Source organism: Castanea sativa, chromosome 6, assembly GCF_040712315.1.
Source record: "Castanea sativa cultivar Marrone di Chiusa Pesio chromosome 6, ASM4071231v1".
NCBI lineage: Eukaryota > Viridiplantae > Streptophyta > Magnoliopsida > Fagales > Fagaceae > Castanea > Castanea sativa.
This window is the reverse complement of record NC_134018.1, coordinates 44113356-44184185: the sequence shown is the minus strand read 5'-3', so window position 1 is coordinate 44184185 and position 70830 is coordinate 44113356. Positions and strand designations below refer to the sequence as shown.

Sequence of the window (70830 nt, the reverse complement as noted above, 5' to 3'; positions counted from 1 at the left end):
CTTTAATGTGGTGGTAGCAACTTTTTCCTTAGATATTTCTCACATGTCTCTGCTTCTAAAGGGTGTTTGGATCACCCTCTTACCCACCAATTCTTCCAGAGTTCTACCTCTAACCCACTTAGCAAGTCCCAGGGTCATTGTTGGGCCTGTCCGAGGAGACATTCCTTCTCGGACAACTCCTCGGACTTTTACAGTGTGGACTGACTTGTAGGCCTAGAGCCCCTAATCCAAACAAACTGGTATTGGCCAATCAGGCCCAAAGTCCAAATGTTTATTCAAGAGTTTTTACCCCCCACAACAATGTTTCAAAAAAGAAAATCATAATAAAGTGATCATAATGGTTATTGAGGAAAAAATAATTCACATTTGGGTTTTCTTGTAAATAAACAAATATATTGGAATATTTATAATTTTATACGTCGTGAAACTTCTCCACTCCCAAGTCCAGCCACCTATACCACATTCCAATACTTTTGCCTTTTTATATTTCCAAGCCTCATTTAGGGTCCGTTTGATTGGAACGATAGAAAAGTGAAAGGATAGAAAATAGAGAAATGATGGAAAAGTGGGAGGATAGAAAAGTTTTTAGATTTCCTCATTTGTATTTGGTTAAGGGGGTGGAAAAGTGGAGGGATGGAAAACTTTTTGATTTGGTTGAAAATAAAGTTTGTATAAATGTATCATCATATCCCTCTTAAATAAAATAAAAATAATACATTATACTTTTAATAAAATTGTGTATAGATGAAAGTTGACACTTCAAAAAATAGCATAAGAAATCATCCAAAAGCGTTTTCTTAAAAAATAATAAAATTAAAAATTAAAAAAAAAAAGGAAAAGAAGAACCAAAGAAATGAAAAGTCAAAAGGAGAAGAAAAAAAAAAGGGAAAGAGAAGAATGTGGAGACGTGTTGTGTGTAAAGCTAAGGGCATTTGTTTAATTTATTACCCACATCATCCTTTCTCCTTAGTTTTCCTCCCAAATTGGGAGGACAAAATTTTGTGGGCTTGGAGGGAAAATTTTCCACACCATTTTCTTTCCCTCTTGTTCTCTCCTAAACCAAATAAGGAAAAATTCTATTTTTCACCCTATTTTTCTCTCCTTCTTTTCCATCCTCCTTATTTTCACCCCAACCAAACTGGGCCTTAGTCATCTCACTATACCAATTTAAAAACTCTATAGACTTACAAAGTACAGACGAACCTTGAAGAACCAAGAGGAATGCTTCTCTGTCCATCCCAAACCACGGCTGGTTTCTCTCTTCTTCTTCTTCTTCTTCTTCTTCTTCTTCTTCTTTTTTTTTTTTCCTCACGAATCATTTAGTAGCAAATCTGAAGTTTTATGTTTGATCATTGATGTGAGGAAAAATAAACACTGAATGAAATTAAGAACATTGATTTGAAAACACAAAGTGTCTCGCCATTGCCACTGCGGCATCAAGGTAGAGTTGAGGAAGAATGAGACAATAGAGTTTGTGGAGCAAAGGAGTTGGACTTTCTTTTAAAAAAAAAGTGGAGAAAGTTGGGGTAGAGAATGGCGTTTAGGGGAAGGGAAGGGTAGAGAAGAAAGAGTAGAGAAGATTTTCAGAGTTGGGAGGTTACGGGTTTAATTTTCAGAATTGTGGAAAAAATTTGAAGTTTTAGCTTCTTCTTTTTTTTTAGCTGAAATTTTTGGCCTAGAAATAGTTTTCTTTTTCTTTTTTTCTTAATAATTCTAATGTGTAAAAATGTGAGAGCTTTAAAAAAAGTCAAAACTAAGTCAAAGGCTTTGGTTTTATATATATATGGCGAAAATGGGCAAATGCCCATTTTGCACAAAAAAATGGCCAAATGCCTCTCTTTTGAAACTCGATTTTCTCAAAATCGGGTTTAAAAAAAAATCTGGAGCCTTATAGCGACATTTTAAGGAGCCTATAGTGACGTTTTAAGGACCTATAACAGCGTTTTGTAACTCGACCTCCATGAAATCAAGTTACATGCAAATTTTTCTTCTTTTTTTTACCTATAACTTGACTTCATGGAGCTCAAGTTACAAAACGCCGTTATAGGTCCTTAAAAACGTCATTATAGGCTCTTTAAAACGTCACTATAGGGTTTAACTCTATTTTGAAAAAATCGATTTTCAAAAGAGGGGCATTTCCTTAATTAGTTTGGGAAATAGGATAATATGCTGATTTTTTTTCGTGAAAATGGCAAAAGCCCATTTTGGCCATATATATAATATGATTGGCCTGAATTATAAATTAAACTCCCTAAGTTCAGTGTGCATTCCTTTTTGTCTATATATAGTTTCAATTAAATCTCTAAAATTTCATCTCTTTTTAATCTAGCTCTTTCTTTCACCTCCATCCAAACTATTAAGTCCCACAAAAATGATGTAGTTTGTGATTTTTTAACTTTCAAAATTTGTTATTAAAAAGAAATTCCAAGAAAAAAACTTTAAACAACAAGAGAGAGAACGTTTTCTTATTAAAACCACGTTACCCATTGGTTCCCCTTTGTAATCGAAACCACGAAGGTCTAGTTATCGTTGCACTCTCAAAGAAAATTCCTTTGCCTTCATCGGTTGATGGGGGTGGAAGCATTAGCAACGTATCAAACAATATAGTTTGCACAAGAAATTGGGATCACAACATCAGTATTCAGAGGTGACTTAGAGAAGATCATCAGAGCAATGAATGGTGGAGATTTTCAGAGTATTGTGTATCGATATATACTGCACGACATTTTATCCACAACAAGATCATTGAGGCACTCTAATAAATTCTCACTTGTAAGGCGTGGGGTAATAGGGTTGCTCATACTTTAGCAAAAAAATAGCTATAAGCTCGTACGATCATCAAAGCTCTTAATAGTGGAGATTTTCAGCATACTGTGTATTGATATATATATTGCAATACATTTTATCCACAACAAAATTATTGAGCCACTAAAAATTCTCGTTTGTAAGGCGTGAGGGTAATACGGTTGCTCATACTTTAGCCAAAAAATAAAAATAAAAACTTGTTTCCTTTATTGGTATGGATGGAATCTATTCCACTAGACATACAAGAAGTATTGGACTTTGATTATGTTTTCTTTTGACTAAAAGGTTTGCAGACCTAATTCTAAACCAAAAAAAATATTATATATATATATATATATATATCAAAATCGAAAACCCCAAAGTCATATTAGTACGATGCATCTCAAAAAATCCTCAAATATCTATGTAAAATTTTTATTATTATTATTGAGTTCGTAGTTTAGGAAAAGAAATCTGATAATATCATTATTTATTTAGGGTATGATATCCGCTACCGTTATATATATATATTGCACCCTTGACTCCGGAAGGAAGCACCATATACATAGATTAGGTTAGAATAGAATTTTATCTAAGATTAAAAAAAATACAAGGCTAAGATTTAAAAATTTTGAAAATAAATCATTTCTTTGATGCACGATAGGTACCACCATAAAAGAACCTATGGCTATGTCGTATGGAGGCAAAGAAAGAACCACCATCGAAGAATCGGCACCGACACCTGACATATAAAAATCTGGCACATTGGCCCATAATTGACTTATCAACTGGGCCACTAGGTCCACTACTAATGGTCCAGTAAACCATTTACAAGTCCTATCCATACTCCATATATCTCTAAAATAAACGCACAAATCTCCTCTCTCTCTCTCTCTCTCTCTCTCTCCCTCTTTGACTCTCTCTCTCTCTCTCTCTCTCTCTCTCTCAACCATGTCTGCCTCATCGGATTCAACAATTCTGAAAATAGGCATAGTAGGCTTTGGCCCCTTCGGCCAGTTTCTGGGAAAGACCATGATCAAACAAGGCCATATTCTAAGGGCAACTTCACGGTCAGATTACTCTGAACTCTGTGCCAACTTGGGTATTTCATTCTTCAGGTAAGGTTCATGTATGCAAATGCAAGTGTTCGTATACTACATGATATAAGTTATGTTTTAAAAGTCCTAGTTAGGCCAAGTATCTTCTTTTTGCTGTTGGCTATAGAATACAGTAGCACAAAGATTTTGATACATATTTCTAAGATTTTGCATTCAAAGATCAGATTTTTCAAAGGGAGCACCAACTATTTCTTTCTTTTTCTTTTTTCAGAACAAAAGGGAGAGAAAGGGATTGTGAATTTTTCTTCTTCTACTATATTGATTTTAGAATTTTTATTTAAACATAAATAACAGCCTTACACTTGTCTAACATGAATTTATCTAAGATAACATGCAAGAAAATGACCCTTCAAATGACATGAGTTAATACATATGAAATTACAACGTTTATAGGAAGCTACAAAAACGTTAAATTTTAACATCTGCTGCAAATCACTAATCTATTTATCTCAATCACTACTAATTTAATTTATTTTAAGAAATTTTAATTACTAAAGTTTCACAGAACATAGTTTAGTTTAAGTAAAACTTAATTACCAAAGTTTGAAGAAACTTAGAATATTAGTATGATTAAAACTAAAACCCATAACCTCAATTCTCCACAGACATAGTACTAGTATATACAGTAATATGTATAGACTACAGACAGTAGGGAATTCGGGGAATTCTTTACGAACTCCTTAGTTATGTGGAACATATGGAGTGAACAGAATAATAGAATCTTTGAAGGGGAGGAGCGTTCTATTATCGAGTTGAAGCGTGTTTTCCTTCTGTCGTTATTTGAATGGAGGACCACTTTGAGTGGTCATGCCATACCCTCTGTTTTGGATTTTGTAGATTCATGTATTTTTGGGGCTTTTGCTTTCCTTGTACACTCCGTGTACCAAGGAAGTTGTTTTCTCCTTGTTTTTATTTACCAATAAAGGAAAAAACATATTACGTATCCTATGCACTTTCAGGGAAGTAGGTGCATTTCTTGAAGCCGAAAATGATGTCATTCTGATCTGCACATCAATCCTATCTCTACAAGAGGTTCTCAAGTCAATGCCACTCCATCATCTGAAACGGCCAACACTTTTCGCCGACGTACTGTCAGTTAAAGAGCATCCAAGAAACGTGCTATTGCGAGTATACTTACACATTGATACCCGCTAACATTATTATCAAGATTCTTTCATACATTTGCTTACTTATGGTTAAACACGTTCACATATGTATTTGTGTTGAATAGGTACTGCCACAGGAGTCTGACGTGCTTTGCACTCACCCTATGTTTGGACCAGAGAGCGGGAAAGATGGGTGGAAGGGTCTAAACTTCATGTACGAGAAAGTTAGAATAAGAAATGAAGCTATCTGCTCAAACTTCCTCCAAATTTTTGAAAGCGAGGTAACTTCTAATAGTATTCAATACTCCTATTATCTCCTATTACTATTATCTCTTAAACCTCTTAAAAGTATTCAATACTGTAATTCTCCCTCTCCTTACATACATAAGAGACCCCCTTTATAAATTTAATTAATAGAATTCACTATATGTAAATGCCTGTGAAAAGTTTATAACTAGTGAAATTAATACGATACCTTATTGTCAAATGTTTTGTAGTGCTATTACATGACTCTCCCAACAGGGAGAACCATGATTTGAATCCTCCCTAAGTGACTTATCCATATACTAGTCATGAAGATATCCAGATAAGTGGGGACACGTTGGATGGTTATGGGATAATCACCAGTCAAAACCTGAATATCCTTTTATTTTTTGGGTCAGACAGTCAGAACTTGACTAGAGGGGAAAAAGACAGACATAGCCATATATGTCTTTATCGTTTTTCTTAAAATTATTATTACATGGACCACATATGGACCAAGCTAATGTTCCAATCCAATCCTGTCCAAAAAGTTTGTTATAGAAGACTCTAATCAGAAAGCAAACCCGTGCATAATCGCCCTTCCTTTTTCATCTTTTGTACCCAAAAATATCAGACACAAAAGGATGCAAAAGTCTTACAGATTTTATTTTATTATTTTAAAGAGTCTTAGACTTAGTTGCAGATTTTTTTTTTTTTTTTTTGGTGGTTTTGTTTAATTGTTTCAAAAGATGGTTTTGTCAGCCAAGGCGTCAAGTTCTAATAGTATTTTCTAACGACCAATACAATTGGGTAAGACCAAAACAAGTCTAAGTTAAGCTATTGCCTCTTCCCAATGTACTTCATCCCAACTTCACAACTATCCACTCTCATTTTTTAACAACTAGCCCAAACACTGCAGCTCTCTCTTAATGAAATATTCCGTGTTGAACTCTTGAATAACAACACCACATATCAGGGTTGCAGAATGCTCAAAATGTCTTGCGAAGAACACGATAAATTGGCTGCTAGAAGCCAGTTTTTAACCCACACCATTGGCAGGTAAGGCCACCTAATCACACTTGTAAAATTACTCAGAAAGGCCATCATGATAAAACTGAAGCTTCCAATTTGCAGGATTCTGTCAGAAATGGAGATCCAATCCACATCTATAAACACAAAGCGCTTTGAAACACTTGTTCAGTTGGTATGCTCAACCAGTTCTAGTTCCTGTAAATATTCTCTTCTTTCTTCCATCTTGTCAACTACAAAAAGTTAAAAAGGATATACAATAAAGAGACTAATGTTAAACTATACGCAGAAAGAGGGCACCATGAACGATAGTTTTGATCTGTTCAGTGGGTTATTTGTACATAATAGATTTGCCCAGCAAGAGGTATGGACCAGCTGCCTATGTTTTGAAAATGTCTTTAATAAAATTCCAAACACACACTAAGCTGATAAATTAACAGTTGACTCAATATGTCATGCAGCTACAAAACCTTGAACTTGCATTGCAGAAAGTTAAACAGAAGTTGATAGAGAAGATGAATGAGGAGAAGGATTTGAACGATTCTAAAAACGTGGAGTACTCTCGTTAAGAAAGATGTATTAATAGATATTGCTTCAAGCTATCTTCTTGTATTTGAAGGATAATCTAAACCTTTTTTTTTTTTTGGTATAAGTAATGTAATATTTTATAAATATTAAAAATAAAATAAAAAAGTCACCCAAGTATACAGGAAGTATACAAAAGGGGACCTTACAATCAATCACATAAATCTAGCAAATCAATAACAGATCAAAAGGATTGACATTCAATCCAACAAAGTTCTAAAGAAAAATAATTTGAGATCAGCCTCAATTCTCTTAGGTGGCGTTTGGTATGGGGTAATGTTTTAGGATTCCTAGGAATGTTTAAAGATTCCCATGTTTGGTTGCAAATTACGCTAGGGAATCAGATGCCAGGGGAATCCTTAAACCCCTCTCAGTGGGAATGTGGATTCCCTTTAAAACAGGTGGGAATCCAGATTCCCAAACTTAAAAGAAATTGTATTTTTTATAAATTGACAATTTTAACCCTTTTTCCTTATCATTTAAGCAATTAAGATAAACTATAAAACAAATTATCAATATCTTTTCTCTTGTCTTTATCTTTTCCTGCCAAAACAACATAAACAGGATAAATAAATCTGCTAATAGTTATTTTTGTATTATTCTTGTCATTTTGAAATGTTATATCACAGTTTTAATGAATGTGTTGCTAATTGATAGTTTATATAATATTTTTTATTTATCTATTTAGAGTAAGATATTTTTTTAAAGGACTAATTAATAGTTTATATATATATTTTTTCATTATTTATTTAAAAGAAGATTTTTTTTTTTTAATGGGCTTGGTACTTCACATTCAAATCTAAGGACAAAATAGGAAAAACAAATAATTCATTTAAGATTCTTGGGAATACACCAAACATTATCATCTCACATTCCTGGGAATCTCCCAATGAAACCAAACATAGGAATAGCTACATTCTTAGGAATGTGATTCCTAGGAATCACATTCCTGGGAATCTAGATGCCAGGAGTAATGTGGATTTCCCGTACCAAACGCCACATTAGTATCTTCAAAACACCAGTTGTTACTTTCCCTCTACAAACACCACATCAAACAATACAGGCAGCCATCCATGCTTGGCTAGTCTGATGACACCAATGAAGGATAATCTAAACCTTTGTCTGAGAATATTGAAGTTTTTAGAGAGAGAGAGAGAGGTAAGTTCTTTATTGTTGCAAATGGATTCACGTCTGGATAGAACCTGATACAACAGGTGGTAAAGATCCAAACCATAAAAGACTCAGTTACATATTTTGACAACAAAACAACTACCAAACTTAGTTCCCAAAAGTTTTGACACTAAGCTGTGGCATGGGCGGAGATACACTTTTCTATTTCGACCTATTTAATATTATCCCACAGATGTTGATGTTGAGATGCCTTGCTGTTATCCAAGCAACATATCTATACATGAATGTGCTCGAAATATGGAAATTAGTAGACACAAATTACTGAGGGCCATCACAATCAAAATAATAAATAATATACCGGCTGGAATTTATAATTCAGACAGCCAATGTACACTTACTCCTGCAATGTACCAACTTAAATACCGGATCGTTTTGGCCTGTATCGGCTGTTTCAGCTTGTTTCGATTGTTTTGGTCAGTACTGTATCATTTGTTTTTTCTTTTTTACTTAGTATATAATGAACAAATGAAACTTTGTGTTAGTGTATTTTATCTTTTTATTAATGTTGATTTAAGAATCTTAAATAATTTGTTTTGAATTGAGATTATATGAGTATATTTGTTTATATAATGATGAGTTAGCAAAAAGCAACTCCTATTTAATGCTCACAGGAAGGTGTCCTGCCCTGATATTTACCAAAATTGGAAGAATTATATTAAATCTACAGTCAGGTCATGGAAAAGATGTATAAAGCATAAAGACCATAATCTATTTCTCTCAGATCTCTCTACAGCAACTTTTAAAGAATGATACACAAATTAGTATGAAATTGAGAAGTCAGATTTCACCTGACACCTCATTGATTCTTGATTTCATCGACAGTGACTTCTTCTGTGTTTTTGCATCCCAATGCAGCATGACTAGGAAAATCTGGTATTTCATAAGAGGGCTGTCTATTCTTCTGAGCTTGCAGTCCAGTAAACCGTGCAAGATCAACCCATTGCTGCAGCATTAAAGTGAGAATATATTAAACCAATATTGAAAAAAAGAATTATTTATTCGGTAGGAAAGATACCACCGTTAAAATAACTGTGCAATGCACATTCTATCAGAAGCATGACCCCAACAACTCATTGCAAAATCAACAAAACTCATCAAAACTAAAAAATATAAATTCTTTTCCCCCCTGCTTTGGTCGTGTTATACTCTTAGTATTCTTCCCATGTACTTGGGTAGAACCCTTTCTCTTCTTTTAATAAATTTTTACTTATCAAAAAAAATATAGATTTATTGAGTTTACAAATGTTTTACATTAACAACAATGCATGGATATCTTCCTCACGGGCTTTCTTCTCTTGTGACAAGCATATGTACTCTAATAACATAAATTACATAATTTCATATACATAAAAATATGTGAAATTAAGTTTCTGTAATGGTTCTTACAAAGAATTATATGGCTATCCTAACTTCATATGATCCATCTAGAAAGGGAAGAAAATTTATGAAGTAAAACATAAATATAAAGAGTAGAATATATAGAATATTAGGATGATTCTAACCTGAGTTCCCCAGTAGGAGTTGACTGTCCTAACAAAAAACGAAAGCATATTTACAAGTAATATTTGAGAAGAAAACTCATCGGAAATCCGATGCTCCACTATCCCAGCTATAATCTGCATTACAATTCGTTCTGATGTTATTATCAAACTAAAACAGATACACAATTAAGATGCAAATATTTATATATTTTTAAGTGTCAGTTGCGTAAAGAGAGAGGGCTGTCTGCTAGTAAGTACTTTTTGATAACTTGGGAGCTTCATATTTGTTTCACAAACAGGCTAATGTGAAGCTGATACCAATAAAATAGGTTGCAGCATAAAAAATGACATCACTCAGATGACACTTGAAATACCATTGAACAAAAAACTATAGTGTTAGAAAGATGTAATGACAAAGGAAGTGGAAATGGTGCATATTTGAGGCTTTACAAAATTTTGAAATAATAAATCTATAGAAAGGGTTTGGTTTGTGTTGGGTTGGGTTGGGGGAGGGAAAATAATTAGGTACTCCCAGAGTACAATGACATGGTACTCCCTCCTCTCACACGAACGTTGGCTCCTACAATGAATTTAATTTTTAGAATTCACCATTAATGTGAGAGAAGGGAATACCATGTTGTTGTACTCTTGAATTACTTAATAATTACTCTTGGGAAAGGGGGAGAGGAAAAGAAATAGAAAAACATACCAACTCACACGAATTAATTTGAAAGGTAATATATTAAATATCCTTGATAATAATCATATGATGTGCCTTATATGACATCAAAATTCCAAAGAGATTAAAACAATAAATATTATGCAGTTACCTCTCAGAGTATGCAAGGCAAAATGCCATCCTTCATTACATTTAATAGTTTAAAGATGCATATCTATTATATCCATATCTATCTTTACTTCTTTTTTTCATGAATAATATCCATCTTTACTTCATCAATGATTGATTCAACAGAATCATCTCAGATAATTTCTTAGAACATATTTCTAATGTAATGATAATGTAGCAGGCCCTTCCCAATCAAAAGGAAGCCAGGTGTTTTTCAATGCCTTCAAAAAAACTGTCATTACTCTATATGTGTGTGTGTGTGTGTGAACTTTAGTTACACTTACGGAAAAAAAAGGATGTATCTTTACCATTAAATTATTTAAATGCAAAAAAGTTTTAATAACAATACTAAAATACAATTGATTAGTACAAGCATCTGAAATTAGTACTCTCTCTACCTGATAACGTAGATTTGCTGAAGTTCCAAGAAAGCATCCATAGACAACTGCTGTTTTGAGTATTGGCGATCTTTTAGTACGTTGATTAGCAACCAGCGCTGGATTGAGGAACCTACGAATTGCATATAAAACATTTGAGGCAGCCACAGCTCCAATACTGGAAATAAATCCTACACTAGCAAGTTTCAAACCACCAAAAAGCACTGATGCAACTCTATGACTGAGAATCCAGTTCTTCCCAGCAGGATTTTTTTGAAATGCATTATCAGGGATGGACCCAAGGAGACCTTGCAAAGCATCTATGCTATCAGGAACATTTATCTCATCAGCACGTGAAAGGAACGACAGGGTTGGAGCAGGAAGCCAAACCGTAAAAAAATCAACAACCGTTCCCCTGACAGTATCCGTAATGACATAGTCAAGCTCTTCAAAGAACTTTTCTTTACGCCTCTCATACTGTGCTAGAAGAGTAGTTGTTATAGAGATAGCTTCTTCTATAGCTAATCTATGCAAGAATTTAGGATCTGCCAACAATCTTTCCCTGAAACCCTGCATCAAGATGAGCTATGGTCAACTTGTGTGCCTATTCAGACTTTCCTTCTCTATTTCTTCATAACATCATAAGATTAAAAATTGGTATGGTCCAACAATGTACAAAATTTTAAAATAAAACATAGAGAAAATTTTCTTGATCAAATACCAAAGTAAAAGTTTCATGTTCACAAACTGAAATACCTGGAAACGATGAGTCAGTTCTGAAATAAGAGGATATTTCTCCAAATCAAAGAAGTTCTGTAGTACCTCCGGTGATACTAAACCAAGATCAAGTCCTTTTTGAAGGTCCTGAAAAGTATATCAACGATTCAACATTAAGGACTTCATAAGACAAATGAAATTCATTAGGGAGATGCACTTAATTAAAACATTCCTAAATTGCAAACCTAACAAGCCCACCACATTTTACAACTTCCTGCCATTATATCCAGAGTAGTTATATCCAAATACAACCACCATCACTGCCAAGCCTTAGTCCTAAATTTTTGGGGGAATTCATATAAGTAGCTACTACTGTTTTAAGTCAAATAATGTAGTGATTAAATTTAACATTAGCCATCAACCTATCAAATCATTAAAAAAAAAAAAAAAGTCAAATATTTATCTTACATTGTAAAACTCAACCTAGTTCCTCAATTCATGGAAACATGTACAAATAATATCTCTACACATATAGACTATTACAAGATGCCGTATCATTTAACACAGTATAGATTTTGGTTCACCATCAACACGAGCATAAAATATCAATTCCAACCCACCTTGTTGTCAAGAACAGGTTATTGTTTGAAGTAGAGAATTATCTGATTATTGGTTACTTTGACTTGCAACCAGAATAATCCATCTATCAAATTCAAAATACTAATTTGATTTTAAAAGGTAAATTACAACTGATTCAGCAACTGCTGTTTACAAAATTAACTCACTCAGTTGTTCAGATTGTCATTCTTTTTTTCGTTTCATATTTTCATATTGGTGTACATGCTATGATTCTCTTCAAGTTTCATGATAGCCAATTATTCATTTCATATTAAATATAAATACCACCTTGTGCACCCATGAATCTCAACAAGGTGACACCACTAAACAAGTCATAAAGAACTTCTATGATGACAATTATCTCAACTTGTGGAAGTCTCCAGAGGAACAGGTTGGTCCTCCAAAAATATTTTTGCTACAACTATTTGTGTACATTTATGGGAAACTTTTACTCATACCGATGTTACTAAAAATTGAAGAAGGAGAAGGCGGTATAATGTCAGCCATCTCCTCTGGAATGACACCCTAGAGTGCATCATCCCAGCTTTTCTACACCTCAACCTACCATAGATAGAAATTTAGAAGTTGCAATTGAATTTCAATAGAATTTCCGTGCCACCTTTTACTATAATTTGAGAAAAGACAAATAACTTGCAGATCTTCGATTTTAATAAACATAATATGTGCATGAGGAGACAAATGAAAAGGCCACAACTATTTAATCTGACTATTTGAGTACTGTAAAGTATTCATAGAAGTAAGAGTTTAAATAGATAAGGTTTGTCAACTAACCAGCCCACTCAAAAAGAGTTCAAATTCCTTTTTCTATACGATTCTTTGTCAATACTTAAGATACTTTTTGTGTTCATTATCATGAACATGAAGTAAATTTCTCTTTTTATAAATATTATTACTTATCAAAAAATAATAATTCAAATTACAGGACCTCAGATTCTAAATAGTACATCCAAAAAGAAAACAAATGTAAGAATCAACCAAGTCATGCAAATCAATAGAAGGCATCATTTTTCCATGAAAACCATTAAGAACTAACCTGTGGAAGGGCATCTCTCCTCCTGCCAGCTGCATTCATTACCCGAGCAATCTCAGCACGATCAAAACAATTTCTACTGCAGGGACTGGCGGCAGAATACCACAAGAAATCAGCAACCGGAACTTCTCCCTCTCTCCTTATTTGTTGCCTTTCAGGATCAAGTAATATAACCACTTGGTTTTTCTTGTGCAAATTTTTTGAAATTCTTGCTGGCAGCCCAGTCCCCCTTGATCCATACATAACATGGCTTGCACCCGTTACCACTACTAGCATGCCAGTGGCTCCTCCATCCACCATGGTTTGTAAAATGATCTGGGACATGCTATATTCCTCTACTACTCTTGCTTGTGCAGATAGGAATGAGCTTGGCCCAAAAGGAACAGATTGATTTGGAGAATTCATATCAATTGGTGATCTGCGTGAAATGGAAGTGAAGCCTGAAATGAAGCCCGAACCAGCTGGAGGGGCATATACTTTACGATCAGCCTTTGAAAGCCCATGAATTCCTTCCGCTTGGACAGTTCTTAAAACCTGTTAATATCAGAATAATTTACATGTTCTCCAAAGTTACTACATCAAGTCATGCATATGCTGAGAGAATAAAATGAAAGTAGTGAAAGAACTACGCCATAGTGGTAGATTATCAGACCCATGCCAGAAATAAGTCATGCACCATTCATAAACTGTCAAAAGCCAAAAAGACTATTAGAAGGTTTGCATTACTACTATGGTCCAACATCTTAAAAACTTACATAATAATGTATCATATCTTAAAACCAGGGCATACTCAAAATTAACTTGCTTGGAGAGATACTATAAGCAAATAAATTACTTTTTTTCTATGTGCATGTATCATCTGTTCCCTACACAAGACAGTATAAGGAACAACTTAGCAAGGTGCCTATTGATATATGTGAAAAAAATGCAGGAGTACCTTTAGTGGCGTACCACAAGCAACAAGCTGAACTCCATTATCACGACAATAGCTTAGAAGAGGCTGATACTCCTGCCAGCGTTGAGGCGGCCAATGTGATACATAAGATTTCAATGTTTCTCCATCCATTCTGCCATCATAAAGACCTTGACATAAGCAGCAGAGAAATGTGATAGACGAAGAATAAAAGGGAAGTACGCGTTAAAAACTATTCAAAATTTGCACAAACATCTTCATGTTCCACAACATAAAAGATACATTATCTACTCATACACTATGAAAGACAGACCCTTTTATGATATTACAGTAACAAATGCAGTGTGTTAGCAGTTAGCAACTAGCACTTTGCTTTTTTCTAGGGTCCATGGGATATTATCACTTCAATTCCGAGTTCTCAATGCCTTCGATTGGCTAGAGGCGAGTCCAAAGGGTAATTCCTTAGACAAGTTCCCTACATCATCAAAAAAAATTACCACTTCAATTCTGAGTAGTAAGTCACAATTATTGGTTTTTTGTATCATTACCTTATTTACCTATTTACTTTAGCTGTCAGAATTATACGAGAATTAAACAACTCGAGAATACTTCTTAGAGCCTATAAGCCATCAAAACTGAGTTTAGGATCTTCAATTTTACGTGTCGCAGTTCTAACATAACCTTGTGGAGTCCTAACCATTCATTGAAATGCTTCTAAATTAAAGTGAAATTCTCAAGCTTCTTAACTAGTAATAACTAAACTAATACATTCAAATTTACAAGGAATTTGATTTATTTTAAAGAAAAAGAAAAAGAAAAAGAAAGAAAACCTTTTATCCATGTACTGATTGAGTTGGTCCTGAAGATCACAAGGAAAAGCCTCAAGAGCCAAAGAAATTGACCTATCAGACTCATCGCACCGTTTCCTCAAGTTCTTAACGATCTCGAGCTCCAATTCCTTATCGTCCCGAACAGGCACGTGCTCCGCTTCCCCTAAATACACGACCCTCGCGTTCAACAACTTCTCCCACACCTTCCTCTTGTCTTTCCCCACCGCCATTGGCTCTCCGATCACCGCCGCGTCGTAAATCCTCGAAACCACCGCATCATCCTCCGCCGCAGATTTCGCTCTCTCCGGCTCCTTCATCGCAAGAAGATTAGGCGGATTCTCCTCCGCACCCGCCACCGCAGATCGGAGAGCGTATGCGCCGGCGGTGAGGACCGGAGCCAGTAAGACATGCCGTCTCGTCGTGTGCGCGCTGGCGGAGAGTTTTACTACGTGGCGGCGGTTCCCGGCGGGGATTCGCCGGAAAACGCGCCGCCGGAGAGTAGAGGAACCGGTTATGTGCAGTGGTAGTGGTGGTGATAGTGGAGTGTCCAAGTCAATGTGTGTGTGGTGGGGTTTCATTTTTCGCGGGAATACAATGTTTGAGCTGTCAGTGACACATGGCTAACACAGAGAGTCGGAGAGATAAAAAAGAGTAGTAGTACTATTCTTCAGCTTTGGATGAGTTTTGTGTCACTGTGTTTAACTACGTGTTTGTTTTGGTGGCCTTACGTGTTTGGAATTTTTTGGCGCCACATAAATTGGTAAAATACGTGTAGATTTGATCCGATTGTTTTGTTTTTTGGCTTGAAGTAAACAAAAATCACAAACGAGTTTGGATTGGATGTTTGAACAATAAAAGTACAAGCACGTGAGCATTCATACAAGCTCAAAGATTTCGGTTTTTTTATAATATGAATCTACTTTTTATGTTTTACGAATTCACTTTTTAAAATATTTTATATTATATTTTATTAAAATATTAATTTAAAAAAAAAAAAAAAAAGTTATCTTTCATCAAACACAATAATTATCATCCACTCTTTTCCTTCATCCACAAAATACATAAATAAATAAAACTAAATGAATAATTAGTAGTGTTACTATTAGTATAAATTTACAGAGTTATTACTTACCGTCATAATCATATATTTTTACACAATTTTGTATGGATGTATAATTTCTAAATTTAGTTGATTAAAATGTGATACTTTTTTTTTTGAAAAACAAAATGTGATACTTCTTATGTTATACAAACATTGATACGAGTGGTTTAACACACGAAATTAAACAAAGAAACAGCCAAAACTCAAAACAAAATGATTAGCCTAAACTATACATTATTGTTCTCTTAAGATCTGTTTGAAATCCGCTTATTTTGCTAAAAGTACTATAGATAAAAGTAAAAATTAACTAAAATAGTACAATGGAACCCATAAATAGTATCAAAAAATGCAATAAAACCCATAAATAATAGCAAAAATAAACTTAATAGTAGAATAAGTTGTCAAAAATAATCCACACAAAATAGACAGTAAAAGAAAAAAGAAAAAAACAAAACAAAAACAAAAACAATGCATCCTAGGTTGTTGCTGCATTCATTAATCAAGCTAGTAGGAGGGAGAATTTTGACAATATTGTAGAGGCTTAAGAATTTAATGCTAGTACATAATCTGTTTCAAGCCAAATTTGGGTGTAGCCCCAAGTGGAGCAATTAGCAACTTAGCACGAAAATCTAAAGTTTAGTAATTAAGAGCATCCACAGCAGTAGAGCTAAAAATTTAGCTATTTAGCATCGTAAAAAATTACTTTATCTATTTTACCTACTCACATGCTACAGCAGTGAATCTATTTTAGTTTTCAACACAATAAAATAATATAAATATCACAATAAAATAATATATCTACTTGGTAGAAATTTTGGATACAAGACCTCTTTCATGAGCCTGAGGTGCTACCAGTGTCTCTTGCCCACTTGGTAGCAGACATGGGTTGGGCACATGCAAAAGGTCTGAAAAGAATCGACACAAACCCTCCAAACCACACTTCTTCAATTTCCCTCATAAGTCACATGGGATTGGGTCATGCTTCAAATAATAAAATATAATATAATACATTAATTGAGCCCATAATGAAGTCGGACTTGGTTGAATCGGGCTTGTAGAAAATGTGTCGTGAAAATAGGTATCAACAAAACTAAAACAAAACTAAAAACTTATTATTGAAAGTACTGTAGACAAAAGTAAAAGTTAGTTGAAAAAATATAGTAGAACTAATAAATAGTACAAAAAAGTGCAATAGAATTCATGAATAGTGACAAAAATAAGCTGATTTTTTAATTTAGAGCCAAACGCATACCAAAGGTCTGTTTGGGATCCGCTTATTTTATTGAAACAAAAAACTTTTTACTGAAAGTACTATAGATAAAGGTAAAAGTTAGTTGAAATAGTACAATGGGACCCATGAATAGTATCAAAAAGTGCAGTGGTGCCCATGAATAGTGACAAAAATATGTTTAATAGTAAAATAAATTGGCTTTTTAAGTTGGAGCCAAATAAGTTTGGATACCATTTTATTTTGCTAAAACTGAAAAATTATTGCTGAAAGTACTGTAGATAAGGTAAAAGTTAGTTTAAATAGTACAATGAGACCCATGAATAGTGCCAAAAAGTGTAATGGGACCCATAAATAATAGCAAAAATAAGCTGAATAGTGAAATAATTTTAATTTTGAATCTTAGCCCAAACGCACACCAAGTATGGGATATGCCGCGAAGTTTTTTGGAAAATTTAAAATAAAAAATAGAAAGACAATTAATTTTTGATACAAGAATGACAATTATTACATTTACACCATTTGTACACATTTGCAAGAATAGTTTACAATTTAATGTTAAGGATTTTACTAATGTGTGCTTAGGCACACAATAGTAAACCCTTTTAAAAGTCTTTTAATGAAAAAATTAAAAAGTTATCAACTTTTTTGACATTTTTTTTTAATTTCTCGTAAAATATTTATACAAATTTGTGATTAAGGTCACACATTAATCGGACCCTATTGTTAATATAAATATGTACAACGTTGTACACTTTTATTTAATTTACAATATACAGTGTATGTGAATAATGAACGTAAAAACATAATTTTTCAAATCAATATTTGAAAAGTGACATTGTTGATTGTAATGTGCACTATGCAGTTCTATAAAGGAGCTTAAATGATCAGGGAGTGTAATTTTAGACCAACTAAACTTGGTGTTGCCCCACAAGAAGTCTCATTTAAGTTGGCCTTAATATGATTAAAAAGAAGAAGAAAAAAAGAGCTCTTATAAGTGTTTTACTTTTAAATTTTAATCATTCTTTGACCCCATAAATTTTCTTGCCTTTCAAAATTAAAATTAAAAATAAAATAAAATTATAATGTATTCATAGTAAAGTTCTTTTTCATTCAGTCTTAAATACTTCTTGTGGGGAGTAAAAGGGCTCAAATGGGCATATGGGCATATGGGCCTTTGGGCTGGAACATGGAGGGCCAACCTGCTCTAGGATTAAACTCTATGAGTCGGTCCATACGCCGAGGGTCAGAGGATACAGCCGAGGACTAGCTTCTCCTCGGAAAGGCTCTAGAGAATTCGAAGTTTCATTATGAAGGTCAAAGCACAACCCTGGAAAGACCAGTGGTTAAAAGGGGACATCCTGAATCTTCTAGATGCACCAGTGTTAAAGAAAATATCAATAATAAAGGCTGCCACCTCCGCATTAAAGACTCTGCACCTACCTCCCTGGCCGCATTAATGGGGAGGTGACCCCTGAACAGTGAGGTGGAAACTTCTAGTCACTGTTCGAAAAGTATCAGGGAAGGAAGTATAAAAGGGGGGTAAAGGCCAAAGAAAAGGGGGGATCGAAAAACAAAGAAAAAAATTAAGAAACTGTAATCTTGAAAGAAGAAAGAGAAATAATAAAGAAGTGGTCCTCGGCTCAATTCCGAGGAGATTCATTTGCAACTATCATTTGTTTTTCACCTGTATTTACTTATAAAAGCCTGTTATCAAGCTCCCAGTACTTCTAACCTAGGTTCTAAGCCCACGCTCTACAAATTTTATTGTTCAAGGCTCATTGGGCCTGAGCCCATAATCTTTTTTGGGTCCAGGTGCAATTGTGCACTTACACTTCTAAATAGGTTTCTAAAAAAAAAAAACTTCTAAATAGGATTTGTGAATTTTCTCTCTAGGGGACAAAACAAGAATCAGGCCCAGACCAAACAGCGATGGACTATTAAGCAAGCTCATTGCAATTAATTTATAGAGATGGGTTATCAAGGTCAAACATTTTATCCTTAATGACTCTGCTCAGTGATTGTTAAAGAAAAGAAAGACTTTCCATGCAACAACTTAACAGAAATAATGATAAAAGAGAAAAACAAAGATTCTTATTCAAGGTCTTCCTTGATTTGGCCGAGGATAGATGATTCTTTGGATTTTTTTTTTCCTGGTCCCCTCTCTTAGTGGAGCTTCATTCTTTCTTATAGTAGCGGGAGTTTCGTCCCAACTCTCAATTTAGACTACTATGGATCCTTGCTAGGATACTTGTTCCATTAGTACCTTGCTGGTAGTGGTAGAGTGGGTTGCAAGCTGTAAAAACACTATTCAGGGGTCATCCTGCCATTAAATGCAGCAGACTGAGTTGGTACAGTGCATTTTATGTGAAGATGATAGGTGTTTTATTAAGAAGCTTCCTCCTTCCTTTGCCTGCACACTTCTATTCTCTTCCTCAGCCACATATCATGTTGGTCATGGGTTGGCCCCTAGCTCTGGGGCAAGCTCGCTCCTTGAACTCCTTGGATTGAACACTTTACTTGGCTTTCGGCATTTGGTTGCCTCATCTGGGCTGGGCCCAATCTGATGAAGAGTGAGGCCCAATTGTCTCTTCAGGATGTTTTTATGCCCTGTGCCTTTTCTCCTCCAGCTCTTTCCTCCCACATTCTCATTGTTTTCTTACAATATAGTGAAAAAGTTAGGAGGTGTTTGGTACATGATTTCAAACAACAATTTTTAGTTTTTAAACAACATTACATGTATTTTCACACATTTTTTCACTCACACGCATTTCCAAAAAAACATTTCAAACTATTGTTTAAACACACGTAACAAACGGACCCTTAACCGTTTTTATCTCTCTATTTTTCCTTTTCATTTAATATTCTTTTTCTTTAATGAACTTTTAAAAATAATTATTTGAACTCTTTTCCAAATGATCATTTTATTAAGCGATGGTGCTGAGTCTTGGACAAGTTAGACTTATCTTTTTCCAAATGCGGAAAGAATGCCATTTAGGCTACGTTTGGTTCGACAGAAAATAAGTTTCAGAAAACGTTTTACGCATTTGCGTGTGTTTGACAACAACTGAAATCTTGGTCAAACGGAAAATCACTAACATTGACCGTAAAATACTCCCTCCCCAGACTGAAAATCACTTCCGTTTCTATTTTACCTTCAAATAGAGTTTTTCGTTGGAAAACAGAGAAGGAGAGGGAGAGAGCAACGACCCACACCAGAAAAGAGAGAGAGAGAGCTAGAGGGAGATCGCCGAATCAGTCAGATCACGCTGGTGAAGCCAAGATCGTTGTCCTCAACCCAAAGGCCCACCGTCGAGCTTGCACAGGGCGAGATCGACGCGCGATCTCACACCGTCGAGCTTGCGCAGGGCGAGATCGACGCGCGATCTCGCGCCAGCGAGATCGGTAACCCACCGATCTCTCTCTTCCTCCTCCCTGTCTCACCTCCCTCTCTCAGTTTGACCGAATGATTTGGCCATGGTGTTGTTTTGATTTTTGTTTGTTTAGAAGTTGATGGATTGTAATTTTCTATTACAAAATTTGTTTGGAATGTGAGAAAACGGTTGAGAAAATGTGAGAAATCAGTAAAAAATTTGCATTTTCAGAATGTTACCAAACACTTGAAAAAATTTTCCAAAGTATTTTTTAAAATGCCACCAAAATACCTAAAAATATTTTTCTTTCCCAAAAATATTTTCACATAAAATTATTTTACACTCGAAAAATATTTTACATCCAACTAAATGCAGCCTTAGGGAATAAGTAGTAGGACCGTAGGATTTTATACTTTTATAGTACCATTGGGCCACTGCCCTGAAAACTTAAAAGCATGCGTACAAACCACTCTTTTGGACCCATGCCAATTTTTGTGCTATTTAACCAAAAAAAGAAAATTTTGTGCTCATTACAAAAAATTCGCAAGGGTCCATGGTTCGTACCCATTGGACGCATTTATTATATAATAATAAATAAAATTGTGAAAATTATAAATTATAAATTTTAGAGTTTCAATTGTAATGAATTATTTTTAAAGAGTTTTATTTTTTAATTTTAGAATTGAATGTGTGACTACATTATAAATATTCATCTAAGTGTGTTTCTCAAATAATAAAAAAAGTACAAAAATCAAAGAGTTTAGAATAAATGAATCATAAAAAAATACTTCACGATAATAAAAAAATGGACAATTTACATTTTATATTTAATAATATTCTTACAAATTTTTTTAAAATAGTTAATAAAATATAAAAATGACTATCAATAGTATTAAATTATATATATAAGAATTATATTATGTATTTTATTGTATATTCTTAAGTGTATTTATGCATATGCATGAAATTACAAACTAGTATTAAATAACAGCTTTGCATGCATTGGACATTAATAAAATTTATTTTCAAACTGATTTGGAGAAAAATTCTTTAAATATTTTATTTTTTTGTGTGAATTTAAAAAAATATAATTATTGAATTTTATGTTCTTGTATTCTTAACATGCATATTAAATTTCTTCAAATTGGATGTTATTTATTATTTGATCAATAAACTTATTTTTTTATATACAATTTTAAATCATAAAAACTTGAAATTTTAATATTTTTTTAATACAATTTTGCAAACATAAAGGATATAATAAGAACATGCAATTTAATGGTTAGATTTTCAAAATTTACACACAATATAAATATATAAAGAGTTTGTAGGGTTTCTCTCTAAAATAGTTTGAAGATTTTTTTTTTTTGAGAATCAGTTTGAAGAGAAACTTTGTTCCATACATATTAGGAAAAGTTGTTTGATAGCATTTTTAAAATTTTTTTTTTGTAACATTAATGATTTTTTTTTTCAATTCATAGCTTGGGGGTGAGGGATTTAACTTGGATGACATCAAAAGATTGCTAACTAGTTTAGTTATAAGGTTTTTGATCAACATGTGTGAAATTGAAGTACTATATCTTAGGTGTGTAATATATTAAATTCTCAAAACTAAATTCAAATACTAGTTACATTTAATTTAATTGTCTTTGAAAATGATAACAATTTTTGTACTTTATTGCTCAACACGAACAAATGTTTAAATTTAATTAGAGAACTTAATTGTAAGGCCGTGTATGTTTTATTTGTTTTGTTTTGTCTTAAAATTGTGGTTTTATTCTTACAAAGTGAACATGAGTTCAAATTGCTTACCTTCAACTTATTATAAATATAAAAAATGTATTTTTTATTTATAAGGTATTTAAAAATAATGTCAAAGCAAACCCTTGCTTTTCTAATTTGGCACATTAAAGCTCAAACGAGTAGTTTTCAAAATATAAGGACAAAGGGGTTAGATTGTCATTGGCTATAAAGTTTAATATTAATTTAAGAGAAAAATGATACTTTCACAACATTTTTATAATAAATTATAGGTGGTAAGTTATTATTAATTATAATTTGAATTTACTACTGAAATTATTTTTTTGTCCACTAATAACAATCGATAACAACTTGTCATTTAAGATTCGTTGTAAAAGTGTTGTGAACATAATAATTTTCTTAATTTAAGGGAAAAGTTAACAAATTACCACTAAAACCTTTATTTTTTTTGGGTTTTTGCAAACTTTTTTCTTTAGGAATTAGAAGTTTGAATTTTCTTTGAAAATCGCACTGCTTTAGTTAAAGTTCCGCATTCTCACTCCTTGAAGGAAGTTTGTAAAGAAAAAAAAAAAATTTCTTTGGGGGTCCTGAAAATTCTTTGCAACTCACAGTATGAAAAGTGGTCAGTACAATAACATAGAGATGAGACAGTGTGGACAAGCCACCCACCAAATTATGCTAGGATTATTGGATAAGCTAGAATTGTTATGTCAAGATGTTTTCCCTAATGAAAAACAAGTACGACTATTCAATTCAACAGCTGAAACCGGGAAAAAAAAAAGAATCACTTGTCATATATATTATAGACCGAGGAGGAGATACTAAAGAATTGCACTAGGCATAATATTTAAAGAATGTAAAAAAAATCCTGAAAAATATAACTCTAGAGAAAGGAAAAAAAGAAAAGAAAAGAAAGATATATATATTTATTTTATTTCTTAAAACATTTCACCATCCTTCTTCTATTTCATTTAATAATTTTTCTCTTTCAGTCATCGTCAAAGTCAAACATTCCTTTAAAAATGCATTTTGCATGACCAGATAAGTTAATTCCTGGTCCAAGACACATCTAATTTAACACATTACAAGCTAAAAACACATGAAAATATAATGAATATGTAACATATAAATCATATGCCATAACCTTACTTTGTCATAAAAATTGGTAGGCTCTGCTATTTAATTACCAGACAAGATAAAAAGTAAAGATAAGTTTATAAGCATCATTCTACTCACACATCTCACAACTTTCTTATAAGTAACTTTTTTATTATTAAAGGTAGTGGTATGTTAAATTAATTCATTTTCAATCTATAAAATAGTTTGAAAACTCGATGAATTGGTATAAGCGGGGGTTGAAAATTGAGATATTTTAACAGTATGTTTTTCAAACCTATTAAACCATCATTCCAAAGGAAATTTGTTTTTTGAGTAAACTATTTTTGATAAGTTTCATTTATCTGAATAGTATGTTTCACTATTATAATAATAATAATAAAAAAATAATCTTATCCCGAGAGTATTTAATTTTTATTAATGTTGTTCTAATAGCGTTGTTTGAGTTTTATAAAAATATATATTATATTGTTTAAACAACAAAACTATTATTTAAACAAGGGTAGTGCTAATGAGTGCCCTTAGGGTATTGATTAACAATCCATTTTAGGAAAATTTTGACATCACTTTTATGGGAAATGAAAAAAGCTGTTAAAACATTAATTATTTTTTTTTCTTTTCCTATAAAAATTTTATTTAAATAGATTATTAACTAATACTCTAAGGTCATTCGTTAGCATTTCCCTTTAAACCATGCAACCAAACACACCATATAAATTAATCTTTTACTTATTTTATGAATTGTTTGCCAGTTGGTAACTTTTTATTTCAGCTTAGTTTTAATTTTTCTTATCTTACATTAAGTAAATAAGTTAATTTTTTTTTAAAAAAAATCCATTCCCAACCGACACTTAAATATAAATATCAACAAACGTTTAATTAAGCCTACCAAACCCCACCGTAGTCGTCACCAACTGGACTTTAAGCTGAAAGGCCTTTTCCAGTTTCCAAAACAAGGAGTAGTACAAAATAAAAGCACAGATTTGATTATTTGATTGGACAATCGAAATTTGGGGATTGATGGAAAAGAATAGGGGCCATTAGATCTCGCCACGTGGAAGAAAACCAAAAGTAGACGAAAACAAGCAAAATCTTCAGAGGGCAACATGGTAATTTCAAGAAAGTCCGTACGGATTTTGAAGCACAAATGGAATGGAATATCATATATCAGCATGCGCTCGTTTCCGCGCTTCAGAGAAGTGTTTTTTTTTTTTCCATATATATAGACTATTGTTTCTCTTCTCTGCCACCTTTCTCTCTCTCTATCTCTCAACTTTCGTTTCAATTTTCAGAACCATCACATCATAAATTTCACAGTGTATAAACCCTAGGAGCTATTTCTCTTTCTTTCTTTGCTTATTTTCTCGAGAAACAAACGCCGAAACTCCCGTGCTTTTTTCACGTCTCAAAGACGTGGAAAAAAAGAAAAGAAAAGAAAAGAAAAGAAAAGAAAGAATCTGAGGATCGTTGATCGTACAAACTCCGGTTTCAAGGTGAGGAAATGGCGTTCTCTGCAAACCTTTCTCTCTCATATCTTTGAATGTTTTCTTTAGATGTATATATAGTAGCTCTCACTTTTCAACCACTTTCTCCGAGTAAAAATCTTCGTGAATTTAGTTTTTTATTCATAGAATCCGATGAAGTATTAGACTAATTTTCACATGCATTCGATCAGTCTTGCACTCATTACTTCACTCTGTACCTGGCTTTGGAGTCGTTGCTATTTGAGCTATAAAGCTTTTTTTTAGCTCAATTTTTTTTTATTAATTTCTTTATTTAATAATAACAATAATAATATTTTCAAGAAAGAGATTTCGTTGAGTTGTTGAAAGAATATGTTCTTTATAATTCCTTTGCTTATGAATTATATATGTTCTAAAATTCCTGTGTGTGTTCTAGAATTCATCTTGACCTAGGTTTGGATAGAGGTATTTGAAGATTTGGATTTGTATTTCAATTGTTAGTTAAGATTATGTGAATAGAGAATGAAACAAAAATTTATTTTCTTGAGGAAAATTTTGGAAGCATTTGAACTTTTTTAATATGTGGATTTGATATGACTAGGTATAACTTATAAGATGTGATTTCAAATCCATAATATCACAAGTGTTTTTGTTTAAGCAAAATCTCCGAAGCTTGCATCATCGCATGTTCTTGAATCTTGAATTTACATCAAACAAGTTATAGCAATGGTTCTTTGAAATCCTTGAATTTAAATCCTCAAATCCAAATGTACCTTAATGGAAAATCGATAATGCTTGCTTGATTAATTATGATTATAAAATTTCATAGCACTTAAATTTTGAATTAGAATCTTGACTCCTGGAGGTGGTGAAAGATTTAGTACTTGCATTTTGCTTCTTCGTTACGGTTTTTATTTTTTAGCATGCTGAATAGGGAAGATTAAAAAAGATGCAAAGCTGTTCCTTATATACTACTCCTTGAGTTATTACTTAAAATTATATGGTTCGGGACTTATGGTCATGTAATTTTCTGTAATAACAGAATGGGTGCAGGGAGGCAGACAGAGACACACACATTGAAGGAGAATTCTCAATCTTTGATTTCGAAAAATTATAGTACAACCGCAAGGAATCTAAGGAAGAGCGAACTACGCGGTGTTATCTTTGGTTGTAAGCATCACACAATCAAAGAATGTTTGTCCAAACAGTTGTTCGGTTAGTTGACTAGCACCTCATATTTTTGCACACGTTAAGTTTAGAAATTTATTTGTGCATACTGTTTGACTAATACTAGAAAAATATGATTCAAATTCTTGAACAGGATTACCAGCTCTACATTTCCCTTACATAAGGAATATTAGTGTTGGTTTGCCACTTTTCTTATTCAATTACAGTGACAGAAGGCTTCATGGTATCTTTGAGGCTGCAAGTCCAGGACAAATGAATATTAATCCATATGCTTGGACTGATGGTTCAGAGTCTACCCAATTTCCTGCACAGGTATTGTATGCCATTATACCACTGTCAAGTATATTATAGTCAATGAATGGAGTTCATATATTTTATGTTGTTTGTGCTTTTAAGGTCAAGATTCGAATCTGTAAGCAGTGCCAGCCATTGCTAGAAGATCAGTTCAAACCTATAATTGCTGAAAATTACTTTGAACAAAGACTGTTTTGGTTTGAACTTGACCAGGAGCAAACGGACAAGTTGATTTCCTTGTTTTCAGCTTCATCAGTCATTGTGAGTACTTCCCTCCCAAGCAATACACAGAAGTGGAGCGGCCCATTCAAATCTGTCCAAGAAAGTGGCAACATTAGAACATCTTCATTAGAATGCAATGCTCATCCAGGCCAGGCCAGAGTAGAATGGGAATCTTGGGATGCTCCTGGTCTGTGCAGAGTCCCAGCTCTCATTGGTGAGGGAGTAGCTGAAAGGGAAAAAAGGGATTGTGGACCATCATATCCATCACCGAAAAAGTGGAGTGATTTGTTTAGAGCTTCAAACACTCATTCTACAGGAAAGGTCCAGGAAACTGCCACCATTGAGACGTCTGCACTAGAATGTGATGCTCGTCCAGACCAGGCTAGTGAAGAATCGGAGTCCTGGGATGCTCCTTATCTGTGGGCAGTAGAAAATCTCATTGGTGAGGATGAGGAAACAACGGATGAGGTTGCATCAGAAATATATTACAACGAACAATTACACTTCAACCCAAGTGTTGATTGCTCCTCAAATTTGGGCAAGACGAAGGAGATGTCATCAGAGCATAAGCACGCCGAAGACACTGGAATACATTACAACGAACATTTACACTTAAAACCAAGTGTTGATTGCTCCTCAAATTTGGCCATGATGAAGGAGATGTCATCAGAGCATAAGCATGCCGAAGACAGTGGGCTACATGGGACACTTACATTCCAGAAGCATAAGATGTCATTGGATGATACTTACGTTCCAGAAGCATCAAGGACTTTAGAAACAAAGTCTTCTGAATTTCAGACTATTGTAGCCAAGGTAATTAGTAATATTTATTGTACTTTTTTTTTATTTAAAATTTTGAATTCCATGTTTATCTAATTTATCTTTTTTACTTGGTATAATGTCTGTGGTGTATTATTAAAGTTGCTACAAGAAGTCAATGAGCTGAAGTCATATCAGTTAAAACAAAGTGAAAAAATCAATTCTTTGGAGCTGTATCTGGTATGTTTCTGATCACAAAGCGTAATTTTCAGCTTAGGCATTTATAATTAACTGCTTTTCTAATGTGTCTGTCTGTAATCTGTTAAATATCCTGCAAGTTATGATATCCTGTTTACTTATCAAAAAAAGTTATGATATCCTGTTAACTATCCATCGAATTATTATAAAAAAAATTTACAATTTCTTGCTTTAAAATTTTTCTTGCTTTCTTTCTGAGGAACCAAACAGAGCAAACATATCATTCAGAACATAATTATTTACTTAGATCAATCTCCCTTGCAAAGATCCTGTATACATGCTTAATTAAATTGGAAATTTAGGCTGAATTAAAAGATCGGTGCGGACTTGTTACTGAAGAGGAATTTAAGTCATGTGATGAACCTCCTTCAGAACTTGATGAGAAAGTACTTATTGTGGGAGGATATGATGGCTCTATGTGGTTATCAGCTGTGGATTCTTATTCTCCTTCTTATGATCTGATGGAATCCCTTAGTCCAATGAATTTTGCACGATCAAGCGCTGCAGCAGCAAAGCTAAATGGTGAAGTCTACTTGCTCGGTGGTGTATATGGTGAATGTTGGAATGATACAGGTAATAGCGAGGACCTTTTCTTTTAGGCTTATCATTTTGTGCAACTAGTTTCCTTGTTCACAAATCAATGACAGTGTGGTACTTATGTGAAGTTGAATCATACAACCCAATAAGCAATCAGTGGGTCAGTCGTCCTCCATTGAATCAAAAGAAGGGAGGCTTAGCAGGAGTTTCTTTGAATGAGAAGATTTTTGCAATTGGTGGAGGAATTGGGGTTGAATTTTTCTCTGAGGTGCATGTTTTTTATCCAGACGAAGGAAGGTGGATTCCCACTCAGTCAATGCTACAAAAGGTACCTCGTAATAGGGTTTCAAGTGTTTAGTGTTGATTCACATAAGGTTTGCTTGCACCAAATAGTGGCATTATAATACATTCTAAAAGAAAATTACATTTTGATAATAATTTTTTAAGTGAGAACTAGTCAAGAATGTCACATGATCCACAATTGTAATTCTAAAATGTTTTTATGTATATGGAAGGATCTGTAGTTACCTTTAAAAGGAAATGCTGAATTTTTCCAAAAGATGAATAATTCTTCATGCGAGATCTCTCACTGTTAACTTGCATTAGTATGCGAACAAACCATGTGAAGTTAATGTGATGGGGCCATGGAAGATTGGTCTGCCATTACTTTGCAAGTAGGCTTATTCAAGAATAATTTTGTGGGTTTCACGTGTGAAGTCCAATAGAAGTAAAAGTTGTATGCTTTTCAAGGTCTAGGTATGAGTCTTTTAGGGTTAAAACAGTTTTTAATTTGGGTTTTTATTTCATCAATTATGGTCAATTTTGTATCCAGGGGCAAAGCTGTAATTTATGAAATTTCATGTAATTTAAAGGTATTTTGGTAATTGAGTTGATTTAGAATTTTCTAGGAAATTCCAAGTATCTTAGTTTTTATTTATTTTTATTGTCTAAGTGTTTTTATAAGATTTTACTTTACTAGTCAAACTAGTCATAAGATTACTAGCACAAGAAAGAGTCCTTATCTTATATATATTTGTGCTCAAAGTATTCCAAGAGGAAAATAGAGTTGATTAATAAAATTATTGAGTGTTTTGACTTTTGAGTATTGAGACATGTTGGCCTTTTTGACTTTTTAGTGTGTTTTTTTCTCCCTTTCTCCTTTTGTCTTTTCTTCTCCTCTCTTTTTTGTCAGGTACTGCTGTACAACAACCCCTAAACACCACAAAAACCTCTTTTTATTTTTTATTTTTTTTAAATTCTTACAAACTCCCCAATTTGTCCAACCCCTACACCAACGTCCAACCCTATCTATCATTTGCATTCAAATGATTATGAGATAGAAAAAATATGTTTTAAGATATTCTGTATGGTCCATCCAACTAAGAATCCTTTTTTACTCTTGTCAGAGATATTTGACTGCTGCAGCAGAAATCAATGGTGCGATCTATGTTGCTGGAGGATATGATGGAAAGGATTACTTAAAGTAAGATGTAATTTTAGTTTCAATATTTGTTTCTTAATGGTTTGTTTGGATTGAGGGAGAGTAGAGTAGAATAGAGTAAAATTGACCCAAAATTAGCCTATTTTCAACCAACAATACTCTACTCCCCTCCACTCTCCCTCCTTCCCCTTTCAATCCAAATGGGCCCTAAATCTTTACTTATTTGGCAGATGACTAATTCTCTGCCACTTATCCAAATTAAAAAAAGAAAAAGGAAAAAAAAAAGGATGAGTTCATCCACACTTACTGCATAATAAATGCTGTGGGCGTATACTTGAAATCAATCTACCGTTCTATACTTGAGTTGTGGAGAATATTTGAAATATAAATATCCCATGTGTCTGAAATAAGCCAATGCCGCAGACAAAAAAAAGACATAAATCTTGTGTGGGCCTTTTCATTTATATGTGATCTTGATATTAGGAAAGCCAAGATCAGCTGCAACACTGCCTTGGCAGCTTGGAATTTCTTCCAGAATAGTTGTAAATTGGAGGCTATGTTTTTCCCATTTATTAATAATTGCCCTTTTTTTAATTTGTTTTGTTTTCCTTTGAGGGGGTATTATTGATATGGTATAAATTTCTCTAGTTGTATAATGTTTTATTCTTGGATCTTGCTCTTTTGAATCCTGAACTAATAAGTTTTCAGTGTAATGCAGGGGAACCTTACACTTTTGTTTTTTTGAGCAGTAATTTGATACATGATTGTTTGGATTTTGTATTTGTTTGTACAGATCTGCTTAAATTTATTTAAATTCTAGAGCAATATATATACCAATTAATTTGTGATGGCTCATAGCCCTATAAGAATTGAGAACAAGATGTGCTACCCCTTCTACCTCAACACATTATTTCTTTTATTATCTATCCCTACATAAAATAGGAATGACATTTTTATAGACGAGGTTGAGTAGTCATATTGTCCTGTTATATGACATGGAAAAACTCCGTTTTATAAGCATCTCCACCATACAAACCAACTGGTAAGGATAGTTATATTTTAAAAAATCTCACATAGATTGGGTTTGTGCTTGGTTTTGGGTATATGTACTTGTTGGGCTTCTCCACTTACTAGCTTAAGCTTTTGGGTTGGATGCGATACACCTATTGGGATCCTCTCCATTTCACAATTAAGATTTTATATAAAATGATAAAGCACCGTGATACACCTATAGATTTATAATATTAATCTCACCATGATATTGTAAATGATGCGGTATTGGATATACTTTTAAATTTATATTATTTGATCTTGCTATAATATGATTTGGAAGGTTCCCTAATTTAAACTTGATGGGAATAATATACAACCTCTTTGCTATAAATTATGTCCAAGTTATTTATGGATGTGGAGCGAACTTAGGAAATTCCTCCTAATTGCCTGTTTTTAACTTCTCTACTATCTCAGCTCAGTGGAAAGATTTGATCCTCGAGAGCAATCTTGGACTAGACTTAAGAGTATGTCCGAAAGGAGAGGAAGTCATTCATTGTCTATGCTGAACGAGAAACTGTAAGTTGACCCCCTCTCATTTTATAACTTACAGATATCTTTGTTCCATTTAAAAAAAAAAATTATTATAATTGTTTGAGAACTTTTAAATGACTATATAAAATGAAGCTTAACTAGAAAATGGTTCACTAAAAAAACAGTATCATATGTTTTGCCTTTTAGCGTGTATAGACGTCATTTACTATGGAAGTTTTTTTTTCCTTTGCAGATATGCTATTGGTGGCTATGATGGAGCTAATGAACTTTCATCTGTTGAGGTCTTAGACCCTCGTGTTGGTTTTTGGATGAAGGGGGAGCCCATGAAAGAAACCAGGAAGTATGCCGGTGCCGTTGTAGTCGGAGATTCAATTTATGTCATGGGGGGAGTGAATGAAGAGTTGAAATTATTGCACACGGTATGCAAAATGCATCCATCCCCATAGGCTTAATCTTTTAAATTTGTTCATAGATATATTGACTTCTTTAGCATCCTTCTTTCTTTTTTAAAATCTTTTTCTGATATGATAATAGGTGGAATGTTACAAGGAGGGTAATGGGTGGCAGTTGACAAAACTTAGAGGCGTTGGGAAAAGATGCTCCTTCTCTGCCGTTCTGTTATGAGGTTATGGACTGAAAAGAGTTTCTTTTCCTTTCTTCTTCTTCTTCTTCTTCTTCTTCTTTTTTTGGTGTGTGTCAATGGTGTTCATAGTTCACACTTTAGAGTAGTGGTCTATAAATAGTTTTTACCCAAAAAACGCGGATTTGAGTATACCACACGAGTAGGTCTGACTTGAGCGGTTAGCCTGTCAAGTAATATAGCCAACTCTAGCTAATATTGTAGACATATTATGCTGTTCTCTTGTTCGATTTCATGTTCTTAAATCCAATTTTACCAGTAAGAAGAGGAAAGAGGCCAGAAATATTAATGATGGGTTTTTTTTACTTCGGCCGAAAATTTGGTGAGTTTCTTTCGGTCGAAGCAGTGTTACGTGGGCAACTTTCTTCAAATTTAGGATCTAGTCTGGTATTAGATTTGGAGTGTAGATGTTGGGCCTAAGATAAGCTTTTTCTTGGATTTGGTTGCACTATATATCTGATGGGGACTGTTTTGTTCGGTATCAGATTGTGCTTCTCCCAATCCCATGCTAGCGCTATTCCGCATTCTGGGCTTTGTTTATGGCTTTCGGCATTTAAAAATGTGACCAGAAAAATTGCAGGAATTGATATAGTAAGAGGTAAATGATTTTAAAGGAAAAAGATGGTGGATATGATTTTAGAGCACTCTACCATTAAAATTGTTTTGGGAAGGACGCCCTTATCCTCGTATTTCAAGGGGATCAAAACTCTTTCGGGGAGTTTATGGAACCTAAAATGGTGGCTTCGATGGTTGAGACTGACTGCATTTTCAACCTACTAGTCACATTTTGAGCTTGCGTTTGGAAAGCTCCGAAGAAGCACATCGTTTTGGACTTATTCTGGCAGTGGCGCACAAAACACATCAAAACACACTTTGTTAAACGTATATAATGGCAATAAAGTCTAAATATTTAAATAATACAAAAAGGCTGGAAGCTGCATTTTTTAGACCTTTGAATTGGAAGACTTATCCTGAACTCATTGTAATTTACCGTGGTTTTAACAACCAAGGAGGAGCCTGACACAAATGAAAAGAAGAAGCTGATATCCAGAAAAATGAACGTGTTTTATGTATTTTTCTAGTCACACAAGGTTCAAAATCATTTAAGCTTATGTCCTCCCTGCATATGCAACAAGCATATTGTGCTTAACCATATCCAGCTGAGTAACAAACATCTACAGCTTAAACAGTACATGGAGCATTGACGTTGTTCTAACAGAACGACAACTTTTCAACACAATGCTTAATCAATTTGGTCCTTGATCTATAGCCAATATCAAGTACAGATCAACAACTACACTTCCATCCCCTACTTAGAAAAGGTAAAGACGCAAAAGATGGAGAGAATAACATGACTCTAGGGAAACAAACATCAAACTTCACAGCTCTCTTAACAACATTACCAGCAATAAAAGGAGAGAGCTCACTGGATACCATGAAATGAAGGCAAGACAGCAATAAGAGGTTCTCCATAACCAACAGCTTCTGCAAATCATAAACAGTTTAAATCAAACAGAAACAGTTATAGAGAGTCATCACCACCTCTACTCATATAAAACTTATTCATCAATTGATGTAATAAAATTATAGTGCGGAATTCATCGTCAAAAACACATATTCACTGACTTTTAAAGTACGAAATTCATAGTCTCAAACAAATATCATAATTCACTTTCACTTCACACAGTCAACTTTCTTTTAATTGGTAATTTACACACGCAACTAATGGATTTTGAACCTACAATCTCATCCTTCACCTAGAACTTATTAGAGAAGGTGCCCATTGAGCTAGAGCTCATTGGCACCAATCCCTTTTTGAATGGCTATACTGCAACAAACACTAGAGAATCCACATGAAAAGGGGCTTAGCTGGCCTGAAGTTTCTTTTCCATCCACTTCACACAATCTGTTGGCAATTACATGAAAGTTTATAGCACTGATCACCAAGAATTGTAATGAATCTTGTAAACCTCTATGGCTGCTCCTTAGAATGGCATTGATTCACATATTATGAGCAAATTGTGCACAATTTTAGTGGAGAGTGGAGGGAAGGAATATATAATTATTAACTATATCCTAGAAATATTAATTTTTTTTATAAGTAGAAATATTAACAATTCTATTAACATTTTTAACAGATCTAAGTTTTATATCCTTGTTCAAATTCATCCTGAATGTTCATATGACTTATAAACTAGACACTAGTGTGTCAATGTGTGTGCTTTTGTAAGTTACATACATCTGGTGGGTCTTGAATCAATAACCTCACCCTCCACCTTGCTCTTACAAGGGAAGGACGTGCGATTTGAGCTAAAACTCATTGGTGATAAACTAGCACAGAATTATCATAATGGTTTTTGGCTTATGTATGTCTCCTGGTGCACCTAAGGTGAGTGTACTCAAGCGTTAAACTAAAGTCACCCCAAAATTTAGCCTTAATCGAAGTGCTTCAAGACAAATAAAAAATTATCAAGTAAAAAATAAAGAGATAATAGCCATTTTACCTCCCTCATCAAAGAGGACCTTTAAGACTTCTCCAGCCACATCTGACTGCTCAACATAGCAAGAAGAAATCATCATGATAAGCAGCTATTGAGAAGAAATCACAAAAATAAAGAAACTGAAGCAGATTATTCACCTTCACAGGAAGTTCAGTGCCGAACTGATCCAAATATCCAATAACTTGTCCTTGTTTTATTACACCACCCTGCAAATCCAAGAAATAAGAAAAACTGAAGGCATATTTGTCCCTAAGGCTGTGTTTCTTGTACTTATTGGCAACATAAAATCTGAACACTTTTAGATTTACAAAAAATAATTAGACGACAAAATCTGTGCATGCACAGATACCTCTTTACAGATAGGAGGTTGCTTCTTCCCTTTCACAGTTCTACCCCTCCGGAAAGAGCCAACCTGATAAGAAAAATGAATAGTGAGAACCAGGACATATGTATTGGATCCACACTAGATAAGAACACCACATACCGCTGGAGATGGTACTAGGACATATGCATTGGATCCAGAAGCCTCCAAGGCTGCTAACTTTGGAGACTTCTCTGCAGAGGTGTTTGTGAATGGACTGGTCTTTTCTGGAGAGGATTTTGTTGGTGGTGGTGGTGGTGGGGCAACAGGTGCTGAATCTACCATTGGTTTAGTTGGAATAGGTGGTGGTATTGTCGGTGAAATTCCAGACATGGGAACTTGTGTGGCTCCTCCAATGTTTCGTTTAAGATGCATTTCAAAGTCTCCAACCTATCAAAGAGCAATATATAATCAGTTTCAAAATAAGATAATGCATGAATACCTATATGCTAATGCAACTGAAAGCCTGCAGCTGAGGTTATGGAAATTAACCTTCAATTTCAGCTCAGCAACTTCTGTCTCATCACAGACCTCTAGTAACAGTGCCTGATTATTTAAAAACAACACATTACTCAATTACATTCTAAAACATAATGAAAAAAAATGCAAAACATGAAGGCAGCAAGATTTGTAATCATTGTGAGCCAAAAACAAACTGAGAAGTTCAACTAAGAGATGATAAGAAAAAAAATAAAATGAACATAATTTAGGGATAATAGTTATGAAAGACAAAGGCGAAGCACTGAGCATGTGTTTGCAAGGGTTGTAGATTTGCAGGAGTTTAAAAATCATCATATATGAGTTCATCATGCATCAACCTTAGCAAGTTTAGAAGCATTTGAGCTTCACAGAGCACGACTGAAAATATCAATTAACTAAATGACCATTTCATTTTGTTTTTTCTGTTTTTGGACAGCTTAAAAATAGTAAATGTACAGGTAATATTATGCTAGTTTCTGTAGGTCTATCATTAGTCAACACTACACCAACAGATAAACCTATGGAGGGAAAGGGCTAACAAAATTCAAAGATTCATTCTAACCTCAAATCCATTAGGAAAAGTAGCAGTTCGTGGAGTTTTCTTTTCCAATGTTCCTTGAGTTTTCTTCTCCAATGGTCCTTGGGTAGTGATATCTGATATAACTGTTGCATATTAACCATTCAGTTTCACAATACAAATACAATATGAACTCAGATAATAAAATATTACATATTAGAAACACATATTCATATACATAGGAAACTTCAAACCATCTTGGTTTCATGAATACCATGGATATCAAGAAGCAGAAAGGAGGTGTCATGTTTGCAGAAGAATAAAATGTCAGATGTACCCAGATTTCTCAACGATAACAATTATCTTTAGTATGACATATGTGTATGAATAAAGATGATAAAAAACGACATATGGTCAATTTATTCTCTAGAGTCCAAATTTAAAAATGGAACATATCAGTGCTTGTTCTCAGACGGCTGATGTAAAATTTAGTCACTCTATTATGAATGAATCAATGCTTGTATTCCCTTTTCCTTTTTTCCCCTAAGCATAATCACACACTCTTGAGAAATATTTGACATTTTTGGTACTACACATAGAGCAAGATCACATAGCTTCTGAAACACAAGCATAATTTATGTATCTTTTTTTTTGGGAGGGGGGCGGGGGTACAGTGTAGCCATGGGGCAATGCATCTTCATAATTTATGTATCATTGGTAAATAATTTATATGTCTTCATAATTAGTATACAAATAATAATCTTTACTTCTTTGTTTCATGTCTGCTACAACTACAAACAACAGAATATCAAAGGTACTGATACACAAACTCTACATCATTTTGGCCATAAAATAACCTCACCATTGTTAGATGATTCAGTAACTTCAGATGTCTTGACAGATGATAGTATTGCTCCCTTCCGCTTTGTTGGTGAAAAAACAAGCTTCCCACCAACTGTCAACCCTTGAGTGCACCATTTACTAGGGATGGGCCAGCTGGCATTATATATTGGTACCACCCCAGGCTTCTCAAGTAAGGACTGCATATTTGATGTACTCCCTACAGAATCTGGAATTCAAGAGCACCAAATAAGCATATAAATGCAAATCAAGCTTTGGTAATGGCTCCATGGTTTGCGCTTTGCAGGATTATTCAAATATGAACATGTAACCAATATATGCCTATAAAGTAATGTAATGCTAAGCACAAAATTCAAACATACATGTCAGGTTCAATTCATTAGACTAAAAGTGTCAAACAGAATTTCAGCCATCCAAGAGACAAATCACATTTTACTAACTGAAAACATACTATATTTTTCCAGAAAGGGGGCAAGTAAACTTTCACAATTTTTTTTTAAAAAAATTTTATTTTCCTCATGCCCCAAAGGGATCTGTTTTCTCATTTGAAGTTGGTGGCTAATGGTACTCAACTATAAACAATTTACTCATATTCCTTATAAAACATTTGAAGACAGTTATTAATATGCAATCAATCAAAGAAGCATCCGCGAAGAGCTTATTTATTACTTTTCCAAAAAAAAAGCTTTGTAAGGAACATAGAATTTCCATAACTTTTTTTAACAAGTATATAATATGGTTAACAAATAGAACTTCCAAAATTTTATTTGACAAGTAAAAACTTGCTCTTATCTAGTTAGCACATAGAACTTCCAAAACTTATGAGAACAAAAGGCAATAATTTTGAGAACCCACCATTACTCTCTCTCACTTAAAAACTTTGATATTTGGTAAATGACTAAAAATTCTAAATAAACCAAAAAATATGCTTCGTGAGGTTTTGAAAGGTAATGCAAGTGTTTGCAGCCAGCAAATAAGGAAACCTTTGTTAATTGGTAAATGACAAAAAATTCTAAATAACCAAAAAAGAGGTTTTTCTGTGGTTTTGAAATGTAATGCATATGTTTGCAACCTACAAACAAGGCAGTTTTCCTCATGAACATGTAAGCAAGTTTCTTGCATCATTACAATGCAGCTAGGTACAATAAATGACGAGTTTTCTATCCAAATTAAACATTTATAATCCTCTTACTATTTTTTAGCTCATTAACCAGGACCCCAATAAATTCATAAAATCTGTACTGTAACTTTGTTCTTCTCACTTATTCATCTACACAGTTCCATTTCCTTCGAAGAAAAAAGAACAAAAAAAGACTTTGGGATTCTTCATTAATTTATATACATCTAACTTAAGAAAACAAACACACATATGAGGCATCTCTCTAGAAACAAATCCAGAAGCTCATACAATCTGAATCACAAATTCAAATCATGTAGTTTCTTTTTCTTTTTCCCTTTCATTTTATCATCAAACTAAACAGAGCCAATATATCGGATAGAAATCAAGCTCCAAGCTCAAATCAACCAAGCCTCACACTAACAGACTAACTTTCATACAAATAATATCATATGATCTGAATCACATACATAAGCCCTGTGTAGTTCCTAATAAAAATGCATGAAGATTTTCAAAAAAAGAAATCGTTAATTATCTATCACAATTCGAAGCATTTCGATTCCTTTTTCTCTTATTTCTTCATCGACTCGAACGGAAAACGAAATTAATTAAGAAATCTAGCTCAAAGCTCAAATCAACCAAACCTCACACTAACATTCACAAAAATAAGCTCGTATGATCTGAATCACATACATAAGCTCTGTGTAGTTCCTAAGCAAAAATGCATGAAGCTTTTCATAAAAAAGAAATCGTTAATTATCTATCACAGTTCGAAGCATTCCGATTCCTTGTTCTCTTATTTCCTCATCGAACCAAACGAAATCAATCAAGAAATCTAGTTCAAAGCTCAAATCAACCAAACCTAATCACATAAACAAGCTCCGTGTAGTTCCTACGCAAAAATGCTTCGAATTAATTATCACAATTCGAAGCATTTCGATTCCTTTTTCTCTCATCTCGTCATCGAACCAAATGGAGAACGAAATCAATCTAGAAATATAGTTCTAAGCTCAAATCAACCAAATCTCACACTAACCTACACACACACACACACACACATATATATATATATATACAGAGAGAGAGAGAGAGAGAGAGAGAGAGAGAGAGTTACAGTTGAAGGATCGGAGAGCAGCGAAGGACTCCATGAATGAGAAGAGAGAGCGAACCGAACCGAACCGAACCGAACGGAATGGAATGAAAAAAATGAAATGTAAACGAAGAGATAAAAATGGAGAGGAGGGGGGGATAAGAGGGGAAATTTATAGGAGTTCCAGGGGGCAAATTCGAGAAATGGATTTTATCATTATGTATGTATGAGAATGAGAGAGAGAGAGAGAGAGAGAGTGTGTGTGTGTGTGAGTTGAGTGCAGTTGGGGTGGGGCGGTGAAGGTTGTTGAGAGTGCTTTGAAATATCCGCCCACTCTCCTCAGTTTCTCCGCTCTCTCAATTTCGTTTTCTAACTTCTTCGCTAACGTGCACCTTGGTTTACACTGTACTACTTCTTGTTTCCCTAATTTATTTAAGCCAAAATTTACTTACAAAATTAGTTGCAGTAAAAAGTTACAGCGATATCTTTTTATTAAATGTGAATTCTGACAAAACCGATTATATTTTCTTTCTTAAATCTTTCGTATTTACAACATTTCTAGAAAGTTAAAAATTAATAACTACATTATCAATAAATTATTTAAATTGCTGCAGTTTAATATTATACATAAAATATAAGTTTAGAGTGAATGATATCTTATAGTTTTTTCTTTCCTAGTGGTCCACATCATTTAAATATTTAAATGATATGTCACTATACATCAATAATTGGTAATCATAAAATTATGAAATGGATATGATTTAAAAGAAAGGAGATTTTTTCCCCTGGTGGAATATAGGACACATAGTTTAAAGTTATCATTTTTTTAATAATAAACTACACCTCTAACTCTTATTTTGGTATTGTTTTGTTTTAAGTTTGAGATTTTTTATTTTGGTTCGCTAAGTTTAGTTCTGTTTTCAAAATAGTCGTTTCATCTATGTTAGAGACAAAAATAGTAGTCAAGAGAGAGAAAAATGACATTGTTTTGTTGCCATTTATAGGCCATATTAGTGATAGATAGAAGAATGACTCTTTAGACAATATGCTTTAAGTCCTTTATTGTCATTTCCCACATGCATGCAACGAATATAATAGAAGACCTATATGTGTTAATAATTTTACAACTTATGTTGTAGCCATCACAATAAAACTGCAACAAATTCATGGACATGATCCTAATTTAGATGAACCACGAAAATTAATCTGAGTGTTTATGTGTGAGTGTGTGTTAAGCCGTAAGCCATTCTGTTCTCTATCTTTTGTTGTTCGCATTCCATAGATTATGGGTTATGTTTCCTGTTCCTAAATCCTAAATACCCTTATAATCTGAAAAACCACAACGATTGATGCTGCATTTATGTGACTAATGATTTGTTCTAGGTTTCCCATATTCTAGCGAGACATGGAAATTCCTCACAGGAACAGAAGTGAAAGACCAAGAGAAACACATTTTTCTTTATATATTCAATGAATTTCATTAGTTTTACTAATCTGTCACACTGTTGTAGAATAAACATGTTAAGTATATGGGTGATGGGGCATGTGCATGCCATTAGAGTTAAGGGAGCATCTGGCTTATCGAACTTTATTACTCTGGAAGCACTTTGATGTAAGTGAGCCAAAAAGATTAATCCCTTCAGTTTCTTTTGTCATAAAATTATAATGAAACTTAGAGCCAAGTATAGGAACACTTTCGCTTAATAAAGAAGTAGAAATTTACAAAACGAAAGCAAATATGCTAAGATTTTTATTTTTTCAAGTACAAATTAAGTACAAACCTTCTAGTTTTCTTAGCTAATCAATGTTAAGAAGAACAGTTTCTCTAAATTCCAATCTCCTAGTCTCATTATAAAATGTTTTGTGTTTATTAGGCCAATATGTTAACCAAATCCACCCTCTTATCTCCCACTCCATAGTCCTTCCTATGGCACTTTTGTCCACCTTCCAGCACACCTTCTCTCCATACTCATCTCCAGCAAAAACCACTCCTCCTTGCCTAGTGAATGGTCTGTATGCACTCGAGTATCGGTCTTTAAACCAAGCTTTAGGGTTAACTAATGAAATCTTTGAAGGCTTGGAAGAGAATACTTCTCTTCCATCCATGCTATCATGAAGAAACCAATTCAAATTTGCACTATAACCATTAACCGATTCCTCGAATTTCCAAGGCTTTAAGCTTACTGTCATGGTCTCTCCAGCCGATACCTTAAGTCCAAAGTAGGAATTAGGCGGATCAAACCCGGCTTCTAAAGATTTTTCTAAGCCAATCTCTGTTGTTGGGTTCTCAGATGACTTGCTCACCGAAAGGCTTAGTACGTTGGTTTGAAGAGTTGGAGTGAGTTGCAATGAAATTCTTGAGGGAAAGTGCTTTTCTGCTGCCCCAGCTCCTCGTTCATTCATGAGGGCCTCACTTACAAGTCTGATAATGTCACACCTGTTACAAAAGAAAGACAGGCCTCAGTTGGTCATATTACAAGATTCAATAAAACTGTTTCATTAGCAATTTAAAGTTTCATTCTTTCACATATTATTCAATAAAACTTAGTACAGACTTTGGCTTTAAATGAGAATAGAAGTACTTATAAATGGCTAGCAAGATTAAATTGGGGCTTGTCTGGTTCGGGTTTTGAAGGGGTGTTAAATTGCTTTAAGACCTTTAAAACTTTTTTAGCTCAAATGGCCAAATATTTGGCTTTCTTCGCTAAAGAGTTAATTTTAAGGGGATCCAAGCTGAAATTTGAAACTTTTAGGACAAAGTTCTATAATTCACTACATGTCCATGCTTTATCAATTCAAAATTTTAAAGCGTTATCCATTGTCATTTGTCAAACACTCAAAAAGCTGGAAAGTTTTTATTTTTATTTTTTATATTTTAATTAAAGCTCTATATGGTAGAAGTTCTACTATTAAAAGTTAGAATTCTACTTCCTGCAGAACAGTAAGCTTAGCTCTTCAAATATCTTTGTACTAAGAATTGAAATATACAATAAAAATCATCATACCTTATGTTATCAGTGTTCACTATCACATCAACCCACCTCTCTTGAATTACTACTTTGTAATTGAATTGGATTACACCTTCAAGCTGGTTGTAAGTAAGAGAAAATTGCAGTCGCTCATCAACAGAAGGATTGCTCGAGTTTTCAACATCCATGGCTATAACAGGACAATATAAATGAACCTTCCATAACCCAGATGTTGAAAGTGCATAAGAAAACAAAGGTGATGGTGTTTTGAGGGAGCGGTGGCTGGTTTGGTGCTCTATAATCCAATTAGTAATTGCAAGGTTCAAGGACCTCATCCATTGCTCTTCTAAATTTGATCCTAAGAGTTTCATGAGCAACTTTGTTGCTTGTCTTGACTGACAATTATTTGCCAGGTGATTTTTTAGAGTACTAAGACACCCTGAACGGAGATCTTGGGGAGCTTCATAGATGCAAATGAGGAATAATAGAGTGAGAAATGAAAAATTGAAAATATCTTTGAAGTTGGGAATAGAATCTAGTTTAGGGAACTTGAGAAGGGAGTTGTTATTCTTGTTATTTGAACCATATTGAAGCACATCTTCAACAAAATTTACCAAGAGGTTGGACATGGTTTCCTCATCTATCAACTTTATGGATTTAGAGTTGAGCTTGAATGGTTTTGAGGTCCAAAGACAGACAGGTAGATTAAAATCTGCATTTATAGCAAAAGAGAGATCAGTTCGGGATTGGTTATATTTGGCTATGGAGAGATTGAGGGATGGTTGGGATGAACTTGAGGAACATATGCATAGAGACATGGAGTTTTTTTTCCATTCAGTGATTGGTGGAAGGTTTTGAACCCAGCTAAATATATCAGGAAAGGCACAAGGAGCAGCCATAACTAGTAGACTAAGTAGAAATCTCTTTCTTTCTCTGCAAGGACTTATGATGAAAAACCTCGTATATAAAGGCTGTTTCGTGAATGGAAGCCGTGCTTAGATTCTGGTGGGGAAGAAAAGTCAAAAGTAAAGCAATATAATTGGTACATGATATAAATTGAGAAAGAAACTTGGTGAGATGGATGGTTGTACAAGAAAATAATTAATGAGTATCTTTCTTTGATTAAAACTATAAATAAATGATTGAACCTCGAGGATAAGCTTCCATTTTAATTAATTGATTAAAAACAACAATGATCATCTGCCTATTGCAACTTGCAGGGGTAAAAAATCAGCAACTAAACGTAACCATGATGGTTAGCTAGAGTTTTAAATAGAGAAAGGAAATTCCTTCTTTTTGTTGTGAAAATATGAAATGGAGGATAAAGAGAAAGAAACTGTTATATAATACCTTTTTAAATTGTTAGTCATGGTGATTCTAAAATTTTTATAAAAAAAAAAAATTGTTAATCATGGTGCATTAATAAAAATTGCTACATCAGTCGCATTGCCGGTTATAACAAAATGGAATATTATGTGAAGAAAAATGTGGTAATTAAAAGCACATGTATGATTAATTATTTCCCAAAAAAAGTTAATTTGTTCATGAATTTTTCACAGGTAATACAAAGCATGCTTGCTGCCTTAAAATTAATTGTGAGATGCCAAATAGTAATGGTGATTGGCCTAACATTGGTTTGATTTTAGATAAAGATCACTAAAGAATGTCGTATTCCTATGATTCTCACCCTTTATATAGGGTTCGATTCTCTACTCCGTGCCTCCCCCCTTGCCTTGCCTTCTAAGGCTTCTACGTCTTCCCTCCACTTTTTTAATGGAACTTTCATCCCACCAGAACTTAAAAATAATACTATTAACTCTTTTTTTTTTTGAGACACCTAGTATCTGTTTGGATTGTGCTGAATGCGTCCGCGTTCAGCGTTTTTTTTTTTTTTTTTTGCTGTGCGTTTCAGGGAACAAGTGCACTGTGCATGTACTGTGCGTGCACAATATGTGCACGCATTGTTCATGTACTGTGCACGCACTTTTCAGTAACTTTTTGTTAAAAGTGGGTCTCGTAGTACTATTCACACATTTAAAAATTATTTTGTTACAGTATTTTCAGTTTTCAGTTTTTAGCTGTATCCAAATGGACCCTTAGTGGAAAGTAATTAATGGCTTTGGTTGAAGTTGACTCGTATTTGTTTTTGGACCAATGACTTAGGGATCTTATGGATGAAGCAAAGTGAAATGGAGCGGAATAGAATGAAGCTATGTACTTTATTTGTAAGATTTGTAGCTGCCATCTAAAGAAAATATTTTCTAAGTGAAAAAAATAAATACAAAAATAGGTGGTGCCAACATATGCTTACAGCGAAAAAACAATACGGTGGAAAAAAAATTAAAACCAATTTTTCTAAATAAAAACTTCTATAAATAGCATCAAGTTAGAAAAACCTCTCAGTAGAGCACTTGCAGCAGTGGTTGTAAAAAGCTAAAAAGTTATTTTTATAGCTACAAATTGAAAAATTAGAGATGCAGCAGTGGAGGCATATCTAAAAATTTTAGCTTTTGAGCTACAATGCACATCTAAAGATAAATGTGCACTGTAGCTCAAAGCTATACCAAAATAATAATATTTTATTTTTCTTTTCAATTAAATAATATTTACACTCACTAATCCCGTACACACTTCAGCTCTTCTCCCCCCCCCCCTTTTTTTTTTCCTCTCTCCCTCCATGGAGAGATCAGAGATGGACAGTGTTGATGATTTCAGTGAGGATCTCGGTGCCGAAACAGTGAGACTAAGCTCGGCAACGGTTGGGTTCGTGGTTGGGTTCGGTGCTTGCTTGTGGATAGGAGTGGGTTTCGGCGTACTGGCGTGGTGGGTTTTAGTTTTGGGTTGCTGGATTTTCGGGTTCCTATGGGTTTGGTTTGTGATGGCTGTGGATTTGTATTATTTTATTGTAGGAGATGTATTATTTTATTGTGATGTTTATATTATTTTATTGTGTTGAAAGTTAAAATAAATCCACTGCTGCAGCATGTTTTGTAAAATGAGTAGGTAAAATAGATAAAATAACTTTTTGTGAAGCTAAAAAGCTAAATTTTTAGCTTCACTGCTGTGGATGCTCTAAGTTAACAAATCAAAAGCAAGCTCAAAAGACCATTTGTGTATGAAAAGTAGTGTTTAGACCCCTTTGTTGATTATAGAGGATCAAATCAATTTATGATATACCAATTATATCATTTAAACGATTACAACTTAAAAACAAATATAAACAACGACACCAGAGCTGAAATATACCAATCAAAGCAATAGACATTGCGATATGGTAACGAAGAAGAGAAACCGATAGAGAACACTTCAAAGAAAAATTCACTACAGGGTACCCTTATCCCAATAAGAAATTCACTATAAAAGAAGGTTTACAATTTGATTCAAACCTTTTTGAACCCAGACTCTACTCGATAGAAAACTTGATGTGGCCCCACAATCAGTTTTAGATAAATTTGAACTCCCCTACCATGAACACCTTTCACGAACTACATTCGTGATCATGATTAGTACTCTCATTGTATCCGTTGCATACTCAAATTGATGTGCACTATATATTTCACTATACTTATTTTTTTATGTTTAGTTGGAAGAGTGATGTTAGGGTTACGATAAATTTTATTATTTAAGGTACAAATTGATGTCCCAATTTCTAAACACAAAATAAAAAGTAAGATATTTATTTATTATAATATTGAAGTGCATGACACCAATTTTATTTATTGTCACGTTAGTTTGTAAATGTTTTGTATTAAGGGTCTATTTGAATCAAGAGAGGAAGACGGGAGAGTGGAGGGGAGTAGAGTAGAATTGGCTAAAAATAAGCTGATTTTGGGTAGGGCCGACTGAATGGTGGAGCAAAAGATGTGGTCGCCTAAGGCCCCAGGTAAAAAAAAGGCCCCCAAATTATAATCAATAGGGTTATTTATAATCAATAAATAAAATAATGATTTTTTACCAAATGAAAAACAAATAAAAAATAGAGAAAAATGCAATATCCACAATATTTTTCATAACACTTTTACAATTAATGCTAAGTAGCAAGTTGTTACAGCCTGTTATTGATGGCAAAAAAATAATTATAGTGATATTTTCCAAAGAGAAAGTAAAAAGCAACTTAAAACCTAGGATTTGTTGTAAAAAATATTGTGAATGTTGTACTTCTAAAAAAAAAAAAGAATAATAATAAGATTTTAGTTAGCAAATTTTTACTAGTTCTCGTCTAAGTCTACTGCTAACACTATTATTTTACTTACCACATCAACAAGTATAAAAAATTTTGTCAAATTTTTTTGTCTATAAAATTTCTAAAAAAAGAAAAAATTATACATAGTTCATGTTAATTAGTAGTAATTTTACTTCTAAAACAAAACAATCAATTTTCGCCTTAGGCTCTCAAATGTATCAAGCCGCCCCTGATTTTGGGCCAAATTTATTCTACTCTACTCTACTCTATTCTCCCTCCATTTCCTTCAATCCAAATGGATCGTAAAATTGATTCCATTGTTAGACATCACAAAGAATCATTATCAATATACCAAGTAATTTTCTTATTTGAGTGAGGTCTGTTAGATATAATACAAAATTTACTATGTAGACTTTAAAAACTCATGTCACTTTTTAAATGCATAACAAAATATAATAATTCAGAAATCTATTTATTATGTTATTAATATTATACTAATCACATTCATTATCATATCAGTTTATATCTGATTAGGAAATCTCAAACGTACAGGATATTTTTATAGTAAAAGTAATAAAAGTATAACATTACTCTTCTTGCTTTTTATCTCTTTTGCTATGAAAATGAAAGTGATGAATGAAGTACCTGCAATTATCTGATTAAAAATCATTATAATCTGAAATATATATTAATTGCTAGTCCGTTTTGTGAAGGCCATTAATCTGTCACGCCCTGAAAGTCTAACATGATACCATACATATTCAAAATATTTCTAAAGTTGTATTTGGTTTACCACTTCATCGGTTCAGTGATGGAAAAAGATAATAGACTATTAGGATTTAGGAATATATTGGTAGCCACGAACACAACATGCCGTGATTTCCAGGAAGCATCGATTCCCTACCAAAAAAGTCTACACATAGAAACTGTTTGTTACGACTTGCGACTAAATTAATTAAACCACGCAGGTGGAGTTGCTTTGCTTTGCTTGCAAGATAAAACATTGTCCATTTCTTCAAAGAAAACATTTTCCACTAAGAATGAATGACTCGATACCCAGAGCCTTCTAATTCTTTTGGGAATCAAAATGTTCATTTATCTTCCTTTTCAGCTACCATTTTCTTTGATTAGGTCAAAGAATGTTAGAAAAAGGTTCGCATGGGGTATAGACGTATAGTATGTACTCATCTCTTAAGACATTGAATACACGCATAAATAAGCCAACTTTGATCTGTTTGGCTTTGGCCTAACTTACGGTATCCATGCCAGTATCTACGCGTCCTTTCCTAATGTGATTATTTGCTAAAACATAGCTTTATTCGGACTCTTCTAAGTTCAATTACCAATCTTAATACGCTACATGAAGGTGTCCATCTCGTCCTATTTAGATGGGATAATATGCTGGAAACTTGTGGATCAATATGGATGTATTATATGTATCTAGCTAGCTTATTGTTTGTTTGTTTTTTTTTTTTTTTGGCCTAAATCAGAAGGGGAAGAGCAAGTAGCACTTTCTTTTGAATAAACTTAGTTACAGGATCAATATCTTGTAGGTGCAGTACATCAGATTTTTCCATTGAACATAAACACTTGAAACAAAAGTATGAGATAATTAAGAATTAAAACAGTGTTTATTAACCTACATTATAACTAGTATTAGTGATTTTGAACATTTGAGTACTGATAAAACCGCCGAATGATTGAGAATGAAGGAACTAGAGTTTGTGAAATAAATGCTTGTATGGCTTAATTTATGTATAATTTATTAATGTACAAAATAATTCTATTCTTTTAATAACAGTAAGTAGAGATGCACAGTCAAATTGAGTTTATTACTCCAAATATAAAATAAGACCAAAACCCCTTTTTTGTGTTGATTTAGAAATATTACTTCACTAGATACTATCCCTGGAGTTAGAACTAGAGACACCCTTTTTGAGGAGGTATCATTCCACCTAATAGGATATCTACAGGCAGGACCCCTTTCTCTGTGACGTATGGATTCAAGGCAGTAATGCCTATAAAGATTGGCCTATCAACGGCCCAATCTGACCACTTTAACCCAGAGGGAAACAACCACGCTTTAGCCGAGAGTTTGGATGAAGGAAGTCAATATTGTACCGGAAGTTGTATTGGTTTGGCCAGCAGTACGATATATTTTGAGTATCGGTCAATACCAGTATATCTGTAGAGAGTAAAAGGACCCAAGTGGGCATATGGGCCTTTGGGCTGTAGCAAGGAGGGCCGACCTGTTCTTAAGCTAAGAATCTGTTAGTACTGCGAATCGGTTTATACGCCGAGGGTCCGAGGACACATCCGAGGGTAAGTTTCTCCTCGGATAGACCCAGGAGAACTCGAAACTTCACTATGAAGGTCAAGGCAATATTCCGGAAAGACTGTTGGTTCGAGGTACACCGGTGTTAGAAAAATACCAAAAGCAAAGGCTGCCACCTCCACATTAAAGACTCTGCACTTACCTCCCTGGCCGCATTAATGGGGAAGTGACCCCTGAACAGTAGAACTGAAACTTCTGGTCACTATTCAAAGGCACTAAGAAAAGAAATATCTAGGAGGGGGGGTTGGAGCAACACGTGGATAAAGCATCAGGAAAAGAAGTATTTAAGGGGGATGAACGCCAAAGGAAAAGGGGGGTCCAAGAAACAAAGAAAGAAAAGAAGAGTTGTAACCTTTAAGAAAGAAAGAGAAATAATACAGAAGTAGTCCTCGGCTCACGTCCGAGGAGGTCTATTTGCAATTATCGTTTATTATTTACAAGTGTTTGTAACTTTTAGCCTGTTATCAAGTTCTCAGTACTTCTAATCTAGATTTCAAGCCCACACTCTACAAATTTCATTGTTTAAGGCTCATTGGGCCTGAGCCCGTGATTGTCTTTGGGTCCAGGTGCAATTGTGCACTTACAATACCGTTTCGAGTTTACCGCTATTTTATATATATATATACACCCACACAATCTCTAGAACCATGTTTATAAGCATATAATATTTCACTAATATTATAATAAATTTAAAAGTTTATCATAAAACATTACTTTAATTCAGAACAAATTATTCATAGTTTTAGACTTTAACATCAATTAAAAGAAAAAAAAATAGAAAGCTTAATTGTTCATTGCATACTAAGAAAACAAATAATACTAATAAGTTAATGTAAATAAGTTATTATTATGCCCTTACAAAAATTCAAAAATTACAAAACTAAAAAAAAAAAAAATTTTCTGTACCGGCCGGTATTGCCCGAAATTAGCCGGTATGGCCGGTACGGCTAGTACTGCCGATATTTAAACCGGTACGAAACGTTATTGTTTCGATACCGGTATACGTACCGGTACGGTACATACCGGCCATTACCGGTACGGTATCGACTTCACTGGTTTGGATCCGATTAAAGAGAGCAAGGAAGTGGTCATAATTAAGCTTGCCGACTATCAACAAAGAATTAAATAGCTGAAGATACAACACGGGTGTGCAATCGAGAGAGTTTGTCCTAGGAGATTGGAAAAATTAGGGCAAGAAGAGTCTAAAAGAGTGTTCTTGCTTATGAAAGTTTGCTTTTTTTTTTTTGTTGCTAAACATGAAAGTTTGCTTATAATATCGGCAGAAGTGTAGTTACATCCTTAATAATATATGTGTTCAATTTGATACTTGATTTTACTTGTTCAGTCTTCTTATTGTGAATTACTTTCTTGTTTGATAAATTAATTGTGACAATTAGAGCCTTAGGACTTTCTTAGAGAGCCCAAGTGTTTTTTGACCCCACACGACTAATTAACATTAAATTATGCAGGTGGAGTTGCTTTGTTTTACTTACAAGATAAAACATTTTCCATTTCGTCAAAGAAAACATCTTCCACTATAAATGAATGATTAGATACCCAGAACCTTCAAATTTTTTTGGGAATTAAAATGTTCATTTATCTTCCTTTTCAGCTACCATTTTCTCTTATTAGGTCAAAGAATGTTAGAAAAAGGTTCACATGGTATAGACGTATAGTATGTACTAATCTCTTAAGACATCCAATATACGCTAAATAAGCCAACTTTGATCTGTTTTGCTTCGGCTTTGGCCTAACTTACGGTATCCAGTATCCACGCGTCCTTTCCTAATGTGAATATTTGCTAAAACATAGCTTTATTCGGACTCTTCTTCTCTTTTTCTTCTTCTTCTTCTTCTTTTTTTTTTTTTTTTTTTTTGAGAAATTACTTTCCCTTCTAAAAATAGAAACAAAGAAAAGTAATAGTAATAAAATTTAAAAAAGCGCACTTCGTTAAACTGTTTGTTTGTAAGGGTACTAGTTAATACTATGTGGGTGTGTGTGAGCTTGTTAGTAGATGTAGAATTTAATTATCAATTTTAAAATTTCAATTTACTATTATCCTTAATTTATCTTATTAATAAACGGCTTCCAATTAGACTAAATGACTGTAAATAAAATTAAAAAAAAAAAATTGGACACCAAAAAGTTCTCTAATCTCTTTCTTTTTTTGATATAAAAGAATCCTATTCCCTTAAATAGCAAATAAAGATTCACAGTCAAATAGAGTTTAGTACCCGAAAAAAAAAATTTACTAAATACGCTTGTGGAATTAGAACTTAGAACTTGAGACCCCATTTTTGAGGAGGATGGTAACCCAAACCCTTCTTTTAAGTCCCAACAGATTTAAAGTTCAAACCAACTTATTCTACTAAAATTGAAATTTTCATAATATGAGATTGAGAATGACTATTCTTAAGATAATCTCATAAGATAATTTTCCCTTCGGAATCCCAAGTCATGAAATAATAAACATTGGTCAGTTTAGAGTCCAAATCCTTTGTCTTACAAAATATGCTCCACTCCATGTAACACTAATTAATAAGTGACACGTGTCTATTTTTTTTTCCTCATACTAACAGAAAAGTCAAACATTTTAATGAAAGTTAATGCCTGAAGTTATTGACACCTTCCACCTCCATTTCTCTCTTTTTTCTCAAGATTGCATCACCACCAAAGAAGCTATCACAAGAGGGAAAAAATGATTCTATACGGACATGAATTTAGGAATTTAGACACAAGATATCAGAAACCCATATTTCATCAATAATAATAATTAAAAAGAAACCATAAATAATCCACAAAAGGACAGACAAAAAACCCAGAAAGTACTTGAAATTGAAATTCCATATTCGAAATAAATCAAAAACCTAGTATCCAAACGAATTTAGCTATGGGTTAATAACCTTCATGTGCCCTCATAGACCCATCTCTCTAGGCTTATAACCACAATGACAATACCACTACATCACTAGTCTATCACTACTTCTACTAGAACATTTACTAGTTCCAAGCCATCCAGTATCCACACATCCTACTAGATTGCTTAGCACCAAACAACAAACTCCCAAAGGGTCACCATTTGATAAGATACCTATTTGTTTGCGAAATCAATGTTTGCTTCGAAGATGAAGTGCAACCATAGGTTGAGGTCACTCTTTGATCCTGGTCTCATCCCTTTTCGTCAAATTGGCAACAAGATTTGGGGAATTTGGGGTTTGCTGTGAAAAATCCCCAAAGAGAAGAAATTAAGAAATTGCCCACAGCAAAACCCAAAACCTCAAACAAGAGGAAATTACCCACAACTTAAAAAATGAGATGCGAAGATTGATTAAACATAACAGTGCTTCTTTGAGCTGTAGAGAAAAAGTGAGCAAAGGGAAAGTTGGTAGAGAAAGGTGGGAGGTGGAAGGTGTCAGTGACTTGAGGCATTAACTTTTGTTAAGGTTAGGCTTTTCCATTAGTTTGACAAAGTAAAAGAATAGAAGCATGTCACTTTTTAATTAGTGGTACATAGAGTGGAGCATATTTTGCGAGACAGAAAATTTGGATTCCTCAGGACTATAGTATCACAAAATCATAAATCAAATCCAAACAATGTCACCCAATTTAATTAACTCTCTCTCTCTCTCTCTCTCTCTCACACAAATCAAGCAATGCCACATAAGCCGAAAAACTGAAGAAGACAAAGCAGCCATTTTTGGCAAAATCTTTTATTAGCCATTTTTGGCAAAATCTTTTATTTGCCACTTCCTTCATAGATCACATGCCCCCACAGTATTCTTTTTTATTCACCTTCTTTCAAGTTTCGATGTTATTAAAGTCTTGATTCATGAGTGGTCTTAATCAAGTCAGATCACATCAGCTCCTTCTTCCACTTCTCTTTTTCATTACTCTCCTCTTTTCCTATCATCACTCCATAGAACCGAACCATACCCATCGATCTGACCTTTCTTTTACTCTTTCTCTTTATATATTAACACAAAGACAAGAACACACTTGGGTTTGAAAGAATTTTGACAAAGAGCTAAAAAGAATGAGCAAGTTTAGTTGACCAAATGAGAGTTGTGGGAGTAATGGGATGGTTGTCGTTGAAATGCTCAGTATCAAGCTCAAGCTCAAGGTCAAGAGTCATGGGTGGTCTTAATCAAGTCAAACCACATCAACTCCTTCCACTTTTTTTTTTCATTACTCTCCTTTTTTTCTGTCATCACTCCACAGACCTGAACCTCACCCACCGATTTGACTTTTCCTTTACTCTTTCTCTTTATATATTAACACAAATACAAGAACACACTTGGGTTTGAAAGAATTTTGACAAAGGGCTGAAAAAAATGAGTAAGCATAGTAGACCAAACGAGAGTTGTGGGAGTAATGGGATGGTTGTTGCTGAATGCCTAGTATTAAGCTCATGCTCAAGGTCAAGAGTCATGAGTGGTCTTAATCAAGTCAGACCACATTAGCTCCTTCTTCCACTTCTTCTTTTTCATTACTCTCCTCTTTTCCTGTCATCACTCCACGGACCCAAACCTCCCCCACCAATTTGACATTTCTTTTACTCTTTCTCTTTATATATTAACATAAAGATAAGGGCACACTTAGGTTTGAAATTTGTTTGACAAATAGTTGAAAAGAATAAGTGTAGTAGTCCAAACGAGACTCTTGACCTTGAGCTTGATACTGGGCATTTTAGCGACAACCATCCCATTACTCCCACAGTTCTCATTTGGTCTACTACGCTTACTCATTCTTTTAAGCTCTTTGTCAAAATTCTTTCAAACCCAAGTGTGTTCTTGTCTTTGTGTTAATATATAAAGAGAAAGAGTAAAAGATAGGTCAGATTGGTGGGTAAGGTTTGAGTCTGTGGAGTGATGACAGGAAAAGAGGAGAGTAATGAAAAAAAAGAAGTGGAAGAAGGAGTTAATGTGGTTTGACTTCATTAAGACCACTTATGAATCAAGACTTTAAAAACATTGAAACTTGAAAGAAGGTGAATAGAAAAGAATATTGTGCGGGCATGTGTTCTGTGAAGGAAGTGGCAAATAAAAGATTTTGCCAAAAATGGTTGCTCTATCTTCTTCAATTTTTTGGCTTACGTGGCATTGCTTGATTTGTGAGAGAGAGAGAGAGAGTTAATTAAAATGGGTGACGTTGTTTGGATTTGATTTTTGATTTTGTGATACTGTAGTCTTGAGGAGTTTGAATTTTCCGTCTCACAAAATATGCTCCATTTTATGTACCACTAATTAAAAAGTGACGCGTCTATTCTTTTACTTTGTCAAACTAACAGAAAAGCCTAACCATAACGAAGGTTAATGCCTCAAGTCACTGACACCTTCCACCTCCCACCTTTCTCTACCAACTTTCCCTTTGCTCACTTTTTCTCCACAACTTAAAGAAGCACTATTATGTTTAATCAATCTTCACATCCCGATTTTTTAAGTTGCAGGTAATTTCTTCTTGTTTAAGGATTTGGGTTTTGTTGTGCGAAATTTCTTAATTTCTTCTCTTTGGAGATTTTCACAGCAAACCCCAAATTCTCCAAATCTTGATGCCAATCGAACAAAAAAGGATGAGGCTAGGATCAGAGAGTGACTTCAACCTGTGGTTGCACTTCATCTTTGAAGCAAACATCGATTTCGTAAACAAGTAAATATCTTATCAAATGGTGACCTTTTGGGAGTTTGTTGTTTGGTGCTAAGCAATCTAGTAGGATGTGTGGATAGTGGATGGCTTGACACTAGTAAAAGTTCTAGTAGAAGTAGTGATAGACAAGTAATGTAGTGGTATTGTCATTAGGGCTGTCCACAGGTCGATTCAGATTGCGTTTGGGGTTGACCCGCAACCGACCCGATTGGATTGGGTGTATGAAAACTAGACCCGCAACCGACCAAATATTCGTGTCAAACCCAATATCTCGAGTCATCGGTTGATCGGGTCGGAGTTGTCGGGTGAAATCGGGTTTGAAGATCAACACAAAAGAAATCAGACCCAAACCTAAAGAACACAGTTCAGAAGTTACAACCACAATCCAAAGCTAGAGAAATCAAATGAAATGAAATCAAATAAAACCAAAAATACCACAAACCCAAATCTCATTTGAGATTGAAACCAAACAGAACCAAAAAACACCACAAACCCAGATTTGAGACTGAAATAAAGAGAGAAAGGGGAGACCCATATTTGAGATTAAAACCAAATAGCACCAAAATTACCGCAAAGCAAAAATCTAAGATTGAAAGAAAGAGGAGACCTAGACTTGAGACTAAAAGAAAGAGAAAGAAAGAGGAGAAATAAGACTCTCCAGGCTCAACTCGGACTGGGTCATCAAGCGCGTCACCTACGAGCAAACCCAAGGTCGCGCGCCATCGTACCTGATCTATTGCGACCAAGAGCACCGCCAAATCGTGCTGGCGATTCGCGGCCTCAACTTGGCCAAAGAGAGCGATTAAAAGACTCTCTTGGATAATCGGCTGGGGAAGCAAATGTTTGATAGCAAAACTTAACCCATGACAACGGCAGTAAGGCAGAGGCTAGGGTTAGGAGTTTGAGAGAGAGATCAGAAAGACAGACTAGAGAAAGGGAGATGGGTTTGGGTAAGCATAAAAATGGTAAAAGTACAAAATTTGTTCCTTTTAAATTTTATGAGCAGGTTAGGTCAGTTGTTACGAGTTTAAAATTACTTAACCCGCCACCCAAACCGAATGTTTGGTTTTATCAGCACATGACCCAAATTCGACTGACCATACTATTCGGATCCACCCGTTGGGCTTCGGGTCAGGCTGATCTGGTCGGTTTAATCGGGTCAATTGACCCGTTGGACAGCCCTAATTGTCATTGTGGTTATAAGCTTAGAGAGATGGGTCTATGAGGGTGCATGAAGGTTATTAACCCATAATTAAATTTGTTTGAAGACTGGGTTTTTGATTTGTTTCGAATATGGAATTTCAATTTCAAGTACTTTTTGGGTTTTTTGTTTGTCTTTTTATGGATTATTTATGGTTTCTTTTTAATTTTTATTATTCATGAAATATGGGTTTTTGATATCTTGTTTCTAAATTTCTAAATTCATCGTGTTCGTATAGAATTCCCCCCCCCCTCTTGTGATAGCTTCTTTGGTGGTAGTGCAGTCTTGAGAAGAAGAGAAAAATGGAGGTAAGAGGTGTCAGTAACTTCAGGCATTAACTTTCATTAAAATGTTTGATTTTTCTGTTCGTATGAGAAAAAAAAAAACATGTCACTTTTTAATTAGTGGTACATGGAGTGGAGCATATTTTGTGAGACAGAGGTTTTGGACTGGTTGGTTCATTACACATCCAATAGGCAATAACTCCTTCCCACTACACAACCACATAGAGCAACCTCATTAGCTTATGTAAAGTTTTGCAAAATAGAAAAAGTTATTATTTTTACACAATTTGGCCAAAAAAACACTCACATCAGTGGGTGTAAAATTGTGCATTTATGCACAATTGTTATAATAACCATGCATTTATGCACGGTTACTATAGCACTTGCATTTAATATTTTAATTATTTTTTCTCTCTCCTCTCTGTCTCTCTGATTGCTCTCACTCTCACTACCGTTGATCATCAGAGAACGCCACACCATGCATCAACAGAGAACACCACATCTAAAAATTTCTTCCAAAATCAAGTAAAACAAGAAATTAGTATTACAAAGTATTTGTTTGGTTGCCGAGAAAACACAGAGAAAACAAGAAATAAAGAAAATTAACCAAACACAGAGAAAATCAACAGATCTTTGGTTGCTGATTGTCTTTCCTTCTATTTCTACTCTTTTCCACCACTTTCTCACCAACCAAACAAGAAATAAGGAAAATTAACAACAAAAAAGGCTTGAAGGACCTGGATCTTTAGTGCTAAGAGAAGCATAAGAAGACTAATCCAAGAAGCGAAGCCATTTCGATCAATGGATTGCTGGAATCAGACGCCGACGAAAACAATGGAGCTCGCACGCCGACGAAAACAACTGCTACTTTCATATGCGTGTTGGTCTGTGAGAGAGAGGGGTAGTGAGGAAGAGAATAATAAAAAATTGTAAAAAAATAAATATTTTATTAAATAAATGTATAAAATAAATAAACTAATGTGATTATTTTGTAAAAATAGCCCTGTAAAATAAAAAAAAATTCATATATTTTTTTTTTTGCATAACATTTGAAAATTTTGCATCAATGATGTTGGGATGCTCTAATAGCACGTATAATATGTAACGTCACTGGCTCACTCTCCCTCTCACTCTCACTCTCACTCTCCGTCTTTTACATCCGCTTGACATTAAAAAAAAAAAAGCACTAACTTCACGCGCTACCGATGGCCTCTCCTCCGACACTCCCAGTCTCCAACTCACAAACCAACTCCACCGCCACCACCCAACCCATAACCACGCCCGCTCTCCGCGCGTTCATATCACGCTTATCCTCCTCGATCCGCCGCGGCTTCTCTCAACGACGCCCATGGTCCGAACTCGTAGACCGGACCTCCATGACCCGACCCGAATATCTCACCGAAGCCTACTCTCGGATCCGAAAAAACCTCGCCTATTTCCGCGTCAACTACCTCACCTTCATATCCTTGGTCCTCGCTTTCTCTCTCCTCTCTCACCCTATCTCTCTCCTCGTTCTCCTCTCTCTCCTCGCCGCCTGGACTTTCCTCTACCTCTTCCGCCCGTCCGATCAGCCTCTCGTCATTTTCGGCCGCACGTTCTCCGATCGCGAGACCTTGATCGGCCTCTCGCTCTTAACAATCGTCGTTGTTTTCCTCACCACCGTCGGATCGCTCCTCATCTCGGCGTTGATGGTCGGCTTCGCGATCGTGTGCGCTCACGGTGCGTTCAGAGTTCCAGAGGATCTCTTCCTCGACGATGAAGAGCCAGCCAATTCTGGATTCCTCTCCTTCCTCGGCGGCGCTGCCTCTTCCGCCGCCGCGGCCGCCGCTCCTGTCGCCGCACGTGTCTGAGAGTAGGGAGGTTAGTTACTTCACAATCATTATTGTGAAATTGTTACTGAGAATGTTCATGTTTCATTTGCTTGGGAAATTCTGGGCAGATGATAGGATTTTGATTTGAATTGTGCAATTTGTAGACCTAAATTTTCTAGACTTGTATGTAGATTGGATCTGTATTGTGCAATTTGTAGACCTAATTCTTGTAGACTTAGTTTGAGATTGTGTAATTTTTGATTCTCAATGAATGCAGTTTTGGCTACTGAGCTCGAATTCGACATTTCCTTTGCTTGTATGGAATGTAATCGATGTATGTGATTCTAACTTCTAAAGGATAGAACTAGAACTTAGGTGTATAGTGGTATAGTTCCTTAACTTAAGTTCCCTAATTAAATTCAAATATATGTTTGTATTGGCCAATAAGTGGTATGGTTGAATTGAATTCTTCTTAGGAAAGATAATATTGTTTGCATTGCATTGATCAATGTGGTTACATTTAATTCATGAACAATATCTAAGGAACTATAACTAAGTTTTTGCCCGGTCCTAAATAATGGGGATTGAGTGCCAATGAGCTCTAGCTGAAATGACACTCCATCCTCGAATAATAATGGGATGGAGATTGTATGTTCAAGATGCACTAAATATGCGTGTAATTTATCAACAAAACTAATAGAAAGGGGTTTGGAGAGGAGAGGGGGGGGGGGGGGGAATTGGGTGAAGAATGAGCAAGTACTTATGTAACCTATGCTAAATTAACTTGTAAGGTTTACATGGTCTAGTAGGAACTTGAATTTTGAAGTGGTTGTTGGTGATTGAATCTTTGTGCAATGCTAGCTGATATTGCATAAGCCTGACTACACTTTTAAGTCATTATGAAATATAACTGAAAGTGAGGTTAGGAAATAGAATTCATGTAGTGCTTGTAAACATATTAGGATCTTGGGATTTTTACTTGCTTTTTAGAATGGATTTTTTCTAGTTTAGGAAGAGATAGATGTTTCAAAAGGTGGGAAATCTTCTATTTGGAAAAGCTCGGGGAATATCAGTTGGTTTCTTAGTACCATTTCTGATGACGTTATGTCCTTTTCTCTTTCTCTCATCTAAAGGTGCTGGGACATTGTCTTAGGATTTTCTATTATAGATATGCCTGAACAGGTTCTGTGCTGATTTATTGTTTTTGGTAGGTGGGTCAGTTTTTTGTATTTCTGAAGCATGTCAATCATCAATTTATTAATGGATTTGCATCAGTATGAGTCTTCCTCCCTCCCTGATCTGTGTCCATTGGAAAACCTGATTACCCTTTGTTGTCACATGGAATAATTGTTTTCCGATCCCTTCTACCCTGGGTTTTTGAATGGAAAATGTTTTTGGGTAGCATTGCTAGATGCAAGTGCAAGAACAGAGGTTATTCTGCATGCCACTTCAAAGTAAAGCATTTTCACAAATGTTTTTGGCCTTTTGCGTGGTAGTACCTAAGTTTTGGACCTGGTTTGTGACTTGCCTCATACGTGCAGAATCTGTAGATTTAAACATTCCTGTTATTTTATGTAGGTAAACCTTATAGGTTGGATGCTTAAGTTGTATATGCAGGTTGTTGTAGTTGAAATTTTTCCTTTTCCCAGCCTGTAAATTCAAGTTCGTTGGCCTTGTGTTCTCCATGCGTTATATATTCTAAGCTAAAAAGAGTTGAAATTGGAGGTCTGTGTGACTGTGTTGAGTTTAAATAGGCGCAGTAAGATCTCACCAAGAGATACGCTCGTGAATTGGTTTCATTGACCTCTCTTATTTGCTGAATTGAAGATTGATGCTGGGTAGTGCAAATTTGATGCAAAATATTGTCCACGTATTTGGTTATTCTAAGCAACTTGGTGAATGGATTTATAGTAATATTGATTATACTGCTTTTGATTGAAACTAGGATGAGCCATTCCTCATTTTACTTGTGTGCTCGGACTTGTGGCTCTGCCAATAAGTCTGTTTACATATATTTTTCCCTCTCTTTTGTTTGTGTATTTGGAACTTATCACAAAAGAGGGGTTTTGGCATAATTTTTCCATTCCTTTTTACTTTAGGTTTTTGCAAAGTGTTAGTGAGGAATAATCATCACCTGTTACCGATACATGCAGCAGGTCTCTCTTAAAAAAGTCTCTATGGAGGCGATAATAATGTCATGCATCTGGATATGCATCATCTCTCTCACAATATATTGTAGAGATGATGCATATACCGTACCATACGCACAAGATACCTTCTCAGACAGAGGCAGAATGCCATCTGGCCAATGGTGCCTCCATTTTTATTTGTCGAGTCATTGAATTGGTAATTTCTATTCAGTAATGTGCCATGAGAGAAGAAGGTTTTTATTTGTAATGGGCCTTAACGCAGTCCTTTTTTGTTTCAATTTTTTTGTTACAATAGGCCTTCTATTATACAGTAACAATGGGCCTTTAATCTGTCATTTCAAGTGTAGCCTTTAATCTGTCGTTTCAATTGTAGCTCTTCAAAGTTCTCTGCATTGCCATTGTGGAAATCAATATCTCTGTATATTTAAAAGATGAAAAATAGTATTTATTGTTGCTATACTCTTATTGAGCTTTTATTCTTTCTTGTAACTCTACTTTATATTGATGAATCATTATATTTTTAAAACTCTATTTTGGTTTTATATGTTTAGGTGTAGTATTTTTTTTTTCTTCCTCAAAAAATAAAATAAAAAGGTGTTGTATTTTTTTGTTCCCCATCACAAGTAGTCTCTCTCTCTCCAATTAAATTTACAGAATAAATTATACATATTTGGTATTATTTTGATATGAGTTTTGATTATTTTGATAATATTTTTTAAAAGAATAAATAACTTGACTAATTTATTTAAATAAAAATTATAATACATACATATATGTATATATTTATTTATTTTTCTTAAATGTGTAATTAAAGTTTCTGATGGTTGAATAAGAGATCTGAGATTCAATTACTGCTTACACTAAAAACTGGTTGGTGTTTTGACCTGATAATAAATAGTTATTATTGGAAGCGGACGTCATAAGTTGAAACTTTCTCTCTTAAAAAAAAAAAAAAAAAACCCTCATGCAATTCATTTAAGAGTAACAACGTTAAAATAAATGAATAATTGCCTGAACGATTACGTTTGTATATTCATAGTCTTTATGTTTAGAAAGACTTTCACTTTAACTTTAACCATGCTGAAGTGGACTGAAATGCTACCTAATCTAAATTTATTAAAATATATTTATAAATTTCAAACTCTTAATATCTAAAATCTTAAATGTAAGCGCACAATTGCACCTGGACCCAAAGATAGACATGGGCTCAGACTCAATGAGCCTTAAATAATAAGATTTGTAGAGTGTGGATTTGAAATCTAGTTTAGGGGTATTGGAAACTTGATAAGCAGGCTAGAATGCCATAATCTTTGCAAATGATAAACAAATATGACAAGGGAACCTCCTCGGACGTAAGCCGAGGACGATTTGTATATTGCTTCTCTTTTATGCCAAAAATTACAGTTCTTAGTTCCTTTTTTAGCTAACTGACAGATCCCCCCTTTTCTTTTCTCCCTTCTCTTCTTAAATATTCTTCTTCTTCCCTCTTATATCCATGTGTCACACAAATCTTATCCCTAAGTGCCCCCACTCTCCACCACCTTCTTGAAGTCTTTAAATAATAGCAGGAAAGTTGAATTCTACTGTTCAGGGGTCATTTTCCCATTAATGCGGCAAGGGAGGTAGGTGCAGGGTCTTTAATGTGGAGGTAGCAGCCTTTTTTTCAGATATTTCTATCACGCCGTTGCCTCTAGAGGGTACTTGGATCCCCCTCTTACTCAATAGTTTTTTCAGAATTCTGCCTTTAATCTTCTTGGCAAGTCCCAGGGTGTTCGCCGGCCCATCCGAGGAGACATTCATCTCCGGACGGTTCCTCGGATGTCTGTAGTGTAGGCTGACTTGTGGGCTTAGGGGCCTAATGACGAAAACAAACTGGTACCAATTGATCAAGCCCACGACCCGTTTGTTTATTTTATAAATCTTACCCCCCACATTAAACATAATATTTATTATTGCTACGTTTTTATTAAGTTATCAAAATGATCTGAAGTGATCCAAATGGACCAAATTGGACTAAATAGAACAAAGTGGACCAAATGGACAAAATATGGCCAAATTGACTGAATAGGAACAAGGTGGACTGAATAAGAATGAATGGACCGAATAAGAATGAATGGACCGAATGGAACCTAAGTAGACAGAATTGATCAAAGTGGACCAAATAAGACCAATAGGACTGAAGTAGATAAAATGGACCGAATAGAACTACATTGGACTGAATGCCTCGAATAGATCTGAAGTAGATCAAAGTGGATAGAATGGACCAAATAGGACCAAATAGAACTAAAGTAGATAGAGTGGACAAAATAGGACTGAGGTTGACAAAATAGGACCAATGTGGACCGAATAGAGCCAATGTGGACTGAATGGACCAATTGGAATAAATAGAACTTTAGTGGATAGAATGAACTAAATAGGACCGAATTGGACCAAAGAGGATAGAATAGACCGAATAGAACCAATGTGGACTGAATAAGACTTTCGAATATTTATCTTTTTTCTTGCATTTTTTGGGCTCATAATTCTAATTGAACCAAGTGGACCAAATTGGACTGAAGTAGACCTAACTGGACTGAATGGGACTAAAGTAGACCTAATTGGATTGAATAGAAATTGTTTAATTTTTAGGGAGAACAAATTATCTTTTCAAATTTTTTTAAAGAATAAATTATACATTATATTACAGTACAAAATAATTTGTTATTCTCACGTATCGCATGGGTCTGGGACTAGTATATCTAAAAGTTTTTTTTTTTTGAGAGAGAGTTTTAACCTATGGTGTCCGCTCTTGATGATAACTCTTTATCATCAGACCAAGACACTAATTAGTTTTTGGTGTAGGCGGGGATTGAACCCTAGATCTCTTATACAACCATAGAAAACTTTACCAATTGAGCTAACTAGAATCCACTAGTATATCTAAAAGTAGAGACTTCATGTAGGAGAGCATAAGGTTATGCCATGTGACACATTTTTTGAAATTATCTTTATTAGCTACTACTTCAACAAAATTTGCATTTATATCAAAATATTAGTTCATTGAATTAAACAAAAGAGTAAATGTATATATTAATTATATATAGTTGGACATTAATAATTTATATTAAATGAATTTATATGATTATTTTTATGAACTCTATATAAGAAATAATTTTTAGTTGGGATAATAATAATAAAATTAGAACATGACCTTCTTTCTTATGTTTAATTGCTTTGACAACAATTGACACAAAAGCCATAAAAAATTAAATATTTGTGAATTCATATATATGTGTGAGTGTGTGAAACTTACATTGTAGTAGTTATTCTAAGTAATTAGAAAGGTTAAATATGTTTATTTTTTTTATGTTAATTATTTTAAGCATAATGAAAATTTATTATCATTTTTCTAAGATTTATATGAGAAACAATTGATTTGAAATTTGGTATTCTTGCTCAAATTTAGTTGTTTTTGCAGCACTTGAAACAATATCTAACAACAAGGAAAGAGGTAAATAAATTTAGTAACACACAATCAAGAACGTAAATAATTTTTTAAAAAAAAAATGAAGGATATTTGCATATTTTAGTTGGCATGAAACATGCTTATCTATATTAGCCACTATATCATACAATTTTAAATTCGTAAACACACACACATATTATGATCAAATCATTATACACTATTCATATTTTCTTTCTATTTTATCTATAAAATGATTAAATATTACAATTTCTTACTAGGAAATTTATTGAAATAATTACATATATATATATATATATATATATTAATGGTTGAAGTGAGAGATTTGAAGTCTGGATATCTATATTGAAAACATTAATAATAGTTGCACTGTATGTCATACGGGGTCTCAGCTAGTTATATGAAAGAGCATGGGGCACTGCGGCACATTTCACCCCAAACCTTGGTTGCTTCTCCCTGCGTACAATCATACTAGTAAAGTCTTACATATATCCGTCCAAAAAGAAAAATTTGGTGGGCCCTTAATTCAACTCAAACGTCCCTGGATACAGACATTACTGTGAAGTCTTACATATTTCCGACTAGAAAGAAAGAAATTTGGTTGATCCTTAATTCAACTCAAATGTGTAAAGATATATAGAACTGTGTATTTGACATTCGGGTCCAATTATCTCTTTGCTTTTAGCTTCGTATTGGACTTAATCACGCAAAGATTAAGGTGAAACTTGGAAACTTTGTCCATATAAATGTATTTAAGTAGGATGCACTCTACTAGAATAAGTTACAAAAAACTGTATTAGAATTCACTCTACTAGAATATATTCTAAAGGTTGTATTATGATACACTGCAATTCTTTCTTTTTTTTTAAAGAAAACAAAACAAAATTACAACTTGGCTAAAAAAGTTGGAGTGTTTGATGTCGCTTTGAGCTTAGATTGACTCTCATTGGATCAAGTTTTTTGATGAACAAAAGGGGGCGGGGGCGACCATGTGTGACTCACCTCCTTGGGCTTGACCATAGGGGCACTTTCCGCTAGAGAATGTTAGATTGAGTCATAGCTACTGTGATTGGGGTGCCATATATCTCACCCTAACACCCCAAGAGAGCTAGCAGTAAAGCGTGACACATGAGTGCTCCCACCTCTCATCCCAGTATCCGCCAGGGTTCAAATGAGGGATTATTGCGCATGTGTGCGAGATCCTTTATAATTAAATAATGATCATTTTTGCCAAATATGAATAATTTTTAATTACTTATAAAATTCCTTCTAATATTTATTACTATGATTCGTCAAATATTTTTTTAATTAAAATATATTTTAGGTATATAAAATTTAGGATTATTGATGAGAATCAACAAGCATTCAAGGATCCATTGCATGTTCCAGTTGGGCCTATTACAAGAGCAAGATCCAAGAAGCACTTATTGGGCCGATTCAAGAGATTTGGGCTGATTCTAATGCAGGATATTCCAAGCTTGGCCCAAAGGAAGATGAAAGTGTAGTAAATTTAATTCAAGCTATTTAGGGCTGATCTGACTTAATTGGGAGTGATTTATGGCATGAATTAATGACTGATTGACTTTCCAGCTCTGTATCAGTTAAGGCAGATTTATTCCTATTTTGGATCTGCTAATTTCAGACCAAATCAGCTTTTATTTAGGGTTTTAATATTTAGTACGTTTTTTAGGTATTTTCCTTGTTTTTAGGTGCATTTAATGCTTTTTAGGTCAAACTTGATTCCTAATATGGTAAGGTATCAATTAGGAGTTATTTCAGAATATATTTTCTTGTTTGTCAAGTTTTGTGGAGTCCTTAAATAGGCTCTGAAGTCTGTAAACGTTTTTCAGAATATTGTTGAATAAAATTCAGAAAAGGTGAGGCTTTGCTCTCTTTTGGTTTTTCAAGAACTGTGAACTTATCAAGGATTCTTCCTTGTGGCGTTCAAACTTTATACCTTTGGTTCGTGATTCTTTATAATCATTGGGTCAAGGTCAACTTATACCTTTGGTTCGCGTTTCTCTTATAAACGTTGGGTCAGGGTTTCTATCATAAATCTGATTTTTAGCTTTCCTGGGTTAAATATTCCAATATTTTTGTTGGGTCTCAAAGCGTGTCGATTGAGGTTCGCATCAATTATTTTCATTTTGATCCATCGAGATTGAGATTTTTTTTTTGTGTGTGTGGCGTTATGCTAAGTTTGATTTTATTTTTAAAATGGTAAATCTGTTTATATTCCTGTCTAATTTGGCCTCATCATCCATTGATAGTTGATACTTAAGAGTTGAGTCAAATCATTTATGAAAATAGACAAAATGACACTTTGAAAAATGAATTAAACTTAGTGGATTAAAATAAATAAAAAATCAAAACATAAGGGATCAAATAAATAACAACAACCCAAACATAAAAAAAAAAAGTGTAATTCATTTTTAGAGCTCAATGGAATAGCTAATTCTTTCTACTACAATAACAAGGGATCACATCCATATTTTTCTCATTGTCAAAACTATCAAATTATTTCACTCTTTTGTATTTAGTTCCAATTTTCATTTAAGCTTTTTTATATTTTGCTAATAAAAGAAAAATGTTATGTCCATAATATTTTCACGACACTTTCACAATAAATTATAAGTGAAAAGTTGTTACGAGTTGTTATTGATGGACAAAAAAGTAATTTCAGTGATAGATTTTAACTAGAATTAATAACAACTTAATAGCTATGATTTGTTATTAAAATATTATAAAAATATTGTAAATAAAATATGTAAGGTCGCAATTTGTACTTAAGCCCAACAGAATGAGGGGTCAAGGCCCAAAGAGCTCAATACAATAAATTTATAAAGAGTGGGCAGAAATGTTGTTTCTAATGAGATTATATGGTAACAATGATAACCCAAGATCACCAAATGATAAGGATGGATGGGTTTATATAATGAAATTTCTCCTCGGACTTAAGCCAATGAACAAATTCTTATATTTATTCTCTCTTAAAGATTAATTACAGATATCCAATCTACAGTGTTTTCTCTTTATCTCTCGATCTCCCATTCTCTGGGACCTTCCTCCTTATACTTCCTCCTCCCTTCCACTTTTGCTCTCCATGTGTAGATTTAGACTGCTCTCCTTAATCCTTGTCCCATCAGCCTCTTCTTGAAGTCTTTAGGTAATAGCTGTAAGGCTAAAAATCACTATTCAAATATTATTTCCTCATTAATGCGGTTAGAGACTTAGGTACAAAGCATTCAATGCGGTAGTAGCAGTTTTTTCTGAGATATTTCCCAACTGTACTTGCTCTCTGTGCCCCGTGAAACATATCTTCACCTACAAGACCTCCTAAAAAATCATTTTAGTCCACATGATGTACCACTTGACCCTTACTTCACTTATCCGAGGAGATACTCCTCCTCAGATGACTTCTATTAACCTCTTTTGCAACAAGTTGCTCGTGGGCCTTTAAGACCTCCAAATATCTCCACAAAATATTTTTCTTAAAAAAAAAGTAATATTTAATTTATTCTTGGAGGAAAAAAAAAGCTTCAAACTCAAAGGATTCCATTTCCAATTATATCTGGACCACTCACATTGTCCGCTTCACTTAAACAGAGGCGATGGCGTCTTGGGCCTTTTATCTGCACAAAATATTTTTCTAAAAAAAAAAAAGTAATATTTAATTTATTCTTGGAGGAAAAAAAATGCTTCAAACTCAAAGGATTCCATTTCCAATTATATCTGGACCACTCACATTGTCCGCTTCACTTAAACAGAGGCGATGACAATTTTGGGTTTCCTGGTCCATACCCTATCCTATAGTCTATTCTGCCAAAAGCTGAGATCCTTCCAACCTAAAACCTTTTCAAACTGAGTTCAGAATTAATGTTAAAAAGAGTACAATTCGTGCAATCCACGTCAACGCTACTGTGCCAAAGCCACATAGGAGGGCCCATATCCACCACTTCAACTTCGTAGGTTTTTGCAAAGCTAATAATAATATGATAATGTCCTTAAAAAGCTACTCCATTGGTTAGTTTAAAAACAAACCCTATGTCATCAAGCTTAATCTGTCAGGGACATTGTGGTCCTCACGCCTCGTTACATAGTCAGCAAACTTTTTAATTTTGTGGCCATCGAGTAATGTTTAAAAAAAAAAAAATACTCAAAAATTTTCACTAACCCCTATTTTTTTAACAAATTTTAAGGTGAAAGAAAGTTACTATTTTTTTCACTAACCAACATAATTATACAAAAGTTTCTAATTCAAGATCTAATAAATCTCATGAAATTTAAAGGATCTAATAATTTCAAGATCTAATAATTAGGTGGATTCACTTATATTATTTTCATGGCTTTTGTTAATAAGTATTCTAGTGCACTTTTCAAAGAAGTTTTAAAAGGATTTCATCTGCCCTGAAAAATAACTAAAACTTATAAAAGTATGAACTTATTAATGACTTTAACTTCTTATAAAAAAAATCAATCAATTGCATTAAAAATTCTAACTTGGGTGGATTTAAAAAAAAAAAAAAAAATTCTAGCTTGGGGTGTACAATGGAACTCTTTAACATGACCTCATAATTCGGTACAAATCATAAGAGACCAAATCAGGGTAAAAAATTATAGCTGAATTAGATTTATGGTATGCTGTAGATTTATTTATTTTTCATATAAGTATGTTATGGGTATACACAGGTGTTCCATTTTTTGTTCATTGCAACAACTGGGTCCCAGACCCAAGAGGAAAAGATAGCCGTTGGGAGGAGCGGCAGGGCAATAAAAGAGCTGGTATTATACCCATGAAACTCGGTCAAAAAAACATAATAATAATAATAATGACAGTTATAGGGTGAGAAATAAGAAAAAACTAGCCGTTAAGCTTTGTAAAGTAGGAGAGCCTCCTAACCTTACTGCATTTAGCACCCACCCCACCTGACATTATGTCTCGGGTTTTCCTCTCTCCCAATACGAGATTCCCTCTCTCTCTCTCTCTCTCTGAGCTTCACGTGCACATTCAGAGAAGAGAAACCCCACCCTTCAGTTCACGCTACAAAACCCTCTTCCAACTAATCTTTGTTTCTGTTTCATTCACACCTCTATAATTTTGTACTACACTCTTTCATACTAGCGAAAACTCAGATTCTTTTTTGTTTTGTTTTGTTTTCAAACTCTGCTACAGTATTTCTTAGTGGTTATGGCTAACCAAGCTTTACTTTTGAACAATTTTTACAAATACCCTTTTCAGATTCTTGAGTTTCTGATGAAAAGGAGGGCGGGTTGGCATTGTATTTCACTTAATAAGAAAGAGAAGTGGAAGGTTCAGTCTAAAATCCATGATCCTTTTCATTTCTTGGGGATTTTGAAAGATCTCTTCCTTTGCTCCCACTTTTTGTTGCTTTTTTTGCTACCAGTATGTTTCACTAAGCCTGTTTTAAGCGAGATTTGGGATGGGGTAGTTGTCACACAAGCTGACTATGAAGCACTTCAAGCATTCAAGCATGAATTAGATGACCCCAGAGGGTTCTTAAGGAGCTGGAATGATAGTGGCTATGGAGCTTGTTCAGGTGGTTGGACTGGAATTAAGTGTGCACAAGGACAGGTTATTGTAGTCCAGCTTCCATGGAGAGGACTTGGAGGCCGAATCACTGAAAAGATTGGTCAATTTCAAGCTCTTCGAAAGCTTAGCCTCCATGACAATGTTATTGAAGGTTCAATCCCTTCCTCATTGGGGCTTCTCCCAAATCTCAGAGGAGTTCAGCTATTCAACAATAAGCTTTCAGGTTCAATCCCTCCTTCATTAGGTTCATGTCCTTTGCTTCAAACACTTGATATTAGTAACAATTTGCTCACTGGGACAATCCCAGATAGTCTTGCAAACTCTACCAAACTTTATAGGCTTAATCTAAGCCTCAATTCGTTTTCGGGTTCAATCCCTGTTAGCCTCACTCGCTCTCCTTCCCTTATGTACCTTGCTCTTCAACACAATAACCTCTCTGGCTCTATCCCAAACTCGTGGGGTGGAGCACTAAAAAAGAACAACTTTCAACTTAGGTCATTAGCTGTTGATCATAACTTCTTCTCTGGAAGCATTCCAGCTTCTTTAGGCACATTAAGTGAGCTTGAAGAGATTTCGCTTAGTAATAACCAGATTATTGGATCAATCCCAGCTGAAATAGGGAGTCTTTCTAGGCTAAGAACATTGGATATCTCTAATAATGCCATAAATGGAAGCTTGCCTGCTAGTGTCTCTAATCTATCCTCACTTGTTCTTTTGAATCTTGAGAGCAACAACCTTGATGAACAAATCCCACAAAATCTTGACAGATTACATAAACTTTCTGTTCTAAATTTGAGGAGAAACCAATTTAGGGGTAGCATTCCCACAACTTTTGGCAACATTTCCACTCTTACACAACTAGATTTATCCTTTAATAATCTTAGTGGAGAAATCCCAGCTTCCCTTGCTGATCTAAGAAACCTTGTTTCTTTCAATGTTTCTTACAATAATCTCTCTGGTCCTGTTCCCACTGCTCTCTCTCAGAAATTTAATGCAAGCTCTTTTGTGGGGAACATTCAGCTATGTGGGTTTAGTGGTTCAATTTCATGTCCTTCTCAAGCGCCCCCATCTCCGAAGGGATCAACCCATCACCGCAAACTAAGTACCAAAGACATAATTCTCATAGCAGCTGGAGCCCTCCTCATTGTTCTGCTCATTCTTTGTTTCATATTGATCTGCTGCTTGATAAGGAAAAGGGCAGCATCAAAAGCAAAGAATGGTCAGGCCACAGAAAGAGCCGGTGCTGCAAGGGCTGAAAAGGGGGTCCCACCTGTAGGGGGTGAAGTAGAAGCAAGCGGAGAGGCAGGGGGGAAACTAGTCCATTTTGATGGACCAATGGTTTTTACAGCAGATGATCTTTTATGTGCTACTGCAGAGATAATGGGGAAGAGTACTTATGGAACTGTCTATAAGGCCACATTGGAGGATGGGAGTGAAGTTGCTGTGAAGAGATTGAGAGAGAAAATAACTAAAAGTCAGAGGGAATTTGAAGCTGAGGTTAATGTTCTTGGGAAAATCAGGCACCCAAATCTATTGGCACTCAGGGCTTATTACCTGGGACCCAAAGGAGAAAAGCTTCTTGTTTTTGATTACATGCCTAAAGGGAGTCTTGCAACATTCCTCCATGGTAAGTCTTGCAGCTTCACATTCCTCCATGTCTACTAGTTTTGATTCCTTTAGAAAAACTTAAATGTCCTCATTATAATTTGTTCCATTTGGTTGCAGCTCGTGGTCCTGATACACCCATTGATTGGCCAACAAGGATGAAAATAGCGCAGGGCATGACTCGCGGCATATTCTACCTTCACACACATGAGAACATCATACATGGGAACCTCACATCCACCAATGTCCTGCTTGATGAGCACACCAATGCCAAAATTGCAGACTTTGGCCTCTCTCGGTTAATGACAGCTGCTGCTAATTCTAATGTGATTGCTACTGCAGGAGCATTAGGCTATAGAGCACCTGAGCTTTCGAAGCTCAAGAAAGCCAACACGAAAACAGATGTATACAGTCTTGGGGTTATCATATTGGAGCTCCTAACAGGAAAGTCTCCTGGTGAGGCATTGAATGGTGTGGATTTGCCCCAGTGGGTTGCCTCTATTGTAAAAGAGGAGTGGACAAATGAAGTTTTCGATTTAGAGTTGATGAGGGATGCATCTACAATTGGTGATGAGTTGCTAAACACATTAAAACTGGCTTTGCATTGTGTTGATCCTTCCCCGTCAGCTCGACCGGAAGTTCAGCAGGTTCTCCAGCAACTAGAAGAGATTAGACCCGAGGTAGCTTCCAGTTCAGGTGACGATGGAGCTGGAGTCCCTTCAACAAGCGAATAAAAAGGGATTTCCCGATGTGGGTTTTATATTTTTGTGGCAGAGATATTTAGGAAGACAGCTAGTAGTCCATGATTCTTTCATTCTTGAACATTAGTTTTGTCTAGTAATTTGCAATAGAGTCTGTAAATAGAGTTTATTTTAATTTATAAAATGGCT

The 70830-nt window shown here is 34.5% G+C and overlaps 7 protein-coding genes across 13 annotated transcripts in view; 4 read left to right on the top strand and 3 right to left on the bottom strand.

The window, feature by feature from the left end:
* The first annotated feature begins 3671 nt into the window (after positions 1–3671).
* Positions 3672–7020, top strand: LOC142639084 (arogenate dehydrogenase 1, chloroplastic-like). Its single transcript, XM_075813184.1, has 7 exons — positions 3672–3902; positions 4862–5030; positions 5134–5289; positions 6228–6310; positions 6386–6455; positions 6570–6644; positions 6742–7020. The coding sequence occupies exons 1-7, from the start codon at positions 3736–3738 to the stop codon at positions 6847–6849; spliced, it is 828 nt and encodes a 275-aa protein (XP_075669299.1). The 5' UTR covers positions 3672–3735; the 3' UTR covers positions 6850–7020.
* On the bottom strand, positions 6381–15553 carry LOC142639080 (protein RETICULATA-RELATED 5, chloroplastic-like). Of its 4 annotated transcripts, none has more exons than XM_075813175.1 (8): positions 14891–15553; positions 14085–14214; positions 13151–13681; positions 11518–11625; positions 10783–11331; positions 9559–9672; positions 8845–8999; positions 6381–6513 (listed from the first exon to the last, which is right to left on the bottom strand). In XM_075813175.1, exons 1-7 carry the CDS (start codon positions 15466–15468, stop codon positions 8853–8855), a joined length of 2157 nt encoding a protein of 718 aa, XP_075669290.1. In that variant the 5' UTR covers positions 15469–15553; the 3' UTR covers positions 6381–6513; positions 8845–8852. The 4 variants fall into 4 exon arrangements, with proteins under 4 accessions (XP_075669290.1, XP_075669293.1, XP_075669291.1 ...); XM_075813178.1 differs by lacking the exon at positions 6381–6513 and adding an exon at positions 7941–7951; XM_075813176.1 differs by lacking the exon at positions 6381–6513 and adding an exon at positions 7968–8067.
* A 9153-nt stretch (positions 15554–24706) lies between these two features.
* Positions 24707–32329, top strand: LOC142639079 (uncharacterized). The gene is made up of 11 exons (XM_075813173.1): positions 24707–24964; positions 25977–26149; positions 26256–26434; positions 26519–27451; positions 27560–27637; positions 27958–28228; positions 28321–28520; positions 29599–29675; positions 31101–31202; positions 31411–31597; positions 31713–32329. Exons 2-11 carry the CDS (start codon positions 25978–25980, stop codon positions 31800–31802), a joined length of 2289 nt encoding a protein of 762 aa, XP_075669288.1. The 5' UTR covers positions 24707–24964; position 25977; the 3' UTR covers positions 31803–32329.
* Positions 32330–32864: 535 nt separating this feature from the next.
* On the bottom strand, positions 32865–39142 carry LOC142639083 (uncharacterized). Of its 2 annotated transcripts, none has more exons than XM_075813182.1 (9): positions 38770–39142; positions 36540–36746; positions 35723–35823; positions 35173–35226; positions 34804–35070; positions 34669–34731; positions 34457–34525; positions 34323–34368; positions 32865–33303 (listed from the first exon to the last, which is right to left on the bottom strand). In XM_075813182.1, exons 1-9 carry the CDS (start codon positions 38801–38803, stop codon positions 33242–33244), a joined length of 903 nt encoding a protein of 300 aa, XP_075669297.1. In that variant the 5' UTR covers positions 38804–39142; the 3' UTR covers positions 32865–33241. The 2 variants fall into 2 exon arrangements, with proteins under 2 accessions (XP_075669297.1, XP_075669298.1); XM_075813183.1 differs by having other exon boundaries at positions 35723–35814; positions 38770–39137.
* Positions 39143–40463: 1321 nt separating this feature from the next.
* LOC142639082 (uncharacterized) lies at positions 40464–42665 on the bottom strand. The gene is made up of 2 exons (XM_075813181.1): positions 41751–42665; positions 40464–41182 (listed from the first exon to the last, which is right to left on the bottom strand). Exons 1-2 carry the CDS (start codon positions 42611–42613, stop codon positions 40543–40545), a joined length of 1503 nt encoding a protein of 500 aa, XP_075669296.1. The 5' UTR covers positions 42614–42665; the 3' UTR covers positions 40464–40542.
* A 13809-nt stretch (positions 42666–56474) lies between these two features.
* LOC142639085 (PRA1 family protein B1) lies at positions 56475–59754 on the top strand. Of its 3 annotated transcripts, none has more exons than XM_075813186.1 (2): positions 56475–57220; positions 59271–59754. In XM_075813186.1, exon 1 carries the CDS (start codon positions 56566–56568, stop codon positions 57208–57210), a length of 645 nt encoding a protein of 214 aa, XP_075669301.1. In that variant the 5' UTR covers positions 56475–56565; the 3' UTR covers positions 57211–57220; positions 59271–59754. The 3 variants fall into 3 exon arrangements, with proteins under 3 accessions (XP_075669301.1, XP_075669302.1, XP_075669300.1); XM_075813187.1 differs by having other exon boundaries at positions 59328–59751; XM_075813185.1 differs by lacking the exon at positions 59271–59754 and adding an exon at positions 57449–57664 and having other exon boundaries at positions 56476–57220.
* Positions 59755–67735: 7981 nt separating this feature from the next.
* Positions 67736–70830, top strand: part of LOC142639077 (putative leucine-rich repeat receptor-like protein kinase IMK3) — a 3149-nt gene continuing 54 nt past the window's right edge. Inside the window, exons 1-2 of the mRNA XM_075813172.1 lie at positions 67736–69962; positions 70061–70830. The exon at positions 70061–70830 is cut by the window's right edge and continues 54 nt beyond it. Coding sequence (XP_075669287.1) covers positions 67973–69962; positions 70061–70674 — 2604 coding nt within the window. The 5' untranslated portion in view covers positions 67736–67972 and the 3' untranslated portion in view covers positions 70675–70830. The remainder of the gene's footprint in view (positions 69963–70060) is intronic.

Coding starts and splice junctions, on each gene's coding strand:
- LOC142639082 (XM_075813181.1), bottom strand. CDS start 42,613: ATGGCTGCTCCTTGTGCCTTTCCTGATATATTTAGCTGGGTTCAAAAC. Junction 41,183..41,750: donor GTGAACACTGATAACATAAG/GTATGATGATTT, acceptor CTTTTGTAACAG/GTGTGACATTATCAGACTTG.
- LOC142639083 (XM_075813182.1), bottom strand. CDS start 38,803: ATGGAGTCCTTCGCTGCTCTCCGATCCTTCAACT. Junction 35,227..35,722: donor CTTTTCCTAATGGATTTGAG/GTTAGAATGAAT, acceptor TTAAATAATCAG/GCACTGTTACTAGAGGTCTG. Junction 35,071..35,172: donor TTGCTGAGCTGAAATTGAAG/GTTAATTTCCAT, acceptor GCTCTTTGATAG/GTTGGAGACTTTGAAATGCA.
- LOC142639084 (XM_075813184.1), top strand. CDS start 3,736: ATGTCTGCCTCATCGGATTCAACAATTCTGAAAATAGGCATAGTAGGC. Junction 3,903..4,861: donor TTGGGTATTTCATTCTTCAG/GTAAGGTTCATG, acceptor ATGCACTTTCAG/GGAAGTAGGTGCATTTCTTG. Junction 6,311..6,385: donor TTAACCCACACCATTGGCAG/GTAAGGCCACCT, acceptor TCCAATTTGCAG/GATTCTGTCAGAAATGGAGA.
- LOC142639080 (XM_075813175.1), bottom strand. CDS start 15,468: ATGAAACCCCACCACACACACATTGACTTGGACACTCCACTATCACCA. Junction 11,626..13,150: donor GGAGAGATGCCCTTCCACAG/GTTAGTTCTTAA, acceptor TATACTTTTCAG/GACCTTCAAAAAGGACTTGA. Junction 9,000..9,558: donor ACTCCTACTGGGGAACTCAG/GTTAGAATCATC, acceptor TTAATGCTGCAG/CAATGGGTTGATCTTGCACG.
- LOC142639085 (XM_075813186.1), top strand. CDS start 56,566: ATGGCCTCTCCTCCGACACTCCCAGTCTCCAACTCACAAACCAACTCC.
- LOC142639079 (XM_075813173.1), top strand. CDS start 25,978: ATGGGTGCAGGGAGGCAGACAGAGACACACACATTGAAGGAGAATTCT. Junction 26,435..26,518: donor CTACCCAATTTCCTGCACAG/GTATTGTATGCC, acceptor TGTGCTTTTAAG/GTCAAGATTCGAATCTGTAA. Junction 31,203..31,410: donor TCTATGCTGAACGAGAAACT/GTAAGTTGACCC, acceptor TTTCCTTTGCAG/ATATGCTATTGGTGGCTATG.